Below are 72,089 nucleotides of genomic sequence, written 5' to 3' on the forward strand. Positions count from 1 at the left end.
TATATTCATCCTCTAAATGCTGTAATTCTAAATACTTACAAAAGATGATGCTTTTGGCTAAATTGTCTGATAAAACATTCAATAAGGCTAAGATTTAATTTATATTTATTAATCTGTCACCAGTTAACTTGCATGAATATTCTAGAAATGCGATCTAAAAGAGAATTTGGAAGAATTAAAAAACAAAAGCAAACACTTGTTTGTTTATTGTTTAATTATTCCACTTGATTATCTAGAAATATTGGTGTTTGCTAGATACTATGGAAGTTCTGGGGTCAAATATAATACTCCTTTGCCATCCCACAGAAAGCACCGGTCTTTCTTAGTCTGATATAGGGATTTTCCAAAAGGGAGCAAAGGATCTTTTGTCCCAATAGCCAACTGTAAGTTCTGATTGCTACTTATTTAAGACAAAAAAAAAAAAAAAGTAGTAGAAAAAAATGCAATTAAAAGTTTCACAAAGCACAGATGTCCTAATGTCCTTAGTCAGCATGAACACAAGCCAGTAAAACTCAGGAACAATCTCTGCGATATCTCCGATCTAAGCCTGGATTCTGGTCGCACTGCATGTCCTTAGTCACAGGGTAGGAGGAACCAGGACCTCAGACAGTGATTTGCTTCCAGAGAGCAAGGATAGCCGAACTGAAAAAGCTGGGACAGAATCAGAGTTTCCATAGATTAGGCCATTGCTTTCCCACCAACTCCCCATTTATCATTGGTGTTTGAGAATTGCTGATGAGAACATGATGTCCGACAGCTCTGACTGGCCCTCTCTGGGCCCAGCATTCTTCCCTGGAGGGGAAGAAGCCCTCAGGCAGAGGATCACAGGGTTTTCAGTCAACAGCCTCCCATTTGGAGGTGAATTGACAAGGGGCATCTGGAGCCATAGCATGTTCTTCTGCCGGAGGCCCTTCATGAAGAACACAGGTTATCCCTCAGGACTGATCTCTGTGCTTCAGTTCTTCTCTCCTTGTGTGCCCTCGGAGATTTTGTTACTTCATGCTTCTACCCTCTTGGCACATTTTTAGTCTATATTCCCCCCCACCACCTGGTTCCCTTTGTCTGGCTGTCAATAGCATAAACCCACTCAGAGAGAAATCTCATTATCACCATCAAAACTTCAAATCCTTTCCTATGGTCCTAGAAAATCTTTATTCCTCACAAATATTTGTTAAGCCTTAACTATGGTGCCAGGCATTGCCTAGGTAGTAGGGATAGATCAGTAAATAAACTAGATTTGCCTTCACAGATTTCAAACCCTGAGATGAATGTAGGGGTATAGGCAAACAAACAGGTGATTCTAGAGTATGAAAAGCCTTGGGTTATTGGGCAATCCAGAAACTAGGGGATGATAAAGAGACATAAGCCTGAATGAAGAGTCAGGAATGCTCCTTTGAAGTAGTAAGATCTAAATTGAGACCCAAAGAGTGAGTAGATGCTAATGATCCTTGTCAAGATTGTTTTCCTAAGACCCAGAACAGGGCCTAGAGCACAGTAAATTCCCAATTAATGCTTGCTAAATGCACTAATGAGGAAAAAACATTTTGGATTGAGATAAAAATGTATAGGAGACTCAATGTTTTAAGAGAAATCACTTTGCATTTGGGCAAATGGTAACAACATTGTATGGACAGGAAAAGAATGAATATTCATATGGTATAAATAATATTATGCTAAAAGAGAGCATTCATGCCAATAGAAATGTGACTGCAAACTTTTTTTTCTTTTTGGTTATAAAACATAAGGAGCATTTTTAATGAGTAAGATGACTGCTGTCTCGTGGACAAAACAGTCCATTCCAACAATTTTATTCTGACCTATACCTTTTCTTTATAGCAGTAAAAATGGAATGTCAAATCCTAATTTATACAGAATCAAATATAGGGAGCATTTTTTTTAAAGATTTTGTTTATTTATTTGACAGACAGAGATTACATGTAGGCAGAGAGGCAGGCAGAGAGAGAGGAGGAAGCAGGCTCCCTACTGAGCAGAGAGCCCGATGTGGGGCTCGATCCCAGGACCCTGAGACCACCACCTGAGCCGAAGGCAGAGGCTTAACCTACTGAGCCACCCAGGCGCCCCAGGGAGCATTTTTAATGAGTAAGATAACTGCTGTCTCATGGACAAAACAGTACATTCCAACAGTTTTACTCTGACCTATACCTTTTCTTTATAGTAATAAAAGTGGAATGTCAAATTCTAATTTATACAGAACCACTTCTATTAAGACTAATATTAAAATGTTATTTAAAACATTCACCAGAGGGGCGCCTGGATGGCTCAGCTGCAAACTTTTAAAAATATCAGGAGGAGGAGCCCCAGGTGGTGTGAACTTTATATTTGGAAGCTGAGACAGGAGTGGGATTTGTCCCAAAGAGAGATGGTGGGTAGCAGTCATGGTAAAAGAGTTGGAAAAGAAATGCCAGGCAAGGGAATAATTGGTTCAAGGTTGAAATCTCAGAGACTTGGCACGTTCAGGTGGTAAAGCAAACAATTTGGTAGTGTGAAGGTGAAGACAAGACCTGGAGCTGCGGGATCCAGATCATAAAGCCTTACAGATCATGTTAAGATATTTGAGTTTACTTGAGGATAATGATCGATCAAGGGGTTATTGATCAGGAAAAAAAAAGAGTGAGATGGTGAGAAAATCAGACCAGATGGCCACCTAGACAAGGTTCCTACAAGGTGGACCTACATTCCAAGGCCTGATTTTTTTTACTTTAAAGTTTCAGAAATTTGCTTTTACCAGCATCACGGATTGGTCTCTGTTAGACTCACACTAACAGAACTTCCAAGGAACTGTATCTATAAATTGTATGAATTTTCCAGGGCCCAGGATATTCATATCTCCTGCACAGATCCTCCCCTCCCTTCTCTGTGTAGGAGTCTAGACCTCAGAAGGTCACTTTTTAAGTTGGAATTTGAGAAAACAGACAAGGAAGGTAAACTGAAGGATATTTCTGAAATCAACCCAATTCTACCCTGTGGCTCTCAACCGAGATTGTACACTAGAATCACTCGGGGAACTTTTCAAAAGTACTAATGTCCCTCTTCAACCAATTAAATCAGAATCGCTGGGAGTGAGCCCCAACTTACTTTTGTAAACCTCTCACAATATTCCAACATGAAGCCACTGATATGGGCCCTTGGCATGACCTCCTGAGACAAGTTTCTTGGCTGAGTCGATGCTCACGTTCCCACAAACTCAACATTAACCTTGCTGGACACGACGGGATACACACCACCAACTTTCTTATTTCTGACTCCAGGTTTTCTAGCTGCCAATGCAAGCCACCTGTTCCAATGACATATACTTCCTTCCTTATTTAAAAATATTTCAAACTCACAGGAAAAAGAGAATGATAACTGTGAACCCAATACCGAACTTTGTCAAAGCTTACCATTTGGTAAACCTCCTTCAGATTTTTTTGTACAATTAAAGATATGAATTTAAATGCACTGGGAGACTGACTTGTGGCTCAGCAGAAGCTTCTTTACTTTTCCAAGTAGACTTAAGTGAAGAGAATGGGAGAATCGTGACAGTGGAAATTTTAACAATTGAAGAAACCAATGTTATTAAAGGTAGAGGGAGAGTGTGATGCAATGTGGGAGTAATTCAAAATTAATGCAGTAAAAGGGAGGAATAAACAAACAACAAAACCTTTTACTGAGGCCTAAAAACAGAACCTCTGCATACGGAGGAGGTATGCTCTACTCAAAGCAAAAGCAGGGACTAGTGTCCAAGCTAGGTTCCCAGCGCGGGGTTCTTTCTGCTTGGAGGGGGCCCTGTTCTAGACGTTATTTAAGGTGGTACAAAGTCTATGAACCAATCTTCATGACTACTGGTAGACTTGCAAAATCACCAGCCAATGCAGCAGCAATGGCCTATGAAACAAAAGAATCCCTAGAGGAAAAGTCCAAGTCTAATCAATTTGAGCAAGTATACATTTTATTACCTAGTCTACTTCTTACACAAAGCGTTTTGGAGAAGCGAAGTTATAGGTGTGTGATTTATAATATACTGGAGAATTCCCATCTGTAACTTAGGATGGCTGGAAATGGTTCCTAATAGGAATAGATAATATGTTTCATCGTACTGGCTCATCAATATTTTCATGCATTATTTAACCTCAGTGCATGAAATGCTTTCTTTCTTTCTGAAGGAAGAAAGGTTCTATTTTTTTTATTTGCCATATATTACAGTAGAACTAAAATTATTGTTAATTACCACTTGAAATTATATGTCAGCTAGCAAGAACTTATAGGCTTTCTGGAAGATTTAGTTTGGGGATGATAGTTTAAATTTCTTATATGCTGTCACTATTAATATGCATCTTTGCTCCACAATAATTGGAATGAAAAGGGAAACTGTGTAGGTCTGCGTGCTTCAAGATATTGACTGTCAGTTGTCTTGGGATTCAAGTTGTAAACACTTTATGAACTTTCATCCACTTGCTGTATTTGTAAGTATTTGCTATCATCAATCTACTGCTACCAAATGTGCCTAACAATAGCAAACTCTCAAATTGTTTTAGAGAATCTGGGACATTTAAAAAGGGACCTTTGGCAAAGTTTATAAAATGAAGTTTTTGTTATGTTGATTGTTTTCATAATTTGTTATTGATTCTGAGTTTAATTGTTTTCATTTTAATTCTCAAACCCTACGAATGCAAGGGAGCATACTAATTTGAAACTTCTGTAGGTGTGTTAAAATTGCTTTAGGAAATTGCCTTAGGAAGTTTATCAACTTTCTGTGCATATCACTATTTTTGTCATGAACAAATTAATGTCTTCACTGAGCCAATTATACTATTTGTTATATTCACTACCAAATTTAGAGCTTTTAGATTGTGATAAATTTCAAAACCACTTACTTTCTTACTCTTTGCCTTATTTCCAGTGTTGAGAACAATTCTCCCTAATTTTTCTTAATACACAAACTGAACTCCAATTTAGGAAAATTTGCTTCCTATTAGAATACCAAATGCTCCTGGGTTTTCATAAAAGCCCATTTTGTTTTTCTGTGAGCTTCTTTATATATTTTAATCAACTACTAGGAATCTGTATCACTTGGTATTGCCTTTCCTTGATTTTCAAATCTTCAGTAAAAAATTTTTAAAAAATAGTTGATTGCTGAGAAAATTAGGGCACATGATTTCTTTTGAATGACCTTCTGTCTTAAGTGTTTGAATCTTCATTTAGTGTCATCAGTAGATTAGTTTGCCCAAGTTCTTTTTAAAAGCCAACTCCAAAGTAAGATCAGCTATAGGACTTCTTCCCATGTCAGGAACAAGTAGAAATAAAGACAATGAGCCATAACTAATCCAGTGTCTACTTGAAACAAAAGATCTTTGTTTACATGAAAATTTGAATAACCCCCAGGTAACAGAAACAGAGGGGCTATGAAGAAAAAGTGGAGAATTCTGGAAGGAGTGTGAAAGGGTACACTCCTGTACTACTTAGTAAGCCCTCAGGGCTTTTCTGAATGTGGCCATCCCAGGAGCCACAGAGAGGCCACGGATGACTGCAATCTGTCTCTGTCACAGAGGCTTGTGCGGGAGGCATGTGGTGAGTATTCTGTACCTCTAAAAGCTGTGTCAAGTCTTTGCTTCAGTAGCCCACAAAGACAAGATCTGAAATATGTTAGATACAGGTAGCTATGATATGTAAATCCACAATTTTTACAGGAAGGTATGTCCAAATGGTAGCAAAATCTCTTCCACCTTGACTTGGAAGGAATGAGAACAGGAATGGTGAGGAAATGTCTGGAAGGATTTAGGTAGCCTAGAAAGCCCCTACAATGTCCTTGTCCTCTAGCCTCCTGACCAGCCCACATCCTTATCACCAGGAACACTATACCAACTGGTCTTAAGGTTCTAAAATGCAAGTTTGACCATTTTTGTGAACAAGTCATTCCTTGATTGGAATTATGTAATAGAAGTATTCTGAGACAACTCACTATTGAGGGCACTGGTTCTAAACTGACAACTCAGAGAAATAATCAACTGGTTTGGGCCGGGGGCAGGGGAGGAATTGTCCTAGCAAGGATCTAGACACTGATTCTACTCAGTCTGATACTACATGAATCCTGCTTTCCAAAAGAGAAAGAATATTCTTCTTTATGTGACTTCTGAATGAACTTTTTTCACTATTGAGAGTCCAGCATTACACACCCCCTAAGCCAGTGTGGAAACCCCCCAAAGGGAGTAGTTCCTCTTCTGCTTTTTAAATTAACTGACCAATTTTTTTTCCCAAGAAATCTCTAGGAATTGGCCTTGCCTTTCTCCCTTTCTTTCTTTCTTTCTTTCTTTCTTTCTTTCTCTCTTTCTTTACTTTCTTTCTTTGACATATGACTTTTTATTGTATCCAAGAGACCCACATTCCAAGTAATGTTAATTTAATTAGGTAGTAGAAACATTGCCTCAGTTTTAAAATTCCATATTAAGCCATAACAGGATTAGTGTCATGACTTAAAAAAAAAGTTGAGTTGGGAAAAATTAGGTCATGAAAAATGACTTTCTTCTCTTGTGGCTTGATAGGTGAACTATACAGCCACTGTACACATGTGTTCTTGGCAATTCCCCAAGAGGTTCACGTCCCAGGCACTGTCATCACTGAAAACCACAGCTTGCAGATATGTTAGCCCCATGTGTACATGGGCACTTGCTCTGTGCTGGAGCTATGATATGCTAACCGAAGCATGAATGTAATTTTTTTGTAAGAAAGGGGGACCAGACAGAAAATATTTAGGGTGATTTGTTATCAGTCTCTTCTATAATTCGCCAGAAGCTTGGAAGTTCCAAAACTGATCACAGGGACATAGATTTTATCTTTTGGTAAATCACGGACTGAGAAGTAATTTGCTAGGGGCTTCTGGGTTAGTCTGTTCAACAAACTTAGCTGGTGCTCTTGACCCATCTTCAGTAAGGACCCTTTGTACATTACCAATATGCACCATTACTTCTATTTTTATCCTTTCTCTCTTTTTGAATACTCTCACGAATTATTTGTTCACTAATTAGACTGTTTCAAGAACAGGACTTATCTCGAGGTGCCTGGGTGGCTCAGTTGGTTAAGCGGCTGCCTTCAGCTTAAGGTCCTGATCCCAGGGTCCTGGGATCAAACCTCCATGAATCTCCTTGTTCAGAAAGGAGCCTTCTTCTTCCTCTCCCTCTGCCTGCTACTCCCGCTGCTTGTGCTATCTCTCATTCTGTCAAATAAATAGATAATATCTTGGGGGAGAAAAGGACTTGTTTTTTATTTATTTTTTATTTGATTGATTTTTACTTATTTTAGTATCAACTTCTACTTTCTTTGGTTTCGTTTTCTAACATCTTAAAACAGATGTTTTTTAGACTTTCTTCTTTTCAATATCCATGTAAGAGTTAGACCTTCATTCTAGAAACTGCATTAGCTGAATTCCACAAATTTTAATGTGATATCTCCTTTATGGTTCACTTTGAAATGCATATAAATATATGTTAATTTTATTGTGATTTTTCTCTGCTGCAGGTATTACTTAAACATGTCTATCTTAATTTTCAAGTATATAGATCTTTAAAATTATTTGTGCTTTACTGAGTTTAGACTTAATGACACTTAGATAAAAAAGTACACTTCATGATTTCAATCTTTGAAGTTGTGTTTAATTTTTAAATTTTTAATTTTTTCTTTTTTTAAAATATTTTTATTTGTTTATTTAACAGCTAGAGAGAGAGCACAAGTAAGCAGAGTGGCAGGGAGAGGGGGAGAGAGAGAAGCAGGCTCTCTGCTGAGAGCCTGACACGGGGCTCGATCCCAGGACCCCGGAATCATGACCCGAGCCGAAGGCAGCCGCTCAACCAACTGAGCCACCCAGGCGTCCCTAATTTTTTCTTTTTAAATTTTTATTTAAATTCTAGTTAGTTAACATACAGTGCAATATTGGTTTCATCACTTACATACAACACCCAATGCTCATCATAACACTTGTCCTCTTTCCTACCCATCTCTATCCTTAGGTATCTTTTATGGCTTGTTTCTCTCCTTTCTCTCTCTCTTTTGGCCCACTTCCTATATGTTTGTCTGTTTTATTTCTTAAACTCCACATGTGAGTGAAATCATATGGTATTCATCTTTCTTTGATTGACTTATTTTGCTTAGGATACTACTCTCTAGTTCCACCCACATCATTGCAAATGCAAGATTTCACTCTTTTTTATAGGTGAGTAATATTCCATTATACATATATATGCCACTTCTTTTTTTTTTTAATAGAAATAAGCCTGTGGTTCTTTTCTTTTTAGATTTTTAAAAAATTTTATTTATTTGGCAGAGAGAGATCACAAATAGGCAAAGAGGCAGGCAGAGAGAGAGGAAGGAAAGCAGGCTCCCTGCGGAGCAGAGAGCGTGATGCGGGGCTCGATCCCAGGACCCTGAGACCATGACCCAAGCTGAAGGCAGAGGCTTAACCCTCTGAGCCACCCAGGCACCCCATACCACTTCTTCTTTTTCTGCTCATCAGATGATGGACATTTGGCCTCTTTCCACGGTTTGGCTATTACTGATAATGCTGCTATCAACAGTAGGTGCATGTATCCCTTCAAATCTGTATTTGTGTATCCTTTGTGTAAATATCTAATAGTGCAATTGCTGGATTGTAGAGCTGTTCTAGTTTTAACTTTCTGAGGAACCTCCATACTGTTTTCCAGAGTGGCTGCACCAGTTTGCATCCCCACCAACAGTGCAAGAGATTTCCTCTTCCTCTGCACCCTCACCAACACATGTTGTTTCTTGCGTTGTTAATTTTAGCCATTCTGACAAGTGTGAGGTGCTATCTCATCGTAGTTTTGATTTGTGTTTCCCTGATTATGAATGATGTTGAGCGTCTTTCCCTGTGTCTGTTAGCCATCTAGATGCCTTCTTTGGAAAAATGTTTATTCATGTCTTCTGCCCATTTCTTAACTGGATTATTGAGGTGTTGAAATTAAAATTTTTATTTATAATGAAGAATGGTTGACAAAAACAGTATATCAATTTCAGGTGTACAACATGGACCACAATACCCCTCTGGGTTACCCAGCTTAATTTAAAAATTTTAGATCAAATTGCCTACCTTATGCAATTCCCTACAAGGCTTTTTTTCCTGATTGTAGTAAAACTTGACATTTGCCCTCAAATGCAACATATCTTGTGATCATACCTATATGAGAAAGCCTCCATAAAATCTCAAGAGTTCAGGATTTGGAGAACTTCCAGGATGGTGAACACATCCACACTGGAAGGGGGGTGATGCACCCCAACTACACAGGGACAAAATCTCTTGTGCTCAGGACCCTCCCAGACCCCATTATATTTCCTCACCTAGTTGTTCATGTGTAAACTTTATCTTGTCCTTTAATAAACTGGTAAACAAAAACGTTTCCCTGAGTTCTCTGAGTCACTCTAGCAAATTACTGTAATCTGAGGAGGGTGTCATTGGAACCTGTGATCTACAGTTGGTCAGTCAGAAGCACAGGTGTCTGAAGTGGGGGTGGGGAGCGGTAGTCTTATGGGACTCAGCCCTTAATCTGTGAGTTCCAGTGCTATCTTCAGATAGACAGTGTCAGAATTGAATTAACTTGTAGGACAGCTTGCTGGTGTTGAGACTTGCTTCTTGTTGCACGGGAAACCCCACAAGCATTTGGTGAACAGAAGTAAAGTGTTCTATGTAAAACTAAAGGAAGGGAACACACAAGGAAGAAACAGTGAGGAAGTACTGTTTTTTGTTGGTGGTGGTGGGTTTTTTTTTTTTTTTTCCCCTATAGGTAGGGGAAAAGCTGAGTTTCTTCTTTACAAGTATTCGGGGCATCTGGGTGGCTCAGTCAGTTAAGCATCTGCCTTTGACTCAGGTCATGATCTTGGGGTCCTGGGATCAAGGACCAGGGCTCCCTGCTCAGAGGGGAGTCTGCTTCTCCCTCTGCTCCTCCCCCTGCTTGTGCCCATGCACTCTCTCTCTCCCTCTCTCAAAAATAAATAAAAATCATAGAAGAAAAAGTATTCAGGAGTAGAGCCTCGGGCAGAGGAAACAAGACATTCTGAGGTATAAGGACCTTTGTCAGAGCATGATGGCTATATCTTAGAACAACGGAGGCCGTTGCCATAGGAGCAGGGGACGGTAGGGGAAGGCAGCAGCAAATCAATTCAGAGAGGTTAAGACAGCCAGGTCCTATAGGACCATGTAGGTCGAAGTTAAGACATTAGTTTTCATTAGTTTTCATAGGAAATTACTGGACAGTTTAGGGCAGAAAGAAGTGATTTTTTTTTCTAACAAAAACTTACATAGGATCACTGCAGGATACTAGTCACCCAACACTCTTAACTGCTAAGAACTTGGGTTTTGGTACTGGTGAAAGGTGTTTATCTGCAAATGAATAGAGTTAGGAAAGCCAAGAACAAGCACAAGAATAAACACCAAATGTTTTGTGGATTTACCTGTAAAATAAAGAAAATGATACAAGTGCAAGAAAATATGGATGAATCACTTTATAATCTATGTGGTATGTAAAGGCTTTCTTACTATGGTTCATAATCTGAATATAATTTTAAAAATATTGATCAATTTGAGAACATAAAATTTTTTAATATTTACAAGGTAAAAAAACCCGCAAACACATCATTTGCAGACTTATGAGATGAGAAAAAAGAGAAAGCTGGATAACATCTAGGGTTGGCAAGGGTATGGAGAGAGAAGGACACTAATTCACTGTGGCTGGGAAGACAGAATGATGCAGAGGATCCGAACTGGTATTATTCCATTGAATAACATACATGCCCAGTATAACTCAGGAATTCTGCTCCTAGGTACATTTCTCAAAGAAATTATTTTATAATGCCATAGAGTAGATATACCAGGATGTTCATGATAGCATTGTAATAGCAAGGAGTTGAAGGCACTCTAGGTTAGACCTCCTGAGGCAAGGAACACAAAAGCAAAAATGAGCTACTGGAACTTCATCAAAATAAAAAGCTTCTGCACAGCAGGAAGGAAACAATTAACAAAACAAAAAGGCAACCTATAGAATGGGAGAAGATATTTCCAAATGACATATCTGATAAAGGGTGAGTATCCAAAGTCTATGAAGATTTAATAAATCTCAACACCCCAAAAATGAATAATCCAGTTAAAAAATGGACAGAAGCTATGAATAAACATTTTTCCGAAGAAGACATGACCGACAGACACATGAAAAGACTCCTCTTCACTCATCATCAGGGAAATACAAATCAGGACGACAATGAGATATCACCGTGCACCTGTCAGAATGGCTAAAATTAACAACACAGGAAACAGCAGGTGCTGGCAAGGGTGCAGAGAAAGGGGAAATCTCTTGCACTGTTGGTAGGGATGCAAACTGGTGCAGTCACTCTGGAAAATGGTATGGAGGTTCCTCAAACACCTAAAACTAGAACTGTTCTACAATCCAGCAGTTACACTATTAGACACTTACCCAAAGGATACAAAAATACAGATTCAAAGGGGTATATGCACCCACTATTTATAGCAGCATTATCAGGAATAGCCAAACAGTGGAAAGAGTCCAAATGTCCATTGACTGATAAATGGATAAAGAAGATATGATATATATGTATGTATAAGTAGGGTATATGTGTTGTGATGTATAATATGATATATATGTATGTATGTATATATATTCATACATAACATATATATTATAACATTTGAATATGAATATATGAATATTACAGAATATTCATATGTATATTCATATGTATTCACATATATATATGAATATTTCTCGGCCATCAAAAAGAATGAAACCTTGCCATTTGCAACCATGTGGATGGTGCTAGAGTGTTCTATGCTAAGTGAAATAAGTAAGACAGAGACAAACACAAATACTATATGATTTCACTCAGATGTGGAATTTAAGAAACAAAACAGAAACATATGGAAAGGAGGCAAAAAGAGAGAGAGAGAGGAGGGAAACTAGCCATAAGAGACGTCTAATGATAGAGAACAAACTGAGGGTTGATGGAGGGATATGTGGGTGGGGATGGGCTAGGTGGGCGGTGGGTAAGAAGGAGAACACTTGCTTTGATGAGCATTGGGTGTTGTCTGTAAGTGACGAATGACCAAATTCTACTCCTGAAACCAATATTGCACTATATGTTAACTAACTAGAATTTGAATTAAAAATTGGAGAAATAAATAAATAAAAATATATCAAAAAATAACTGACTAGCTAGAAGAAAATATTTGCAAAAATGGTAGAAAATTTTTAAAAGATGAACTGAGAATTCACAAAAGAATTTAAAAATGGCGATTAAGCCTATTTATATGTTCAAGCTCACTCAGAATAAGAGAGATGCACATCAAAAGTACACCGAGATACAATATCTCACCTATTAGATTGGCTAAAATTAAAAACTATAATGATAACACATTTGATTAACAAGAATCTGTGAAAAGAGATGCTCTCATATATTCCAGGTAGGAGTGGAAGTTGATATAACTCTTAGTGAGGGAACTTGGTAATATATAACAAAACTAAATATGTATTTTCCTTTTAAATGAAGAATCTCACTTTTAAGAATTTGCACCGAAGATATACTTTCAACATTTAAAAATAATTATGCACAGAGTTATTCCTTACATCACTGCATAGAATTGCAAAATATTAAGTACAACTTATATGTCCATATATAGGAAAATGGTTAAATATATTATTGTAGATCCACATAATGAGACACTATAAGCTGTAAATAAAGGAGGAATATCTCTGAGCTTATACGGGGTGAATTCCAGTGTATCTATTAAGTTAAAAAAAAAAAAAAAGCAAGGTGTAAATAAGGACCCAGAGCATGCTTTCTTTTTATGTAATAAGGAAAGATAAATAAGAAGATATACATGTGTCTTATTTGGGCAAAGTTGAAGAAGACACATAAGCCAGAAACTATGGAAATGGATTTGAAAGGAAAGGGGTGAGAGTAGAAGTGATAGAAGTGACATTTCTCTATCATACCATTTTATATAATTCTGACATTTGGAGCTATGGTAAGGCAAAATTTTAAAGTTTTGCAATTTTTTTTTGCAAAAATTAAAAAATAAAAAAGGATGGGCTAAAAAGTATTATGCTAAGCAAAATAAGTCAGTTGGAGAAAGACAAATATCATATGACTTTACTCATGTGTGGAATTTGAGAAACAAAACAAATGAGCAAAAGGGAATAAGAGAAAGAGAGAGGCGAACCAAGAAAGAGACTCTTAACTATAGAGAACAAACTGAAAATTCCCAGAAATATTATAAATATATATAAATGTTCTTTCTTTCTTTCTTTCTTTCTTTAGAGAGAGAGCACGAGTTGGGGGTGAGGCAAAAGGAGAGGGAGAGGGTGCCTGGGTGGCTCTGTTGGTTAAGCAACCAACTTCAGCTCAGGTTATGATCCTGGGGTCCTGGGATCGAGTCCCACATTCGGGCTTCCCCTGCTCTGCAGAGAGCTTGCTTCTTCCTCTCCCTATGCCTGCTAATGCACTGCTTGTGCTCTCTCTCTCTCTGTCTGTCAAATAAATAAATAAAATATTTTAAAAAGAGTATATAATTATATAGACACATATGCATATATGCAAATATATATGAATATTACATCTTTATGAATATTACTCCAATATATTGGAATATTCCAGTATATATATTATATTACTCGCCGTATAAAAGAATACAATCTTGCCACTCGTAACAACATAGGTAGACCTTGAGGACATTATGTTAAGTGAAATAAGTCATACAGAGAAAGACAAATCCTATGTGATCTCACTTATATGTGAAATCTAAGAAAATTGACCTGTAGAAACAGAGAACAGACTAGTGATTGCCGGAGGTGGCAAAGGCAGGAAGTGCAGAAAATGGGTGAAGATGATCAAAAGGCACAAACTTCCTGTTAGAAAATAAATTCTGGGGATGTAATGTACAGCATAGTGACTATAGTTAACAATACTGTATTGCGTATTAAAAAGTGTCTAAAAGAATAGATCTTAGAAGTTCTTATCATAAGAAAAAAATCCTAACTATATAGGGGATGGTAGTTAACCAGGGTAATCATTAGCAAATCATTATGTTATATACCTTAACTGTCAATTATATCTCAGTAAAACTGGGGAAAAAATAAAATGGGAAGAATAAAAATAAATATATCAGTTACTACTCTAAAAAATGTTAATTTCATCAAAAACACCCTTATAGAAAGATTCGGAATAGTGTTTGACTATATATCTGAGCATCCTACAGCCCAGTCAAGTTGACACATTAAAATTAACCATCACAGTATCCAATAGGATATTGTAAAAATAACATAGTGTGACTTCAGGGAATCGATTATTAAAGACATTGTGGCTTCTGCCTTTCTCTCTTTTTCTGGGAAATGCCAGCTGCCATGTCACCAGGAGACTCAAATAGTCTTATGATGAGGTCTACATTTTGGGGCTATGAGGGCTACAGCCAATAGCCATGACTGAGCCCTCTTGGGTGGAGATCCTCCAGTCCCAATCTAGCCTTCAGATAACTGCACTTCCGGCTGATGTTTGAAATGCAACCTCAAGAAAGGCCAAGCCAGAACCCCCTAGCTAAGCTGCTCTTGAGTTCCTGACACACAGAAACTGTGTGAGATAATAAATACTTATTCTTGCTTTAAATCAATAAGTTTAGGGTAATTTGTTACTATGCAAGAGATAACTAATTTAAAAGTCATTCTATAAAAACCCTTGCTGCGTACTCTTCAAAAATGTCAAGGTCATGAAAAACATAAAAAAGACCAGGATCTTTTCCAGGTAAATGAGGAAGAAAAGACATAATAATCAAATGTAGTGTGTGATCCTTGAATGATCCTGGACCAGAAAAATGAAAGGGTGAGAGAGAGATTGCAATAATAAAAATTATTGAGATGATTCGAAATATGTGAATATAACCTGTCACTTAGATAATATTTCAATGTTTCCTGTTTTTGTTCATTGTACTGTAGTTATGCAAGAGAATGTCCTTGTTTTTAAGAAATGTACCAAGAATTTAGAGGAGTATCATGCCTCTATTTTACTTATCTCAGTCCCAAAGTAACAATTATGTAATTATAATTATATAATCATATATATGTATATGTGTATATATCTAGATCTCTCTCTATATAGGTAATTACACCTATAGCTATCTATCTCTATGTAAAGAGAGAGAGAATGATAAAAGAAATATAGTGAAATGTTAACATTGGGTAATCTGGATGATGGATATATGGGAATTCTTTACACCATTCTCGAAATATTCTGTAGAAATTGCCTCAAAATAAAAAGGGCATAAGAGGAGACGTGGCTGCTATTTATAAATTTCCTTTCTAAGTAAACTGTTTCTTTAAACGGAGGACTTGAAGCTTTAATAGCTTTTGAAATGAATTTATTGGATTCAAACCAGAATTTTGGAATGGCATGGCATGGCATGGCATAGCACAGAATAGAATAAAATAGGAGAGGGCATTATAGATTAGCAAGAGTGAGTACTATTTTGTGAAACTTGTTTCATTTCTCCAGAGAGACAAAAGTGGATGCAGGATATTGTTCGGTTAAAAAAAAAAAAAGAAGAAGAAAGAAAGAAAGAAAAGAAAAAAAAAAAGTTGGAAAGCCACAGCGCTGAGGGCTAGAGCCAGAGCCAAAGACCGGGTCACAGTCGCTCCGCCCCCCTGCCCCTGGCCCCTTCGCCCCCTCCCGCCCGCACCCCAGAGCCCGGGCGGGGCGGATCTAACACGCGCTGGCGTCGGGCCCCAGGCAACCTGCAGGTGTGCGCGCAAAGCTAGCACGTGGCGACAAACTCTATTTAAGGGCCCCCGTGCCCTAGCTTTCAGCTGTCTCCTGCTTCAGCCCTCCGCTCCCGGAGCTGTCGGAGGCTCGAGTGTCTCGCAACGCATCCTGCCGCTGGGGCTCCCGCCGGGGCATGGGCGCTGCGGGCCTGCTCTGCGTTTTCCTGGCTGTCATCGCACCAGGGGTTCTCGGTGAGCTGGGAGGGGCGGGTAGGGACACGCCTGGGGCAGGGACGGCCTCTCTGCGGCGGTGCAAAGCAGAGTGAATAAGCGAGAAGGTCCGATCAGTGCTGGATGCTTGACAGCCTTCCGCTCGCTTTGGGGGACCCCCAGGATCTCCTGGTGCGCCTTCTGGGGTTGGGGCCACTCTCTCTGCTCTGCATGGGCTCTCGGCTCCCGGGACCCAGCAGATGCTCATCGCTCTCTGCCTGAGGTCTGTAAGCGCTAACGCTGGCCAAGTAACCAGAACCTACCCGTGATGTGTGAAAGACCTCCCGCTGACTTCCCCAGTAAGAATAATGTCTGATTCCGACGCGGGGTTTTCATGGTTTCTGAACTTTGATGTGTTGCTGGTAAAGACATTCTAAATGAGAAACACCTGCAGCTATTGAGAAACGTTGGTAATGTGAATCAAAACTACAGTCATCTTCATATTACTTATTCCTTTAATGGTAAGGGCTCCAGAAGGTCTCATTCAACCTGCAGGTGTGCGCACAAAGCTAGCTTTATTAACACCCCACCCTACCCCCCAAGTGACTTAATTTTACAGAAGTATAGTAGTTTGTTAAGATTAGAGTCTCTTGGCTACATGTGAATGTGACTTTCTCATTATCTCCAGAATACAGCGAATTCCTAGTTAAGGTCTCTGCAGACCTCAATAACTGGGTGACTTTTGGCAAGTCTTATAGCTCCCTGACCCTCAGTTTCTTCTTCTGTAAAATGAAGCTAGTGGTAAACTGCACTACCACCTTCCTGAGCTGCCTTGAATATGACATGAAATTAGGCAAATGAAAGTTGGGTGTTACTTGTGACCACTAAGTATCAGTCCTAAGACTGGTAGAGACCCATTTCTCTGCAGCCGGCATTTAAGTATGATCATCCCAGCTTCTTAATTGTAGAGATACATTGGTTCGATTTCAATAGAAGCAAATTGTCTGCTCCCTGCATCCAAATTTCTCTTGGTCCTATTAGTTGAACATTTCCCCAGACTAGTAACTTTCTTTCTCTCTCCTATGTGTTAACTTCCTTTGAAAAAGCGTTATGTTCACAACTTTCCCTAACCCATCTGCATGGCACAGTTCCAGACCTGGCTTCTCATCAGTATTCCGTTCCTACTGGATATTATCAATTAAAACTCAGGTTCTTCACCAGCCCTGCCCAGTTCTTCATCCCCTCTCAGTACCAGTGTGAGCTGCCCTCTGGTCACTGAACTCCAAGACACTTAACCATCAGGTCTGCCTGTCAACTGTTCCAGCACATTAGCTGTCACATAGCTTCTGTCATTTGTCTTAGCATTCTTACACCAATATTCTAATTGTAAGTATTATGATTACCTGTGTCACTCTTTTTTAAAAATTTTTTTCAATTTATTTATTTTCAGAAAAACAGTATTCATTATTTTTTCACCACACCCAGTGCTCCATGCAATCCATGCCCTCTATAATACCCACCACCTGGTACCCCAACCTCCCACCCCCCCCGCCACTTCAAACCCCTCAGATTGTTTTACCTGTGTCACTCTTGATACCAGCCTTCAACTTGCCAATGGTGAAGACCAAAAGTTTAAAATATACTTTTTCATTATACTACTCCTTTACTTCCTACTGCCTGTGGGATTTAAAAAAAAGAAAAAACTAAGTCTTCAGCCTTTCAAGCTTTTTGTAGTTGGATCCCATCTAAATATGCCCCCGCTCAACTCTCCACTGTTTCTAATCATGAATACACTGTTCATCTTCTTGCCTGACTATCCCCCATGGTCCTTTGCTCATGCTTTGCCCACACACCCCTCCTGACTATTGCTTCTATTATATACCCTCCCTAGACTATCCCTGGACTCTGGGCCAGTTCCTGACTTGAAGGATGCTTAACTAGCTCTTGAAGTACCTTTTACAAAATGTATTTATTTTTCTAGTTTTATTGAGGAATAATTGACATATTGCTGTGTAAGTTTAAGGTATATACCCGCGATGATTTCATTTACATATATGGTGAAATGGTCACCCCAGGAGTGGTGTGCGTCATCTCATTTAGATGCAATAAAAGGAAAAGAAAAAATTCTCCTTGTAGTGAGAATCCTTCGAATCTATTCTCTTAATTTCCCTCCATATCATACAGCAGTATTTGCTCTAGTCTTCACGGTGAACATCATCTCCTTGTGCTCATTTATCTTATAACTAGAAATTTGTACCTTTTGATCACCTTCCTACAATTTGCCTTCCCACCATCACACCTCCAGCAGTCACAAACTGATCTCTTTCTTTATGAATTCGGTGTGGTTCTGGGTGTTCGGTTTGTTTGGTTGTTGTTTTTAGATACCACATATGGGTGAGATCGTACAATATTTGTCTTTCTGTGTGACATATTTCACTTATCATAGTGAATTCAAGGTGTATCCATGTTGTCATTTTTAATGGCTGAATAATATTCTATTATATATATACATACATACCACAACTTCTTTATCCTTTCCTCCACTGATGAACACTAAAGTGGTTTCCATGTCCTGTAAATAATGCTGCAAAGAACATGTGGGTACAGATCTCTTTTTGAGTTAATGTTTTCATTTCCTTTCAATATATTCCCAGATGTGGAATTGCTGGATTATGTGGTGGTTCTATTTTTAATTTTTTGAGAAATTGAGATGCCTTTTAAAAAGCACCAAGTTCTTGGGTTCTGTCTCATGCTTCAGAGATTCCCTCCTTTGGGGTGTGGCCCGGGAAACTGAGTTTAACAAGTACTCTGGAAGATTCTGAAGCAACTGTCTATAGGGTACACAGCTATGAGCAAAGTCATATAGGAAGCAAATTTTCTTCTTAGAGAGTTTTCCCACTTTTCTCCTTTTGTTTATTTGCATAAACCAATTCTAATTTCCTGCATTCTTAAATTTCACTCTTGCCTAGACGGATGTCATCCTACCCTAAGAAAACAAAATCATTAAATAGGAATTCCCTTATTTACCAGTTATCTACCTTCATCTGAGATCAGATCCTCTCTCCCCTGCTTAAAACCTGCCAACGGCTTCCCATCACATTAGATGTGATTAGCTCTTTAACCTTGACTACAGGTCTCTGTCTCTCTCTGAAATTTTCTGTTCTCTCCCCTTACTCCCTCTGCTCCAGCCACACTGGTCTTCTTGCTGTTCATATTTGTTTAGACTACGGTTTCCGTTTATTGAAGTGCACTTCCTACATACCGTCTCTGGCCTGTCTCCTTAACTTTCAGGTCTCACCTCCCCTGCCCACCCTTCTCTGATTCATCGGAAGTAGTCTGAACCTTGGTCACACTCTATCACACAACCGTGTTCTACTTTCCACAGAGAACCTGTCCTCATATGAGACCTTCTTGTTCATTTTGTTACTTTGTTGTTTGTTCTCTCATTGGAATACAAGTTCATGAGAGCAAGGTCTTTATCTGACTTCTTGCCTGATGAATCCCTCAACACTAGCACATAATGAGGGGTTCTGTAACAATGGGAAAAAATATATTTCCTCCTGACAACAGTCAACTCCTCCTTCTGAATTATGGTTGCATTCCATCCTGTCTTGCCTGTGCAAGGACTTGACTTCTGCAAACATCCCATTTTCTGTCACCCATTTGTACCTCTCTCTTGGATCATCCCTACCAGCAGTTAAATATGCTCCAGTGTATCCTTCATGGGACCAGGTCAGGGACTTCTCATGACCCCTTCTCTTCCTTGTCATCCCTCTTCTCAAAACTTCTCATCCACTGCTTGCTCACATTTCTTTATCTCCTTTACCCACCTCAGACAGGCTTCTCTCCCCCACATTCTCCTAAAGCTACTATCAGCAAGGTTACTACTGACCTTCATGCTGGCATATCCAATGGTCATTTTTTCTCTACTTATCTTCTCAGTCTTTTGACAAAAGCTTATTACTTCCTTTCTCTTAACACCATTTTCATTCTCATCATCCAAAACAGGGCTTCCTGTTATTTGACTTCTACTCCCCTCTGGTTTTTTTTTTTTCTCTGTATTTCTCTGATTACTCTTGGTCTCTTTTGCCCTATCTGAAATGTTGTAAGGTGTTGGCGCTCAGCCCTGGGCCTGTTCTGCTTTTCTCCATACCTTCTTCCTAAGAGATCTCATCCAATCTCATGGTTTTAAATATTGTTTATATGTTGATGACTCATTTATTATCTGTAGTCTTGAACTCCCTACTGAGTGGAAAGTTTGTACATCCAACTGCCCTCATGCATGTCCATGTGGGGGCCCAATAAGTGTGTTAAATATACCAACTCTAACATGGAACCAGTTCTGCACACACCTTAACACACACACACACACACACACACACACACACACACGCACACAATGGTGCTTTCCCATCTTTAGGACATGGTATTACCATCAGCCATGTAGCTCAAGTCACCATAAGTAACTTAGAAGATGTTACTAAATCCTGCCATTTTCTTATCCCTCTCCCCAATACAACAAAAAGTTTCTACTTCTAAAGATTTTTTAGTTATGTATTTGACAGACAGAGATCACAAGTAGGCAGAGAGGAAGGCAGGCAGAGAGAGAAGGGGAAGCAGGCTCCCTGCTGAGCAGAGAACCCAATGCGGAGATCTATCCCAGATGCAGAGCTTGATCCCTGGATGCTAGGATCATAACCTGAGCTGAAGGCAGAGGCTTTAACCCCTTGAGCCATCTAGGCATCCCAAGTTTCTGCTTCTAAAATGTATTCCAAACTCATCCACTTCTCACTGTCTGCATTTGGTCCAAGCCTCATTTTTGTCTGAACTGTTATAATAGTCTCCAGACGTGCACTTTCTACTTCTAAAAAAAAAAAAATCCAGAGCATTCTTCACTCACTTGCCAGACTATTCTTTTTAAAAGGTAAATCAGGCCATGTGACTTTTCCACTTAGACTTCTTAATGTGGCCTAAGAAATCTAATATGATCCCTCCTGCTAGCTTTCTAACTTGGTCTCCCACCACTCCATTGGTATGATCACTACATTCCAGTCATACTTGCTTTCTGTCTATCCCTAAAGCATAGCAAACCCATCCCTGCTGTTAGGCTTCTGCCTAAAATGTTTTATTCAGTGCTGTACCTGATTGGCTGTCCTTCAGTCACAACTCAAATGTCTCCTCTTCATAGGCTTTCCTCAACCATAATAGCTGAAGTCCTATGTCTCCCTGCCCCCTACCCTTGGTGCATTACATTTTGACACATCACTCTGGTTATCTCCTTTACATAATATTTATTGGTATTTATCTGTCCCTGTCTCCCACTATAGGAATATAAATTCCATGAGGGTAAAAACATTGTTTCTAATGGTCACAGCATACTCCTATGTTTGGGACAGTACCTTGGTTAAAATGTGTAACTGTCTTTGAAAAAATGATCAAATAGCCAGGAAACCCAGTGGTAAGGCATTTGATTATAATTCTCATTCTCAATCATAATTTTTCTCCTATCTGCTTTTTGACCTTTCTGTTTTATTTTTATTACCTTATATATTCTTTATTCATTTCAAATGGATTTCTGAGCCATTCCAGGTAAAGCCTCTTGAACCCCAAATAGAGTTAAATACATCCTGGTTCTCCAGAAACTGCTTTACTTAATCAATTTTTAACATGGTTTGAAAAATGCACATGTTAATGTCTTACCACTGTCTTCTATTTTAGACACAGTCAGGATCTACACTAATTTTTTCTTTTGATTGTAGAAGGATGTGAAGAGGGTGCAGTGACCCTTAAGAAAAACTTTATTTCTTAATGGCTCATGGACTAACCTCCTTTTCTCTGATATGGAAGAGAACACGACTGTTGGAAATTCTTGTGACCTGGATTTTTGACAATTCATTACAAATAAAAACTATTGTCCCCCCAAAGAGAGAGTGTCAAGTCTTATTGGGGATAAGATTTTCCCATTATTTATCATCCAGAAAGTATAATTCTCATCTTGTGTCACCTCAGAAGATAACATTATGAAGTACCCTTCTGCTCTTGCTGCTTTCATCTTGGTCCCCATCATTGTTACTCACCATTACAGATTTAAATTGGTCTTCCTGCTTGTGGAGAAGTACTTGGTATTGTCCTTATTCACATTATGTAATTATAGATTAAATAATTTAACTAAGATGAATTGGCACAAGTAATGCCAGGGTCATGAAACTGGTCTTCTTTGAGATCAAACCTTTACTTTCCCTTTAGTCTTGCTGTTCTGTACAGGTATGTACTTGGAGACGTTTGCGGTGGTTAATGAAGAAAACCAAAGGACTTGAGGCGAGAAATAGAAGAAGACCAGTGATACCTGGGTCCCAACAGTGATGGCTATTCTTAGGTCCTGTCCATGACTTCTCCAACAGAAGTGTCAGGCCACAGGAAGACTGAGTCTGGCTGCAACCTTGGGAGCTCTGTGTTGCAGTTGTTCATTTAGTTCATGTTTATTCTTTGACTTTCACCTGTACCTGTCTCAAACTTGTTTGAAAAAGAGATTTGTAAATTTGCTATTCAAAGGTCTCTTTGCCCAGAAAAATGACTTTTCCAGGTACATCCTCAAATATATGGGTGTTACAGTTTCTTACTCATCTCCTAGTATAATATGATTCATTAATAGTAATAATAATATTATTAATCATAGGGAACTGTCTCAAATCGACTAGTTCCTTTTATCTAGTACCCATCAGAAATCTTTACTATGCTCTCTTAGGGGAGCATATGATTCTACTAGATTAATGGAATAAAATAATGAAGAATAATGAAAATATTTTCATCTTGCTAGGACCAAAAGATTTAATGATTAACAGAGTAATGTGAATTCATTAAAATAACTTTAGAGGGTCATACATGTGCTGTGCTTAGGGGTCTCTAAGGTACTAGTTCCCTGTGCTATCCCAGGAAGGTTTTTATTTATAAGGTTTTAGATTTTTGTAATGAACCTGTAAGAAGATGGAAAAACTCCAGAATCTTTATGGAATTTTATAAAAAAGTATTTTCTCTAGTTCTTCCTCTAAGTCTGTCCTAAAAAGTCTTGGAACTTCTGAACTTCTACCTCTGTATATGCACCCATACTGCAAGATCCGTTGTTTGCCCCAGAAAATACTGCTGCATTTTAGGTTTACTTTCTAAAGATCAAAGTTGTCAGGGTAATGACAAAACAGCAGCAGAGTAGAAGTTTCAGTCTCTCCTAGTTTTGATATTCCTGTGGTCTTTGTCTCTAGGTCAGTGTAAGCCCCTGCCAAGGTATCATTTTGCTAAGCCTAAAGTTAAGAGTGATCAGTCTGAGTTTGCTGTTGGGACGTCTTGGGAATATGAATGTCTTCCTGGGTATATCAAGAGGTCATTCTTTATCACCTGCCTAAAGACCTCCAAGTGGTCAGATGCTCAGGATTTCTGTAAACGTGAGTAATCTGTAAAAAAGGCATCTTTGGGTTTATCAGCATATCTCTATGAGCTAATTTATCATGTTCAAGATAAAAGACCATCAAATTAGCAAATCATCTTAAATTAAGGGGGCTCCTGGGTTCTCCATGTTTCTTTTATTCATAAGAACTTTGGTTAATACTTTAAGATCCATAAATTCGTTCTATGGTCTCTATACTGTGTGAGAGTAAGATTAAAAGTTAGTATACAAAGAACACTGTTGTCATTTCATTCTTATCCATGCAATTCAAGAAATATTTTTAGTAACTGCTATGTGTTAAGCATTAGGCTAGGTGATAGGGATGGGGATACACAAAAATTAGTTAGTCTCTGCCTTTGAGGAACTCCTATACCCGCTGTGAAGACTGGCTTTTAAATAAATGCTGTATCTGATGTAATTTCTTTTATTTGTAGAGAGAAAGTTCTATGAGACCATAGAGAAGTAAATAACAAAGGCCATCTTGGAGAATTAGGGAAATCTAGGCATTATGGGTGGAGGAGACAGCACATTCAAAAGCATAGAAGTACAAAAGAACAGGGAATCTTTGGAAAAAATAGTAATTCAGTGTGGTTGGAGTATAAGTTGCATGGTGGGGAATAGCAGTTAATTAAGTGGACTGATGGTTATTTGTAATGAGCCATGCATTTTTTCTTCTGATAAATAATGGTTAAGTCACTGCAAATTTTTAAATGCAGGAAGAGGCGTGGCCACGTTTGTGCTTCTGAAATATATTATGTGCAGTGGTATAGAAGATGTATTAGACCAACTGAGACCAAAGTTAGAAAGGTAAATTTGGTTAGTCAATGATCCAATTAGAGATTTCAGCAATGACTAAATAGTTGATTTGGAGAGAGATTTCTGGAATCTAGTCACTAAAATTTGGTTACCACTTGAATGAAGAGCGGTGGGGAGAGGATTAGTTATAGAAAGGAAGTAATGACAATGAGGTTTTTTTAAGCCACAGACTTGGTAAATGATGCCATCAACTGACAGACTATAAAAAGGGGAAATAGAGATTGTAAACTATGATTGACCCTAATAATGTTTGCATCCATGCTCAGAAATATAGAGTGTATGCTTTAAACAAATAGTGTTCTGAAGTTGATTGATCCTTTGGAAGATAGAAGTTTTGTAAATGTCAAAATTGGTTTTGATTAAGTGTAAGTAGGCTAGTTGGCAAGTCCAATCAGGTTGGTTTTAATATAAAACACAGAACATCCCCCAAATTCCAGTCCCAAATTCTGTTTTGTTTTGTTCTCCATTATAGGTAAATCATGTACAAGTCCTGGAGAACTCCCCCATGGCTCTGTCCTCATACCCACGGGTGTCATGCTTGGGTCAACAATTACATTTTCTTGTGATCAAGGGTGAGTTGGCAGGAGACATCTCCAGAATACATGAGTATTAGAACAGTGGTTTCAACAAGAAACTGTCAGTTCTTCAAAAGAAATCCAAGTAATTGCCACCTACCCTTAAAAATAGATAAGCAAAAACAGAATCACCATCCTGATCTGATCTAGAGATAACTCTTTAAGATTATCCACTTCTATAGATGAGAAAGAAATTTGGGCTATTCTTCTGATTTTAAGTCTCCAGCCTTCCTGACCAGGAGCCAAATTTCATTTGGCTTTAGATTATTAAACTTTTTGTATGAGTCCTTACTTGTCATACATGATATTCTATCTTTTACTTGCCATATATGATATTCTATCCTTTGCCATTTCAGTAGAAAAAGAACTAAGCTTTCCTAAAATATCCATCTCGCTGGGAGGTTATCACTCATCTCGTTGTCTTTAGATATCGACTTTTTGGTGTTTCATCTGCTACATGTATTATCTCAGACAATACTGTAACCTGGGATAACGACATGCCTTTTTGTGAATGTGAGTAAGATGATTCCTTCATTGCACCCTATGTACCTCCTCTTGTCCCCTTCTAGAAGGAAACTGGGCATCTACACATCAAAATGAGCACCCAGGAGAGTTATACTTGGTTTGGATCGTTCTGGGCACAGAGCTGTGGTTTCTCTTCTACTCCATCTCCCAATCCCACCACACTTTCCTTTGACTACTGTTCTTTGATGATAAGTTATTTCATAGTGAATAAGTGCTTAAATCTAAAATATGTTATGAGATTACACACTGGCATCTTTATTCTATCCAAAATGTTTGGCCATCCTAGGTGTTTCCCACAACCGTTTTTCTGTACTTTAGGGTGAGGGGTGGGAGGAATGGTGATCAGATCATAGTTTCTTGACTTTTCATCAGGCCAGTCCGTGAATCTTTCTACCTTGATACTTCCTATTCAGAATCATCTTTAAGATGAGGATACAGAATTTCGATAATCTGGGTTAATTGTTGGCTGAGTTGAAGTGTGGTTTGCAAGAGTGAAGACAAAATTCCCAGAAGGTACAACCTTTAAATGCCTTCTCTTTTTTCCCACCTACCCCTCAAAAGCTATTCCTTTTGGGCCACCCCCAGCCCTCTCCAATGGGGACTTTTACAGCAGCAGTAGAGAGGACTTTTTCTATGGAATGGTGGTGACTTATAAGTGCCACACTGGACCAAATGGAAAAAAGCTGTTTGACCTTGTGGGTCAGAAGTCAATATATTGTACCCGCAAAGACAATCGAGTTGGCATCTGGAGTGGCCCTGCCCCTCAGTGTATTCTTCCAGTCAAATGCCCAATTCCAGAAGTTGAAAATGGAATTATGGAATCTGGATTTGGACGTTCATTTTCTTTAAATGATGCTGTGATGTTTAGGTGTAAGCCTGGCTTTACCATGAAAGGCAGCCACATAGTATGGTGCCAATCAAACAGCAAATGGAATCCTCCACTGCCAAAGTGCTTTAAGGGTGAGTTGTGTTGAAATTTGAGGATCTAGAAACAAAAGGAAACTTTTAGAGAAATAGATGCATGGCACTTAATAGAAGATAAGGAGAAAGACAGTATAGGTAGTTGGGTCTGCTGATTAAAGAATTTTAAACTAAACTGTGAAAGTAATAACTAAATTTTGAAGAAGTAGGAGATTTACTATATTCTGGGACAGTACCAGATCTGCATTAATGTAGGGCAAATTAGAAGACGTTTGAAAGAAAGAAAGAAAGAGTGAACCAATGAAGAGAGTTTGTTTTCCCCCAAAATGTATATTTGATTCAGTTTTATTTAAACAAGAATAAAATAACTCTCAATCCTATTGGAAATTGGCTGATGTCAGAATTTGATTAAAAATATTGTAGACCTTATACATTCTCATATTGAAAAATGTGGCCTTTATGGAATAAGGCTAGAATTAAGACTGGGTCATTTCCCCATTCTCCCTCTCTATCCTACTCTTATTAAGAAATGTCTGTCTTACTAAAAACCTGGCATCATTGGGAGGCCCTCCCACAAGACTCAAGAAATGTTATCAATCTAGTTTGGGGGCAGCAGGAAGAAAGAGGTACATTTTGATGGTGAAAATGTATCACAATATTTAGGTTCCCTTGGCTACAATATGAATGAGAGAATATCCAAGACCTTTTTTAGTTAAATGGAATGGAAATTGATGAGTGGGTGTCATGTTTCCCAGCATAGATCAAGATAGGGAAAGCAGAGAGTTTCATGGTTCATCATATCTAAAAAAGTAACACATTAGTCCCATTTTATCTCCACCCCAGCCAAAGGAGTCTCTGCCCTACACTTAGAAGTGTTGACATAACCACTTTCATCCCACCTCTGCCTACCTCAACTTGGCTTATGTTGTAGAAGAGAAAGTTCTTATTTCAGAAATAAAAGACCTCTGGTCCTGTTCTCTTCTCAGGGTGTCTACCACCTCCACATATCAACCATGGTAGTTATAACATCTTGGATAAGGAATTCTTTCCAATTGGACAGGAAGTATCCTACAGCTGTGACCCTGGCTATACCCTCATTGGAACTAACCCTATCCAGTGTACATCCTTGGGAGCCTGGAGCTATGCAGCCCCTGAATGTGAAGGTGCCTAAAACTTTATTCCATCTTAAGGAAACTCAACTGTTTCCTGACTCCTCATGTGCCAGCCTTGTCTCTTTTTTCTTAGCAAAATCATGCGATGCCATTCCAAACCAACTTCTCAATGGCCATGTGGTGACTCCTCCTAATCTCCAGCTTGGGGCAGTGGTTTCATTTGTTTGTGATAAGGGGTGAGTGTGAGGGGAGAGGGCCTGAACTGAGACTTATGACTCATAGCTAAGCTTTGCAAACAATGATCTTTAAAGATAGCTAATTTTTTTTCTCTTTATGACTTTTCCTCTTATTTTCTTTACCTTGTATGACTAATAATTCTAATATTAAGCAAATGTTATTGATTTTTGTCCAACAGCATGTATTGTGTATGGCCAGAGAGAGCTGGGAATTGTCCTTTCATCATATGAAAAAGCAAAATTGGGGGTCAAAAATTAAGGCTCCTATTATGAAGAAAAATGAGGGTTCAGTAAGAGGGGGTACTTTGTGGTGTATCTTAGGTAACAAGGTCTTTGATGTTTTTGTCTGTAGGAACTGAGGTTTTTTCTTTCTAAATGGTCAAGAGTATTTTAACATTTAGATACCAAAGAGAAAAGGGAGAATTCAAAAAGATAATATTATCATTAGGATTTTTGTTTGTTTGTTTCTTTTAACATGGTCTGAAGTCATGACATAGCTGAGCTGATTCACAATCTTTGACTTTTTCCTTAAGCCAGAGATGATTCAAAAAAACAATAGAGGCCATTAATACTGCATACTTGAGAGAAGTGATTAATTCCATGCAGCTGGAAACTTATTTGTTCTGGTGATGATTTGCTACCCCTTATTATTTAAGGTACCGATTAAGTGGCCAATCTTCTAGTCAGTGTGTCTCAGAAGGAATGAGAGTATTCTGGAATAATACATTTCCTGTCTGTGAACGTGAGTAGAAAACAAAAATAATAAAGTACAGATCTTGTCCTCTGATTTTTGGTGTATTCCCATGCATAACATCTTATACATATGTGTACTTTGAATAGATGTATGCCAGTCTTCTCTATGATCTAGGATGCAGACCAAAACTCAATTCATTGAATTGACTATATATTGTATCAAGTATTCTATATATATAAAGATAAATGCTCTCAACATTCTCCCTACTGAAACTGAGTAGCACTGAGGTGCTGAAATGGTTTGGCTGTGTCTTCTTATGCCAGTTCCTCCACTGATGAGCAACTCGTGGAGCTCACTGGAAATCAACCAGATGTTCTGGATGTTGGAGGTTTTCCCTTTATTCTGAGACTCATTCAGGAAAGATGTGCATACATCAACACAGCTGTAGCAATATCCTTCATGTGTATTAGGATAAGTAAATAAAGGCTATGATGTCATTATCCAAAACCTCTGATCACTTCTTGTGGGCTTTTTCAAAGGGGTCCAACATCAAAGGGTATCAAAAGATTGGTAGAGAGGCTGCAGAATCTTCAGTAGTAAGACAAAATGCATTCTCACCACTTGTAGCCCCAGTTGTATGTTTGAAACAGGCATCGGATGGTTAGCATGTTCCAGTTATCATTCTTGTAATTTTCAGGTACTTTTATCTCACTGGATTTTTCTTGTAACCTTATGAACTAGCTTGGATTATACTATAGACAAAGAAATTGAGGCTTAGAGAGGGTAAGACTTGCCTAGTCACACAGCTATTAAATGACAGTGGGGATTTAAAACTAAGTCTATTAAAACCAAATTTCATTAGTGTATGGTGTTTCCCCACATGTGATTAACATACTATTAAGATTCTTCTTATGTGCTCTTTGCCTTTTGTTTCACTATAAAAATTGATGAGACTCTAAACTATTGGATAAATTCTGTTTCATTGTTACTGTTTGTCAGCATGGTGTTTATAGACCAGTTGATTTGTTTGCTGCAGATGGGAGAGAGAGGTAAGATCCTGAGAGGCTGGGGATAAGGACAGACTATGAGTAAGAAATAAATCATACAAATTTCTAAGTCTGTTTCTGAAAAAGTGACATGACCTATTTTTGGACCTTTCATCTAAATTTAAATCTTTTCATTGTCAGAATTAGTATGACCACATAATGCCTTGTTTACTTTTCAGGGATTTCTTGTGGCCCTCCTCCTCCTATCAAAAATGGTCGGAATAGTTATTCTTCTGGTCCCATATATCTTAACACTGTGGTAAGGTACTCTTGGGTAGGTGCCTTCTGCCTCATTGGAGAAAGAAGCCTTTTTTGTATAAGTAAAGACCAAGTGAAAGGAATCTGGGATAAAGCTGCTCCTGTATGTGAATTGTATAATAGAAATTCTTTCTGCTCTGAGCCCATAGTACCAGGAGGATACAGAGATAAAAAATCTAGACCACCATACAGACATGGTGATTCTGTGACATTTACCTGTAATACCAACTTCACCATGAAAGGAAACAAATCTGTTTGGTGCCAAGCAAATAAAACCTGGGGGCCAACACCACTACCCACCTGTGAGAGTGGTAAGTAAAAACAAAACATAAAGCTAAGTGGGGAGGCTGGAACCTTGCATTTCTTTGCAGATCAAGTTTTTGTTTTGAAGGAAGAACAATGTAGATATGTGAATGGTGGGAGTGGAAAGGAGGGAAAAGGTGAAAATTATGGCTTCTTGTTTTTACTTAGTCCTAGAAGGATGTAAATGTTCATTGAACAAACATCAGTAGAATAAAAAATAATGGGAAAACGTGATGGAACATACCTGATAATTGAATGGAATAAGTCTCACAGGGTTGGGGGTTGGAGTTGTTTGGGATGTGGCAATCAGATGGTTTTAAATTATATATCTGGGTTACTGCTAAATTGAGAAGAAATGTGGGATCTAATAGCAAAATACACCCAATGGATTTAAAGCTCATCTTTGAATAGTTGTTGGGCTATCCTGGCAGAAACAATGCCCTGTTATCTGCAGCCTCTATGAATATTTTGTAAGGTGGTCCGCTATTGTCCAAGTCACCTAGGAAGTCCTAGCATTTCAGGTCAATTAACATTGAAAATAGGAGCCACTCATTTTCATTTTCCCAAAAGAAAACCATTTTCTTATCATTTGGTTTGGTTTATGTTGTTGTTGAAACCTAAAACTGAATTTCAATTATTCAATTACAGGGACTGGCATGCATATATATACACACATACACATATATATATATATACACACATGTATATATATGTGTATGTGTGTATATATATGTGTATATATATGCCAGGCAATATATATACTTGACAAAATTAGCTGTTTTTGTAATAAAAAACAGTATCGATCAGTTCTAAATCAATTAACTTGAAATGGCTGTCAAATCATTAGAAAAAAAAGGATCTATCTATAAACGTTTATAATATTAGAGGTAGGGAAGGTCTTAAGAGAGTCACAAAATGAGGTGACCATGGAAAACAAACCTTTAGAAAGATTTAGATAGATCTATATGTACTGACAAGGAAAAATATAAACCGATTATTAAGCAAAGAAAAGGCATAGAGTAATATGTATTAAGTACATGTACATACACGTGCTATATGTGTATATATGTATCACATATAGGATCCCCAAAAGGTATATTACTAATGTCTGGCAGAATGACCCCCTAAATAGTAATATGCTACTTTTGGTGCAGAGAATAGGCTATGAGTAGGAGGAGAGTATGGGTGAAGATGAGCTTTTTTTGGTAATTGAAATTTTTTTAAAAGGCAAATGTAATTAATGTAGCTAAAAATGAAAATGTACAATTTGTGGTATAAAACATATACACTTAAGCCACACCTGTCTGATCTTTAAAAAGCTGAGTTGAAAATTAATGATGACTGGTTATCATAGATCATATGTCATATATTTGGATCTGTGTAAGTCAAAAACTAGATTGCAAAGGATGTATCATCTGATGGCCTTTTTCCTAATGTGTGTGCATGAAGATTTCCCCCAGGAGTGCCCACCACTTCCTGCCATCTCCAATGGATCTCACACAGGGGAGGGGTTTGGCCTCTTTGCCCCAGGATTATCTGTGACTTATAGTTGTGAACCTGGTTACTTGCTTGTTGGAGAAAAGACCATTAGATGTTTGTCTTCAGGAAAGTGGAATGCTGTTATTCCCACATGTAAAGGTACCTACACTTATAACCAATTTTAAGAATTTGGACTCTTGGGGCACTTGGGCGGCTAGTGGGTTAAGCCTCTGCCTTCAGCTCAGGTCATGATCTCAGGGTTTTAGGATCGAGCCCCACATCAGCCTCTCTGCTTGGCTCTCTGCTCTGTGCCTGCCTCTCTGCCTACTTGTGATCTCACTCTTTATCTGTGTGTCAAATAAATAAAATCTTAAAAAAAAAAAAAAGAATTTGGACTTTTCTGGGGCGCCTGAAGACGTAAGCCCCAGACTCAGCCAGGTAAGCCCCAGACTCTTGATTTCAGCTCCAGTCATGATCTCAGTGTTGTGAGATTGAGCCCCAAGTTTGTTTCCATGCTGATTGTGGAGCCTGCTCAAGATTCTCTCTCTCTCCCTCTTGGCTCTTCCCCCCTGACTCATGTGCATGCTCTCTCTCAAATAAATAAATAAATTTTAAAAACAGAATTTGGGCTATTCTGTTATTTGCCACACTTTTCTCATCTTTGACTTATTTCCTTAGAGGCAGAGTGTGAACCCCCAGGACCATTTCTCAATGGACGGATAAAGAGCCCTCCAAGTCTTCGGGTTGGTGCAACTGTGAACTTTGACTGTAATGAAGGGTGAGTTTCAGGAGGGCCTTGGAGATTTAGTTCATCTCGTTTATGTGTGCATGGTGTGAGCTGTGACAACTGCCGAGGGCTCCTCTGTGAGAATCCAGGGATAGCCTACGGTGAGGCTGGTAGAGAGAATGCTTATGAAGGGGGTTGATACACATCAGTTATGTGAATTTGCTTTGGATTTTAAGTGGAGGTCGTTGCTCTGCAACAGCTACTGCTTAATAGTCCCATCTGTCTCCAGGTATCGGTTACAAGGCCAACCTTCCAGTCAATGTGTAATTGTTGGACAGCAGGCTTCTTGGACCAGGATGCCAGAATGCAAATGTAGGTTAGAAAACTGTGGTTTGCAATGACTACCCTGGTCCTTGAACAGAACACTTCACTCTTTGCTTAACTAAAAGCTTTTTGTTCAGTCATTGCTATACAGAATTTGATAGAGCAGAGATCTCACATAGACATCTGGAGGAGTATGGTCTTTCACTAAAGCAACCTTCGGCCACCTTCTTATTCCCTGGTTACTCAAGGGAAAAAGGGTTCTTAGGCTCTTCTTTCTCTGAAAGCTCTGTAGACTTGCCAGCCAGGTGGGGCACAAAAAGGGGATTGTATATTCAGTAGAAGAAATCAGAGGATCACCCTGGTAGATATACTCAAGAAAAAAGTTCTAAATCATAATTTTAACATTATATTGCTATAGCTGTCTTGATCTGTATATTACAGATTCAAGTATCACTGTCCCTGAGCCTAGGAGGGCACCATGGTACAGCAACATTCGAGGCATTCTTCATTTGCAGTATAACTGCAGTCTTGTCATTTCTCTCTAATTTCTCTAGAAATTCTGTGCCCGCCACCTCCTTCTATTCTCAATGGAAGACCTACAGGAAGCTCTTCAGGGAATATTCCATATGGAAGCACAGTCACTTATACCTGTGACCCAGACCCAGAGAAAGGAGTGAGCTACAACCTTATTGGGAAGAAGACTATCCATTGTATCACCAACAGTCAGAAGACTGGGATCTGGAGTGACCCTGCCCCAAGCTGTGAACTTTCTAGTTCTGCTGTTCGGTGTCCACCTCCCCAGATCCTAAGAGGCCAAATATCATCTGGGCAGAAAGAACAATATTCCTATAATAACACTGTGGTATTTTCTTGCTCATATGGCTTCACCCTGAAAGGCAGCAAGGCAATCCGATGTACTGCCCGAGGCACATGGGAGCCATTGGCACCAGTCTGTGAAAAGGGTGTGTATTCCAATACTCAGAGAAGGTGCTACTGATTTTTTTTTAAGTGTTAGAGGATAGGGTTATGGATTTAAGCAGGACTTACCCAGTTTCTAGTCCCCCCAATTCTACTACGTATAGTGAATATAAGTTATATAGCTTTTCTTAACATCACCCCATCACTATTACTTCATTTTGTGGTGTGGGAGTATCCTTGGAGGAAAAGCTTTAGGGATCACAGAGTTGCCTCTTTCTTTAGGGGAAAAAAATACTGTTTGTTTCAATAGTCATTTTTTAAAAAGATTTTATTTATTTATTTATTTGACAGAGAGAGATCACAAGTAGGCAGAGAGGCAGGCAGAGAGAGAGGAGGAAGCAGGCTCCCCGCTGAGCAGAGAGCCCGATGCGGGACTCGATCCCAGGACCCTGAGATCATGACCTGAGCCGAAGGCAGCAGCTTAACCCACTGAGCCACCCAGGCGCCCCTCAATAGTAATTTTTTTTAAGGGAAGAAAGCAAAGTCCCCACCCCAGGGATGTATCCCATTAAACACACAGGAGATGATTCCTTTTAAAAAAAAAGAAGAAGAAGAAGAAGAAGAAGAGGAAGAAAAGAGGAGGAGGAGACAGGAGGAGACAGGAGAAGAATTAGAACTGAACAAAGTCTTCAGCACCCTAAGTGCAGAAATGAAAAAGAGATGAACTGCTGATCTAAAATTATCCAAAACTGAGCTACACATTAATGATAATTGCGTGTTTCTTTCTGTTGTTTATATAAGAAAAATTTTCTTTTCCTTCAGAGTGCCAAGCCCCTCCTAAAATCCTCAATGGGCAGAAGGAAGATGGACACATGGTCCGCTTTGACCCAGGAACATCTATAAAGTACAGCTGTGATCCTGGCTATGTGCTCGTGGGGAAAGAATCCATCCACTGCACCCCTGAGGGGGTGTGGACACCCACTGCCCCCCAATGCAAAGGTGCCAGGCTTTGAATATAGACATTTTATGGTTTTGAGTTTGCCTTGAGCTGATTTCTCATCCAGGTCTCTTTTCTTAGTGGCAGAGTGTGAACCTGTAGAAGAGCCAGTCTTTAACAAACCGCAGGATCAATTTATTAGACCAGATGTTAACCCTTCTTGCGATGAAGGGTGAGTGAGTGCTGTCTCAGCCTGAACCAGGTCTGGGTTATTAGTGTGCACTACAAGCTCTGTTGTCTGCATTTATCTCAAAGATATCCTTGTCACTTATTCGCAGAAGGGTTGATTGCGCTATGGTTGTGTGTATGGAAACACGATCGATGGGTGGTGCTGATGCTGGCTACATATTTGTCCCTATTTTTTCTTGTCCTAAAAGTGGTGAGTCTGCTTTAAGTAGTCTCCAAATGGCAAAATGACATGACTCTTTGTCTCTAGGTACCGGTTAGGTGGGAGTGTTTATCAGAAGTGCCAAGATGCGATTCCTTGGTTTATGGAGAATCGTCTATGTGAAGGTGAGTAGCAAAAGTAACAGAGAACCTGACACAGTGTGAGATGTACACATTTCCTGGGAGATTTCTGTTTGAGGCCGTGTTATGGGAATACGAAGATTAGATTCTGTTCGATTAACTTTGTCAACAGTTCTAGTCGCACGGTTTTGTTGTTTTTCTGCTGTCACCACTTTCTACTTCATAGCATGCCAATCAATTTAAATGTATTTCCAATTCTCTCTTGTGATTTGGGAGTTTAAGAATAAGGAGGATAATGAGTATATGAGCCACCATCCTTAATTGGGGGAATGCTGTAGTTTAGTGGAGAGAAAGAGAATTAGTGTTGGATCTGAACTCAGATTTGCTTAATTTGAGCTGGGGCAATTTATGTAACTTCTTGGAAATTCCAGCCTCTTATCTGGAAAGTTAATCTGAGACTCAAGACTTCAATGTTATTAAAATTAAATGGTATTATCTCCCCTTCATAGATGAGAAAATTACCTGTCAAACATAGATGCTCAATTGACAGCGATTCTTGGCTAACCTATCATATCACTTCAGCACAAAGACGGTACTCAGAAAAGCTTAATTCTACCACCCCCCATGCCTTTTATTCACTTATTGGTTCTTTTAAAAACAATGATTTTAATTACCAATTTACTACTGGACTTCACTGCCTCACAATATGATACTGATGAACATGTTAACTTTTATTTTTTTTGAAATTATTATCTACTTGGTTTTTCGCTTTATTTTTTATTTATTTCTTATTGTGTTACATTAGTCACCATACAGTACGTCATTAGTTTTTGATGTAGTGTTCCATGATTCATTGTTTGCATATAACATGCAGTGCTCCATGCAGTCCATGCCCCCCTTCATACCCATCACTTGGCACGTGTTCACTTGTAACAAGATTTCCATTATAAAAATCTTTGCTATGATATCTGTTTAAATCAAGTTTTATATACATAATGAGCTTTGATGTAACTCCTATCATCAGAACTCATCCATATCCTCCAGGAAACCTGATAACTACAGGTTCGTAACCAGCTTCATTTTTCTTCTTTGGTGTCTCTATTTCTCTTCTTTGGTGTCTCCATTTCTCTTCTTTGATGTCTCTGTCTCTTCTCGTTGGTGTGTAATACTGGAGCAGAATTCTACAGTAAATTTTCATCTCTCCAGAAATCACCTGCCCACCGCCTCCTGCCATCTCTGATGGGACACACACAGGGAGTTCCTCAGAATATGTTCCATACGGAACCACGGTCACCTACACATGCAACCCTGGGCCAGAGAGCGGAGTGGAATTCAACCTAATTGGGGAGAGTACCGTCCATTGTACAAGCAATGACCAAGAGAGGGGTATCTGGAGTGGCTCTGCTCCTGTCTGCAAACTTCCCCTCCCTGTTGTTCAGTGTGTACCTGCCCAGGTGGAAAATGGATACAACACATCTGGGAAGGAAGCCCCATACTTCTCTAATGACAGTGTGACATTCAAGTGTCATCATGGATTTACTCTGAAGGGCAGCAGTCAGATTCGTTGCAAAGCTGATGGCACCTGGGATCCTAAAATACCAGTTTGTGAAAAAGGTAAAGACCCAAAGGGGAAAATGAGGTATTTACTCCTTTATTCTTATTTATTAGCTCCATCCCAAAACTAGAGTCATAGAAAAAGGCAAAGGTACACAGATTACTATACCATTTCTTCCATTCTGTGATCAATGTCCTATGTGGTTTTTATATGTTCTTCATGTAAATGCCCCCTTGATCAGGGATCTATTCAGGGTACATAATGAGAGGACCTTTTTTTAAATTATTATTTCAAGTTTTTATTTAAATTCCAGTTAGTTAACATATAGTGTAATATTAGTGACTCAAAATTTCCATACGACACCCAGTGCTCATCACAAGTGCCCTTCTTAATCCCCATCATGTATTTCACCCATTCTCCCACCCACCTCTCCTCTGGCAACCATCAGTTTGTTCTCTATAGTTAAGAGTCTGTTTCTTGGTTTTCGAGAGGACCTTTTTAAAGGTGCCTGGTTCCTGCAAAAGAGCAGAAAACATTTGGTAATTAAAGCTTCATAGTCTTTGGTTTAAAAGCTGCAGATTGTCTGCTGTCAGATGTTGTATACTTAATGTTCTTGAGTATAAATTCCTTTTGTTGCTGTTGTTGGTATTTACGTGGGGAGTTTTCTCTTCAGGCTGCCAGCCACCTCTTGGGCTCCATCATGGTCGGCATACAGGTGGAAATAGGGTCCCCTTTGTCTCTGGGATGGCTGTAGACTACACCTGTGACCCTGGCTACTTGCTTGTGGGAAACAAATCCATTCACTGTATGCCTTCAGGAAATTGGAGTCTTTCTCCCCCTCAGTGTGAAGGTACTTTCAGTTGCAGAGTTGTTTTTCTGTGTGATATCAGGCATGCATAAATAATTCAAACTTCGCTTTTCTAGAAGCACCATGTCAACCTGTGAGAGAAGATTTTCAAGAGCCTCCCATTCATTCACATGTGATACCAGTTAATACATCCTGTCAAGATGGGTGAGTATGAGATGGTCCATTCTGAAAAGGGATCTCCACCTCATTTCGTGCATTAATTCTGTCCTCAACTTGTCTTGGTGACTCCCTCTAGACATCCCTCATTATCACACTCACAGAGAATGTGGGGTTCCAAAGGTCTAACTAACATCTTTCTCTTCTGTCCTTTCTTGATGTGGAAATGGCTTTGCTGTGGAAAACTCTGTGCCTAAAGTAGTCTTCTTGCTTGAAGGATCAAGAGTTTTAGCTCTTGTCTGCCAAAGCTCTTATTTAGAAGACCCCTGTATCTGTGGTTTGAGGAAGCTAGGTTATAGAGATGTGATGCTGGGAAGAAGAAATGCATTATAATCTCTCTCTAGGTACCAGTTGACTGGACATACTTATCAGAAGTGTCAAGATGCTGAGAATAGGGTTTGGTTCCAAAAGATTCCACTTTGTAAAGGTAAGTTAGAAAAAAATTATTGGTGGGACAGTAGGGAGTTAGAGAGGGAAGATCACTGAAGAACTAGCCTTATAACTACCTCAATAATGCATGTGTTCTATTTCATTGTACAAAAGATAAGAAAAATTTTTCTGTGTTTGGTCAGCACTGGCATTGGGGGAAAAAAGTCGCCAAGTAGGAACGGAGTATTTGCCATACATCTGCTCAAGATTTAAGAAAAAAAAAATATATATATGGCCTATATTTCTAGTTTATGGGAACATAGCTACATTTATTCCTTTCTTAATACTTTGTTTTCTGAATTTGTTTGAAATGAATATGGATTACTCACATAGAGAATTTAATAACACTGTTTTAAACGAAGCATCATCTGGGTTCAAAAAAAATCTAAATTTTTGTATGGTTACGTGTCATACGTGCAGTTGCCTAGTTTCTTTTTTGCCTGACTGAAGACTGTCCACCTTGGTGTGCTAGCTGAAGCAGAATTTCCTAAATCTCTTCTGCAGTAATTCACTGTCAGCCTCCACCCACGATTGACAATGGAAGGCCCAGGGGCGTGATGGCAGAACCCTTTCTATATGGAAATGAAGTCTCTTATGAATGTGACCAAGGATTCTCTCTTTTGGGAGAGAAAAATGTACGATGCCTAAGTGATTCTGATGTACATGGGTCTTGGACTGAACCTCTCCCAAAGTGCTTAAAATCTCCTCCTGTAATTCACTGCCCTAGCCCAGAAGTCAAGCATGGGTACCAGCTCAACCAAACTCGTTCTTCATATTCCCACAATGATACAATATATGTCGCCTGCAATCCTGGCTTCATCATGAACGGCAGTCACGTGATTAAATGTCATACCAATAACAAATGGGTGCCAGGTGTACCGACTTGTATCAAGAAGGGTAAGATAGGGCATCTGGGTGGCTCAGTTGGTTAAGCAACTGCCTTCGGCTCAGGTCATGATCCCAGGGTCCTGGGTTCAAGTCCCACATTGGGTTTCTCCTGTTCTGCGGGGAGCCTGCTTCTCCTTCTCCCTCTGCCTGCCACTCCCCCTGCTTGTGCTCTCTCCCTCTCTCTGTCAAATAAATAAATAAATCTTAAAAAAAAAACAAAAAAGGTAAGATACTCTAAGGAATATAATATGGGGTGTTGCCCAGAATGAAGAAAAAGGGCTTTGAATCTGCATTGACCATTCAAACTACAGAAAACATGTAAAAGGCAATCACATTGTTTTACAAGATACCTTCCTTGTCCACTCATCTGATTTTTTTTTCTTTCCCTTTCTAGGAGTGTTGAGCAAAAGTACTTGAGAAGATAATGGTTAACTTCCAAATTTATGGAGTCTCTAATATTTATTCTTTTTACTAATTTAGAAGTAAAAAAAAAACACACATACTTTTGGGAGGGCAAGTGTTTGGCAATAATATTGCTTGATAATTGGATATTTAAGGCTGTGAAACCAGTCAAAAAGAGAACTTTGGGTTTTCGGAGGGGAATGTTGGCCTTCAAACCCATCGATTTGTCTTTCTTCTCATTTTACTTATCATTTGGCAGTTTTATTCTTGTCGGTAACTATCTGTAACAGAGGTTGCCAACTGGTGCCCCAAGAACTGAATTCAGCTTACCAGAATGGCTTCCTTTGGCTGGCACAGTAGTCTCATCCTAAGTCAAACCCACCTCACCCTAAGTGAAACCCATCTGAAGTGAATCTGCACAGCTCAAGATAAACAGTGAATATGTAATACAGCGAGGGACCCCCTTTGTTTTCCTGCAAGAAACCTATATCTTGAACCAGGCAATGGCATCCATTTTTAGGACGGATGGTCTCTGCTTTGTCATATTTGGTGGCTTCACTTTCTGGTTCTTGAAGGCATTGGAGTGTGAGACCCTTAAACTACAGACTCTTTGCTATCTTAAGAGAAAAGAAAAAAATACTATTAGCTGATAGATTACAATCGTGGGCCACGACCATTGACGTTTCATTATGTTACTTTTGACATTGTTCTTCAGCTCCCATATGAAATATGGAGGCAATGCAAATTTGTGTGGAATGAATATTTCTGGATACCAATTAGTTAGCTTGTTTCCTACCTTCTTTCAGTATTGCTATCACCCACAGACAGTGTTGGTTATATGTTCCTCTGTGCTAAATTAAAGATCCTTTTTTATTGATGTCTAAGCTTTCTTAGGATGTCAGCCTCCACTTAAGATACCCAATGGAAATCATACTGGTGGAGATATAGCTCGATTCTCTCCTGGAATGTCAGTCCTGTACAGCTGTGACCAAGGCTACCTGCTTGTGGGAGAGGCACTCCTTCTTTGCACACATGAGGGAACCTGGAGCCAATCTGCCCCCTTATTGTAAAGGTGTGGTGTCTATTATTCTCCTGTTTTTAAATCGAGTTTCTCCCAAATAGATAGTGAGTTAGGTACTTTCAACTTAAAAGAGCCAAATAAATGTACTAATTGGATCCTTTAATTAAATGCATTTAATTGGATTGATTCAATTAGATGAATACATTAATTAGTCTACCACAAAATAAGAAAAAATGACTTAGGGTGTAGCTTATCTGAGGAGTGATCACTTATGTAGCCTTTTAAATATAGAAAAATGAAGTACTTATACAAATTAAACAACTAAAATGCAGGTTGAATTTACCTGTGGCTGTAGTTACATTAAGTGTGCATTTGACAAAATACTGATAAAAAGCACAATGATCTTGTCAGTGTATTTTCTGTAAGTGGTGGTGGAATTATGGGTATTTTTTTAATAAAGGCTTCAGAACTTCATTTTCTTTAACATAGTGCCTATGAAATAGGGGTAGCGAGTTAATATCCAATATTCATCAAGCACTTTTTACCAAAAGCCAAAAACGGTACATATTTTACATGCATTGTCTCATTAATCTTCTTGAGAACCAGATGAAGTTGGTGCCGTTATTATTCCTATATGACAGATGAGGTCTCTGTAGCACGGAGAGATCCGTAACCTACCCAAAGTCACACAGTGGGGGACGTCCTAGAGTCATGATTCAAATCTAAAAACCTCCCACTATTGCCTCCTGTGCTTCGAGACGAAAGAAATAAATGAGGAAGTACGTTCATCTATGGATAGTTATAGTAGAGCAGATGAGACCGTCATTCAGAATTCTTAATATAACCCACTCTCTAAGAGGCTGTTAAAATTATCCGACACTGTTAGTTTAGAAACTAAAGCACAGAGAAGGAAAGTCTGGCTTAAATTACCTAGAGCTAATTGAGATGGACGGTTGTCACAGAAGGAATCTGCCTAGAATGTCCTTTTGTGTTATCACAGCGAGGCTTTCCTTACTGAGAATGAACCAAATTGGTTTCCTAAGCCTTTCCATTCAGGGAAGTATCTACTTCCTTGAGAAAAGGCTAAAATATGGCCTGGCTTCAATTTGATTCCTTTCATTTCAGAGGTAAACTGTAGCTCCCCAGAGTATATGAATGGAATCCAGAAGGGTCTGGAGCCTGGGAAAATGTATCAGTATGGTGCAGTTGTGAAGTGTGCAAATGTATCAGTATGGTGCAGTTGTGGAGTGTGAAGAGGGATATACCCTGGAAGGCAGTCCCCAGAGCCAGTGTCAGGACGATCAGGGATGGAACCCACCCCTGGCTGTCTGCAGATCACCATGTAACTGCGAAAGTCTTCCCTGCTCATACTTGTCTCCCCGGAGAGAAGAGAGCTAGGAGTATCTGTCAGTGTTAGGTTTTAAACTGATGTGGATCTGTGACCAGTGCTACAGTAGTGGACTCATTTGAAGTTAGTGGTTTATTCTAGAAAAAGGAAAACTTTCTGAGGATTGGGGAAGTAAAAAAGAAAATAGAGAGGAGTACTAACTTACAAGGTGTCGCGCTATTAATCTTACATTTTGAAGGGGGTCATTGCTGAGATTTCCATTGCTGAAACTTGATTATTTATAAGTACTTACCAATTTGACAGGGGCCTCCAAAAAATATGGTGAACAACCTGTTGTAACAGGTTTACTACTACTTGCATTCTAACCTGAGAAATCTCTGATTGTAAAGTTGAGTGTATTGGCCTTTTTCATTCCTGAACTAGCCCAACTTAACAGTGTTACTTTTTTAAATGTCCAGTGAATTGTTACATAATAAAATGAAGGAAGAGTGCATGCAATCCAGGGCCTCAATACATCTTTTTAAGGAGATTCTGAGAGAAAGAAGCTGAGTGTTGTCTTTAGGGATATTACCGTGGGACTTTGGGCTGCACTGAAGTATGCAACTAGACTAATATTTTTGTGATTTTGTGTTCTCCTTAGCCTCACTTGCTCCTCTTCTTAGTGGTAAGTTTTCTTAAATATTTGAATTAATTTTCTAATGATGTTTTATAAAAAATATATATATCAAATTTGAGGCCTTATATCCTGTCTCTTATTTTTCCTTTTCACTTTAACTCCTAGGAAATTATCATTTTGTTATCTTAAGGCTCTTTTAATATGAAGGCTCTTTTCATATTTATATCTAAGGCTCTCTTCATATTATAGACAGACACTTTTGGATAGAGTTGAATAAATTATTTAAAAAGCCAGCTACTTCCAGTTTTTCTTTTTTCTTTTTTACCTCTAGTTTTTCAATTGAAAGTTGAGTTTATGTTAACTTTTGGTCTTTTGCATGATTTGGTTCTATCAAATAAGCTATCTTATTCTGCAACAAAATATATTTTCCAACTGAGAGTTAAATGTTGTTATGCCAAGTCGTGGGATCCTTGTGTCCTGAGCTCCTAATATCACCCCAGTAATGAGAATATTATTAATAAAACTGAAAGGGAAAGAAAAGCTCAAGAGAACTTTGACTGCAGCCCCTGTGATCAAATGCTTGGTGCTTTAGATTAAATGTGGACTGGACTGAATCAGAAAAAACTTAAGCCCAAGTATGATTATTTAGGAATGTAACATTTATATGGCTAACAAAGGATAAGGATAAAGTCCCATAACAATTTCTCCACCATTGGGAATAGCCCCACAATCACTTCAAAGGAATATAGGGCCCAATTTTCTGGCATTTGATTCTTGCTGTTTTGATTTCTAGGTCTTTCTGCAGGTTCGGTACTTCTTGTATTCTTGATTGGTGTCACCTTATGCACAATATTAAAACACAGAGAACGGTAAGTTCAATGCATGCTTGACCAAAGGGCACAAAAGGTTTGGTTACTTGCCTGAAACTAAACTCAGAAGTACAAGTCATATAACATGACCGTTATAGTGTAGAGTAAGAAATCTTGTGCCATATAGAAGGAAGCCCCCTCTGTGAGAACTTTAAAAATATTAAGCACTTATTTTATTTGAATGATGTTTATTTGGATGACATATATTTTAAAAATCTAGAAAATTGAAAACTTAAAAATCCCAGTGGTAACAACTGCAAGTGTTTTGGCATATTCTTATCTGATCTTAAATATTCTTTATCTTTTTTCTCTTTTTGACTGGAATTTTGGAATGACAGTCCCTGCTTTAATTTTTTAAAATTTGCCTTCATCTCTTATATCTTTATGTTTTCTTTTTAGTTATATAATAGTATATTGTTCTATGTATTTCTGTATCATGAAAATTATGGGTTGCTTCCGCATTTATTTTGATAATAAAGGTACAAGAAACACCGTTGAATAAAATTTTTTTATATCTACTTATTTCTGTACCATTTCTAGAATTACTAAGGTTAAGAATATGAGCATTTAAGATGCCTAATCAATATTGCCAAATGACTTTCTAAGAAGTTTGTCCTAATTTGACCATATGTCAAATAATCAATATATTTTGATATGTTGTGTTTCTGGACTTCTCTTCCTGCTGTACTGATTTCTCCTTTCATCACAAATTACTTTATATTCAATTAATATAGCTTTCTACAGTCATACTATATAGTAGGTCAAGAATTCCTTTGCTATAATTGTTTAGGATTTTCCTTTCTATTCTCTTCTGTTTGTTCTAACCAGGTGATCTTTTAAAATCATTTGGCATTTCCAAAAAACATATGTAGTGATTGCATTTAAGTCTATAAATTAGTCTGTGCAAAACTGACATCTTTTCTGTAATGTGTTCCATTCAGAAACATCTGAGGCCTTTCTATTTTTGAAATAATCTTTTCTCTCACTTGGTTGTTGTTTTCATGACTACTTAAGTATATTACTAGGTTTCTATGCTTTGTTATATTGTGTTTTATTATGCAGAAATAAGATATATATTTCTATTTTTAACATTGATTTTTAAAATTATTTATTTATTTTATTTTATTTACTTATTCTACACACACACACACACACACCCCACAAGGAGGGGAGGGGCAGAGGAAGAGGGAGACACAGGTTCCTCACTGAGCAGGAACCCTGACATGGGGCTCGATCCCAGGACCTCGGGATCATGACCCAAGCCAAAGGCAGACACTTAAAGACTGAGCCACCCAGGTGCCCCAAACATTAATTTTTTAAACATTTTAATCTACAAAGTAGTATTGCCATAGTAGGTCATGTGGTATTTGGTGGGTACACAAAGCAAGTGCTCAAGTAATGGGGAATTTTAATCAGAAAAAAAATTCTATAGTGAAGGAAATATCTCAAGCAAGCTTCAAGATACTGTGGACAAGGAGAAAAAAGTATTCCAAGTGGAAGGAGCAGTTTTAGTGAAGACCCAAAGGCTTGTCTTTCCATCAGGTATTATAGGAACTATGTAAACAATTTGATGTAATTGTATGTGATGGTGACTGTAGGAGAGGGTGGTAGAGATTTGGGTGTAGGGATGGCATAAAAGACCCTTCTGACCCATAAATCCTGTGTCAGAACATTCTGATAAGTGCAAAGGATGCCATTTTAGCAAATGAGACCATCAGGAATCAACCTGGGAATGTTCTGTATGCACAGGTTCTTGAATCTCTCTATACAAGCTAGTGTTAGGGAGATGATTAGATGAAGTTTTACCAAGTCTCAGGTAACTTCCAGTGGGAGGTGACCAAGTCATCTCACCCCAAACAGGTCACCCATAAATGCCAGCAAAATTATTTTAACATGCCAGGTCACCTGGCTTGTGCCATCAGTGCCATCTGGCACATTGTTCACGGTTGTAAAACACCTGGTGTAGACATTATACAGGAAGGGGTTACATTGAAACTATGTAATGATGGCACCTGTGAACCTGAGGGGTTTGTTCTAAGCCCGCCAGACCTGGGCGCCTCAATTCACAGGGGCCATCACAGTTACATCAGATTGCTTATGTAGTTCTTATAATACAATGGTCTTAGAAGGGTCTACACTCATGATATGCTTTAGACTGTAGTGTTGACAAAAAGATGTACCATATAACCCTCGTTTTGTGATGTAACATATAACCCTCATTTTGTGAAAGACTTCAGGAAAAAAGGGTGTTTTGTGAGCAAATAAGATTGGGAAGTACTACATGCAGTATTTTTCTCATGAAGATTCACAGTGACCAGGAGTGTATTTAAAGTCCTACAATAAAGAAAGATGTTTGGTTTTATTTTTAAACCAGAGTTCCCCAAGCTAATTGGACCACAGAACTCTTTTTCTCCTATAATGCATTCACATCCCATGGAACTAACGTTTCATTTAACAGTCACTGGGGAATCTAGAAAGATGGGTAGGAGCTAGATCATCAAAACCTTGTATGCCATGACACGGAGTTGGTGTTTGTCCTGTAGGATCTTAAGCAAAGTAATAATATGTCTAGATAGGTATTTTCAAGAGGAGGGGCTGGACTGCGCTTTCAACAAAGCAGCAGTGATGGGGATCAAGAGGTATCGTCCCTATTAAGAAGAGTGGAATGACTTGTGTGGAGTGGAGCCGGTGGTACACCAAAAAGAGGAGAGGGACAGTTTTGTAGAGAAAGATGAGTTCAGTTCTGCCCTCTTACTTTGGGGCACCCACGATGTAGGACTCAGGAGGGGAGCCTGGGCTCAGGTAGGCAATATTTAACTCACATTTGAAGCCTTGGGACCAAGAAACACAAAAAAGGTGAAAATAGGGATGAGAACAGTTGTCAGAAGGACAGTAATGCTTAAAAGAGAGGCGAGGGAAGGAATAGTCAGAGGTAGGAGGAGAATGCGGAAGGAGGATTTTCATAGAATTCAAGGAAGAAGAGGGTCTTAAGAAAAAAGGGATGCCATTTACATGGGTTTCCTCACAGGAAGTCAGAGGATAATTTTAGCTAAGTTACTAAAAATTTAAATAAATAGAAAATGCGGTCTCTATCTCTTTCCTTTATGCTACTAAGTTTGTTGTCAAAGGCATACACATGTAGGAAACTGGCAAACTTTAGGAATGCCTATGAGCTCAAATAATTTGATGTTCTTGGCAGATTATTAAGTTTACAAATAGGATTATATCAAGTACTATATTTAATTGCCTCCATTGATACAAACTAAACATGTATGTTAAGGTACATTCCTAAGCTTTACTTACTCATTTTATTTCCAGTTCGTAACTGATTTCAATTGGTTTTCTGATAGTTGATATAGATACTTGAGCCGCCTTAAATACTCTCTATAAATGAGATGAGAGTCACTGAGAAATTTGTCTAAGTAACAAGATATGTTTAAAAGCCACCCAAACATTGGGGAGACACCACTCTTAACGCACACTGCTTATAACCTACCTATAAGCTGACCTTTTAAATATATATGAGCAACATACTCTAAGTACCCTTAGCAGAAATCTTTCTTCTTCAGTAATTTTGTAATACCTTATTTCAGAGTTCTACATGATAGTGTAATTGCATTTTATTTTCTCTTGCTCATTTTGGCTAAGTGGTTTTAGAAGCACAGTAAAGCTTGTGGGCTTTCAAGGAGTAAAAGTAAAATTGTCCTCTTAAAAACTATTTCAAGCTTTTAGTGCTATCAGTCTAAGTAAGGATTCTGAATTTAACATCAAATATAAAAACTTCCCTTTAAATCAGATTGGAAGACTATGTCCCCCAAAAGGTAATTTTGTAGTCATATCCTAAAATAAAAGCTTCTTTTTGATTTATTTTTCAAGCTGAGGCTCATGGTTCTAAATCCCTGAAGGTCTTGGATCTGAGGTAAAGCTACCTAGTATCAGCTTCTGACTTGGACACTTGGCATCCTAGTAAATTATTTTTATGGGCCTTTCCAAATAATAGGGGTTATAGTAATTATCTTACATGATAACAAAATGAATTATTCATGAGAAGTATTTAGTTATCATGTGATAGGAATTATGGAAAACAAACAACTGTGACCTATTTGTAGTGATTATGGCCAATAAGTAAAGAGTTTACTTTTTTTCCTTTTTCCATCCAGCAATTATTATACAAATCGAATCCCTAAAGAAGGAGATCTTCATTTAGAAACACGGGAAGTATACTCTATTGATCCATACAACCCAGCAAGCTAATCAGAAGACAAATTGGTATCTAATGAAGTTGAAGTATTTTTATTCATTTTTATGTCAAAATGTCTCCAATTTATATTTACTAATTTTCATAGTGTTAAATATATATGGTTCTGTTCCACACATCTTTGGTAATCATGCACAGAGTTTATTAACTTATCTACTTCATAGTGCCAATTAATGTCCCTGTTTTTTTAATTCATTCATCCATTCAGCAAATACTAAATACCTATCATAATAATTAAGAATAAAATTAAAAAGATGATACGTGTTTTGAAGAGAAATAAAGCAGGAGAAGGAGCTAGAGAAGTTGGGAGAGAAGCCCTCACTAATAAAATGGCATTTGAGCAAAGACTAGGATGAAGGAAGGAGTTAGCCTTACTGGTAGTGGAAGAACATCCCAGAAAGAAAGAACAGCAGGTGCAGAGACCATAAGGTGGTGTGCGCCTGTTGTGTTGGAGGCACAGCAAGGAGACCAGTATGGCCTAGTATGGACTGACCAAGGGAGAGAGGGGCAGGGATAAAGGCAGAGAGGTAAAGGGAGGAGGAGAACAAGGTTCATCATATAGAGTATGCTAGGTCATTATAATGAGCTTGGTGTGTATTCTGAGATGGAAACCAAAGGATGGTTTTAGGCAGAGAGGAGAATGATCACCTTAACTGCTGTGTAAAGAACTGAGTGTAGGAAACCCAAGGTGGAACCTCAGGAGCCAATGAAGACTTGATCACAATAATCTAGGTAAGAAGTTGTGAGTAGCCACAAGTAGGCTGATGAGAAGAGGTCAGTTTCTGCATGTGTCTTTAAGGTAGTGACAGGAGGTTTGCTGACAGTCGTAAGGCAGGAAGCAGTAATGATGGCAGGGTTTTTTGGTCTGCTGACCGGAAGGATGGAATCATGATTAATTATGATGACTGACAATGTGAAAAGGCAAGATTAGGGAAAAAAAAGCAGAAGTTTCACTTTGGAGATGTTAGAAATGAGATATCTAATAGCTATCCAAGGAGAAGTATCAAGAAGGTAGTTGGATGTACAAGTCTATTTCAGAGAATGGGTCTTAGGACATAGATATGGGCTTTGTCAGCATATGGATGCATGTAATAATGAGATCAAATAAGATGAACAAGGGGATGAGAAGGGTTAGAGAAAAGGTCCATGTGCCAGGCCTTGGGTCCTTCCACATCAGAAGACATGGAGTATGAGAAGGAACCAACCAAGGGGTGAAGAAGCAGCCTCTGATCTAGGGGAAGCATCCAAGAGCATGGTGTGGTAGAAGTCATGTGAAGGATGACGTTTAAGGAGGTGGGAGTGATCAACTCTGTCAAATGCTGCTGATGGACCAAGAGCAGTAGTGAACGCTGACCACTGTGTTTAGCAGCTCAGGATTTGTTGGTGAACTTGACAAGAATGATTCCGGTGAATAGTAAGGAGGCAAACTCCTGATTGAGGTCAGCTTAAGAGAGAATGAAAGGAGATAAATTAGTGATCTCAACTATAGACTCCTCTTTCAAAGAGGTTTTCTACAAAGAGGCATGGAAAAGGGAACAGATGGCAAGACTAACAAGTAAGATCAAAAGAACTATCCATTAAAAATGGAGAATTGGCAGTCAGGCCTCCATTTCCATACGCTGATGAGAATGATCTACTAGGAAGTGAGGAATGATGACAGGAAGGAAAAGGAAGAATTGCTGGAGCAACATCTGGGTAGGCAAGAAGGGAGGGGATCAAATGCTCCAGCTGGAGAGGCAGAGCTTAGATCAGAGTGTGGCCTCCCTAACAGGAGAGAAGGCAGAAGATGCGGGCATAGACAAAGGCAGGGGGAAGCCGTGATGGCAAATGCATGTGAGGAAAGTTCTCTTCTGACCACCCTGTTTGCTCAGTGTCTAGAAAGAAAAACAGTCACCTGAAAGGAAGATTGGGAAAGGAGATGGTAGGGATTTAAGGAGAAAGGAGAGGGCACTAAAGAGTCACCATGGGGGTTGAAGACTGAATGATGAGGAGTATAGAAAACAGGACTGACAACATGAAGGGTCCCCTGATGTCCCCAGGAGGAGTGGGGGTGAGCGTTTGGAGGTCTGCCATGCCCAGGCATTGTGCTGAGCCTCCCTCCTGCCTTGCGTCGGCCCTCATTACCGCAGTGAAAGGTATTAGCCCAAGGTGAGCATATAACATCCAAGATGAGAACCAAAGCTAACCTATTGGCCACAGTCTCAGAATCAGTAATAGTCAAAGGTTTGAATTCAAGCTCAAATCTGTCTTCAAACTGCTTTCTCTTACATAGTCTATAAAGTATAAAGATACCACCTCTGTCCTCCTGGAACTTATTTTGATACAGAAAAAAAAAAAAAGACACTACATGTCATAGTGTAAGAATAATTACCACAAACAAGATACAGAAAAACTGCTGTGGTTGCTGAGGAAGAAAAGATCGCCTGGTGCTGGGGAGTTATAGAAAAACAAAAGAGAACAGGGGAGACCAGGCCAGAGTGATGTATAAACCCAAACCACGGGGGCGTCCAAAATAATGCTAGTACTTAAATACTTGTTGAATGAATGCATGAGTTAGAATGCAACTCTTGCTTCGATTTCTCCCTCATTTATTATTCTTTGTATTTATCAATATAAACTTTATTATTTGCTTCAGATCATGTTACCTGAAGAAAGGGGCCTCTTTAAAAAAATATATCTTCTAAGAGGCTCAATGCTCTATTGGTTATGGCGCTTAGAGTTGGTACATAGAAAAAGTGAACGCTGTCATTATTTAAACTTTGAGTTACACCCCTGCCCTTCGTGCTGCCTCCTGAACAGAAACTCTCTCTTTCAGTGTGCCTTATTGTTTAGAACATTGGTTGGGAAGAAACCATTTTCATCTCAGCAAGTCTAGGCGTATGGCCTCAGCATCAGTGAAATGACTTCATAACTATAATTTCCCAAATGCAGTTATTCTCAAGCAGAATGAAGAAAGTTCACTTGATAGTAAAGATGGGAGCCCAGTTTCACCACCACATGCTCTTCAAGGACTTTCTGAAGCCTCACCCACAATATGCCTGACATCAGGCTATAGCTATAAACCCGTAACTCCAAAATAACACCATTTTAAGGAAGGCGCTAGAAAGCTGTCCTCTGTCTCCACTCTTCTTATGCAATCAGTATACTTACTGTTATCACACTCTTCGGGTTGTAGTGTGGTTTTAATCATTTGAGCCAAGTAGAGAATATTTCATGTTGTTATGAAATACTTTCGTTGAGAAGTCTAATTTTATTTTAATCATAGCATCTTGCTCTCATATGGCTGAATATTTCTCTTTCATTTCCACTTGGTTTGACAGGTTTTTTCCCCCCACAATATATATGTTGCCTTTTCCCTAATCAGTAATTATAATTTGCACAATTTTTTCCATTATGAGAGTCAAGTTTTAATTGTACAGTTTTGGTGTACAGATGCAGGCTTTGGAGACTTCTTTGGCAGTTCTATCAGAGCTTTGGTTCCTTTAAAAATCTGTATAGCAGTGACTCAAATAAATTTGATCTCTTAACAAAACACTTGCCTTATGTGATTTTTTTATGCTACAGTGCATGAATTCTTAGGGTTTTAACTTCTATGTTTTTATTTCAGTTCCATTTAGTGAGGGTTTTTAGAGTTCCTCATTTAACATTTATGCATTCTGGATCTCACCACTTCGTTGTTTCAGCCAGTTCTCAACCCACAAACTCAGTTCCCTCATCATCAAGTTTTTCTTTTCTATCTGTCCACCCAACACCTTTCCCCAGCCCTTCTCCACCACTGTCAAAATCCGAATGCCAATTTTCCTTGGTCTACCATTTATACTATTGAGAAAATAAAATCTTGCTCACTGGCTACCATAAATTTCTCTCACCATCTTCTCCTAGACTATTCTGTTTGGCATCTTTGAGTTTTTAAAATATATACAGAACATAAAATTTACCATCTTAACCATTTTTTAAGTGTACAGTTCAGAAGCGTTAGGTATATTCACATTGTTGTCCAACAGATTTCCAGAACTTTTTCATCTTAAAAAGTTGAAATGCTATATCCATTAAACACTAACTCTACATTCCCCACTCCCTCCAGCCCTCAACCAGCAGCCGCCATTCTACTTCCTGTCTCTATGAACTTGACTACTTTAAATAGCTCATATATGTGGAATCATACAGTGTCCTTCTGTGACTGGTTTATACCACTTAGCCTAATGTCCTCAAGGTTTCTCCATACTGAAGCCTGTGGAAGAATTTTTTTTTTTTCAGGTTGGATAATACTCCACTGCATGTATAGACCACATTCAGTTCACTCATCTATCAATGGATATGTGGACTGTTTGCACTTTCCAGCTTTTGTGCAGAATGCTGCTATGAACAGTGTTGTGCAAATAGCTCTTCATGACATTGCTTTCAATCCTTTTGGATACATACCCAGAACTGGGATGCTGTTCAGTATCTTTTATTCATTCATAATCAGTACTGTTTTCATTCCTCTAAATTAATCTGTTTGTTCACCTCAAGCCATCTACTCCATCTTACATTCATCTCTGTTCTCCTTCCTTCTCTTAGCAGATGATGAAAACATCATCGGGTAACTTAACTCAACCTCCACTCTCCCCCCCACTGTCACTCACCCAAATACCCACCTCCAGCCTGTATAATTTCCTTAACTTCTGTGAGTCTAGGGACTGTGACAGGGGTAAGAGCAGAGAAGGTTGTTGTGAGGTGGAAACTAGAACTTCAAGGAATGAGGGGAGAAAGCATCCGTGCAAAAAGTGATAATGAGGGGCGCCTGGGTGGCTCAGTGGTTTGGGCTGCTGCCTTCGGCTCGGGTCATGATCTCAGGGTCCTGGGATCGAGCCCCGCGTCATGCTCCCTGCTCCGCAGGAAGCCTGCTTCCCTCTCTCTCTCTCTATCTCTCTCTCTCTCTGCCTGCCTCTCTGCCTACTTGTGATCTCTGTCTGTCAAATAAATAAATAAAATCTTTTAATTAAAAAAAAGTGATAATGAGTGTGTGTTCTGATAGCCTGTGATGTGAGGCTGGGAGTTGGATCTTCTATTCCCTTTTGCTCAGCCTACTATGCTCTGGCATCTCCTTCCATTGCTCTGTGGAGACTCATTTAAAACGATGGTATCAGATTCTTGAGAGCTTGGTATTGGATAAATTAAAGAGGAGATGTGACAAGGATCAAAATAAATATTTCTTGCAATAGAGTGTTGGGAGAGAGCCCCATGGAAACTGCTGGAAAATGAGAAACATACCTAGCTTTTAGGGCATTCCCCTTATTCAACTGGTGAGGATAGGAGCTGAGACTTGAGTACAAGGGATAAATGAAGTAAAACCATATTCTAGAATGTGTGAGCTGGGCTATTCACACTCAGTGGTATACATTTGCTGGACTATGTGTATGTGGGTCTCCATTAGGGAAGCCGCACTGAGAAGAGGGAGAGTAGTTCTCTACCTTGAGCATCTTTTCCCCACCATGAATCATAGCTATGCCATGAATCATAGCTATGCATGTTAGCTAAAGGGCTAACATGTTTACCAAAATATCTGCTATTATACTTTCCCACTCCTTCCCTTCCTCCGCTCAATACAGCACGTGACATTTGCAATTACTCCACTCTCCACACAACTCATTCCAACTCTTACTTTACAAACAACTGACTCTTGTTTTATCTAACTTTTAAAACTGGGGTCCTTATCTTAGAGGCTGCAGACCTCCAAAGGCTCATGGCTAGAACTAAACTTCAGTATAACCAGTTTCCTTTGTAATCCTAGGTACTCTATTTTACACATTGAAAAATTAATTCTGAGAAGGGGTCCATAGGCTTGACCAAAGAAGCAGAGGGGTCCACTATACACAAAAATATTAAAAACCATGAACCACATGCAAATGCTTCTGTCCTGATTTTTTAATAATTTATTCTACATGTTCTCACTTAATAGTACCATCAGTTCCTGAGATTTTGACTCTCTTCCACCCATTTCCAAAGGGCCTTATTTTTTGGCTTTTCTGGAAGTCCAGTTCCATAATCCACAAACTATATTCCCAATCTTTTCCTAGAATGTTCCTATGCCTCCCTAGCTCCCACTAAAACTCCATCTGTCTCAAGCCCAAGTCTTTCTCAGTTAAAAAAGAAAAAAAGAGCCTTTGACACTCTCCCTTGGTCAGGTTACCTTCTCTCTTTCATATGTTTCCTACTGTAGCAAGTTACCTTGTAGCCAAAAACGATGCAGATTTATTCTTTTTATTATTATTATTATTATTATTATTATTATTATTATTGTCAGTTAGCCCTTCAACAGATGAATGGATAAAGAATATCCATTCATGTGGTATATTTACACAATGGAATATTATTCAGATTTATTCTGTTACAAGCCTGGAGGTCACAAGTCCAAAATGAATCTTACAAGGCTAAAACAGGTTTTGGCAGGTCTGGTTCATTCTGAAAGCTCCAGGGGAGAATCTGTCCCTTGCCTCTTCTAGCTTGTAGAGGTGGATATAATTCCTTGGCTCATGGCAGCGAGTTCCTAATTTCTCCTTCAGTTACGACCTTCTCCTGCTCTATCTATTGTCTCCTCCATAAGGCCCCCTGTGATTACACTGCCTACTGGGATAATCCAGGATCATCTCCCATCTCAAAATTCTAGGGGCGCCTGGGTGGCTCAGTGGGTTAAAGCCTCTGCCTTCGTTTGGTTCAGGTCATGATCCCAGGGTCCTGGGATCGAGCCCCGCATGGGATGGAGCCCCACATCAGGCTCTATGCTCAGAAGGGAGCCTGCTTCCTCCTCTCTCTCTGCCTGCTTCTCTGCCTACCTGTGATCTCTGTCAAATAAATAAATAAAATCTCTTTTAAAAATCCTAATTCAATCACAACTGCAAAACTACTCTTGCAACGGAAGATGATGTAGTCACTGGGCTGGGAATTAGGAGCTGGACGAGTTCGGGGGCCATTATTCAGCCTACCACACACTCTCATTTCTCTGGTCTTTGAATGCTTAACTCCCTGCTCCAAATTTGTCCCCCACATTTTATATCAATAAATCGCACCATCATTCATTTTGAATGCTGAGGCTCACTGCTGCTTCCTTTCTTTTCCTCACCACTCACGTTAAGAAAGGGAGTAACCAAAATCCAACGCATGAATAAGTTTTGTGGATTCTGTCTCTGATGTCTTAATTGCCCACTTAATCTCTGGTCAAGGCCACGGTCATATTTCACCTGGATGATAGCAAAACCTCCTTGCTGGTCAGCCCCATTCCCTGTTGCCTTATTCCAATCCAGTCTCTCCGCAGTATAGACAACTGTATTTTAAAAATGCAAATCTGATTAAGTCATTGTTTAAAAATTGTTTTTCAATGGCTTGGTATATCTCAATTCAACATAAAGGAAATGGTTCTTCATCTTTCCCGTACACTGCACATATTTGTCCAAAATTGTGGCTCTAACACAGAGAGCTGGCCTTTCGTTCGCTGACCTACCCACGCGGATTCTTGCAAAAGGGAAAAGCCACGCAGGGGCGTGTGAAAGCCGGGCTGGGAGAATCACCGCCTTTAGCCGGGGCCGCCCATCCTCGGCGCGGACTGCATCAAGGAGCTGAAGCATCGCCAAGTTTTGCTCCTGTAGATGCGTCCCTAAGGTGGTCGGTGAGAGCCAGATTCGCTGGAAACAATGCAAATGAGGAGTAAACAAGACCTCGCCCATTAAGGGGAAGCTGCGGTCAAAGGCTTCCGTCCCGGCCTCCCCGCTGCGCTCCCTAGACTCTGGGAGCAGAGTGCGTTGTCTCACCTCTTCGCCTCGCTCCCTGCGCTTGCCTTCGAGGTCGCACCTACTTACTCGAGGTCCTGCGGAGGATGGCAGCGTCTTCTCGGAGCAGCCTGCAGCCTCTCGGGCCGCCGGAGCCCCCTCTCTCCGGCTCGCGAGGAGCCCTCCTGGCGGTTCTGGTGCTGCTCGCGCTGCGGGACGCCTGGGGTGAGACGCGGGGCTGGGCTTTCGGGTCCTCGGGGTGGCGCGCAAAGGCGGGTGGGCTCTGGGGTCCCCGTTTGTGCGGGGACCCTGGTGGCCTCCGGGTGAGCGAGGAGTTGCCTCCTGCTGGGGGCGCTGGTGTGGTGCCAGCCGGGAGCGCGCAGGTGCTCGGCAGGTGCCGCGGGTAATTACCTGCTTTGGTGTGTTAACGAAGCCCCGCGGAAGCAGAGTGGAGGCTGACCTCAGCGAAGGAAAGGGTGGTGGGAAATGCGACTAACCTGGGTTCTAATTTTAGCAAGTTCTTAAGTGTGAGGAAAGTTACTACACCTGTCCGAAAGGATTTCCTCTTCTGTGCGGTGGCAAACACTGATCTCCACCTCATGGTAGTGTTACTTGAATGGCATAAAGCGTGTCGGGGTCTAGCACAGAGCCTGCTACTTATTCATGTTCTATCCCCCAGCCGTTACTTCTGCCCTTCGTTCACCAGGGTGTTTGGACAAGCAGTCCTGGGGGTGAAGTTCTCACCTTACACTGCCCTGCATCAGACTGCATTCACCCGCCCGCGCCCCCAACCCACCACAGACACTCACAGAGAGCCTTCGTTTGCACAAATCCCATGGCAGCACTTGGGGTTAGAAAGGCGAGCTCCTGGGAAGCTCCAGGGCCCTCGCTGTCACAAGCTGCAGACAGAAGGGAAATGTGAGAGGTTTACACAGTGTGGTATTTTAGTCATGCGGTTAGTAAAAAATATAACCTGTTATAACTATTTGGAAAGTTTGTGGAGGCATCTTCCTGTCCTTCCTTCCCTTTGAATAGGTAAACACCTTCATTTAGAATCCTTCTCTTATTTTTGGTCTTCTGAGAAGTCGTCTTAGTTTGCTTGGACTCCCTGACAACATCTTAGTTGAAATGAGAGTCTTGATTGCTTTTGTCCAGCCTCTTCTTGGCGACAGATTTTGTTCTCCACTGTCACTAGACATTACACATTCATTACTGATTGTGCCTTCTCTTCTAAGAGAGGAAGGAACAAGGTAAAACCAAGTTTCCACAAAAGTTGTTATTAGGGACGCCTGGGTGGCTCAGTCCGTTAAGCCTCTGCCCTTGGCTCAGGTCATGATTTCAACATCAAACTCCTTGTTTAGCAGGGAGCCTGCTTCTCCTTCTTCCTGCCCCTCCCCCCGCTTGCTCAGTCTCTCTCTCTCTCTCTTCCTCTCCCTGGCAAGTAAATAAGTAAAATCTTTTTTAAAAAGCGGTTGTTGGGGTGCCTCGGTGGCTCAGTCAGTTAAGCGGCTGCCTTCGACTTGCCTTCGGCTCGGGTCCTGATCCCAGGGTCCTGGGATCGAGCTCTGTCAAGTGAATAGATAGAATAATCTTTTTTAAAGAGTTGTTATTAGTATTTTATTTCCTTAGACATCGTAAAGTAACCTGTCAAGTGAAGAAACGTGATAAAACCTGAAAGTTTTATTTTCAGAAGAGAGGCATGCCAAGTAAACTAAGCAATCTGTTGTCAGTGCTTAGAAATGTTTGTGGACCTTATGAGTATCTGGTCCTCTTCGTACTGGAATGTTAATTGCAAAATATATACAAATATATATTTACTAAGGTTATCATAATAACTTCAAAATGTGAAACAGCTAAACTATCTGGTAATTTACTTGCTAAAGGAATGTAGGCACAGAAAGTGCTGACGGAATGCTGATCAAAGCACTTTGGACGTGATGAGAGAGCTGTGTCTTCAAGGCGCATGCATATGGAAGTTGGGTGGTAGGGTTTTGTGAAATCTCCTTAATTGGGAGGCCAGGGTTCTGGGGGTTTTTTCAGCCTCTGTTACTGAGTGGTTATGTGCCTGGGGTCAGCAAGTCAATAAGTTCCCTGAGTTTCAGTGTCCGTGTATATCAAATGGACATAATTCACATCTGGCAGTCTGAGAGGATAACTGTAAAAAGCAAATGAGGTGTAGTGTATGTGACAGGGTTACGAAACCTGAAAATCCCCATGCAGATATATGAAGCCCTGAGTAGGAACGTCCCTCAAGAGAGTTTAACCGCCACCACATGTCTGTAAAGGGAGAATCTCAGCTTCGGTGATCAGAGAAGGCTGAGTGGGAAGGAGCATGGATTTAGAAACAGGTAAGGATTGAATCCAGAAATGACCACGCAGGCTGACTCACAGAGGTAGTTATTTTACGGACAAATTGGCCTATTAAGCCTACTAGGACGGTGTAGACTATAGGGCAGCTTCTGGCGCCCTCTTCTGGTCCTTGGGTGAGATGCGGCTCTGTTGCCCCGCTGTGTATAAAGATGGCTAGGTAGAAAGGAGGGAAGGCCAGTCGCTTTCTGTGATTTGCCACCTTTTGGGTTCAGATACGCTCAGATGAGCAGATTTATGGTTTATATTACCTCGTTTTATCTAATATAAATCTTGTGATTGGACAAGTAACTTCAAAGTTTTTCTGCATAGAAGCAGAATGAAGAGAATTCTAATAAGAACAGCTTAAGCAAATAAGAAAACAGCATAGCTGACAATACCTTCCACACATACCTACACAGCCCCACACACAGGCATACACACATGCAGGCTCTCTGTCAGAGACATGAAGAGGAAGAAACATTGTCAGTCTAATTACAAGTGACCAAAAGTTGACAAAAACCAAAAACTCAGAAAGTAACAAGACTGGTTGAAATGATAGCTTTACATCCACTTGTTGTAAACAGAGAAACTCATTGTGACTATTATGTCCTTGTAGATGTTAATTAATGATTATGTTAAATCATCATGATTAGCAAAGCACTTAAAATGTTTATTTCATCTGTATCATATTTTTAAATTTCTATTTATATGTAATATAAATTACATGGTTATAAATAAAAACTAGTATAGATATTTAAATATATTTAATATTTTACTATACATAATATATTACCTGTAATATAAAATAGTTATATTTCTGTTATATAACAGTTTATATTTATATATTATGCAATATTTATTTAGAGGACATTATAAATTATAATTCATTGTTATATAATTAACATATAATTGCATTAAATATCACACATAATAGCTTCTTAAGCTATATGATATGAATATAATTTATAGTATTAAGTTGGCATAGTTTATGTGGTTTGTAATTTATAATATACATTAATCTGTAAAATATATATGTATTGTAATATAATAAATTAATGTTTTATATATAGCATGCCAAGTTATATATTAGAATCATACTATTACATATTAAATTAGATTATGTAATATACCAAATACATAATATACTAATATTATGAATGTATAAATATTTTTAAACATCAAGCATAAATATATAAATTTTTAAAATTATGTTCGGTTAGCCACTGTACAGTACATAATTAGTTTTTGATGTAGTGTTCAATCACTTATTAGCTAAGTATAACACACAGTGCTGATCACAACACTAGCCCTCCTCAATATCCATCACCCTGTAACCCCCTCCCCTCACCTTCCTTCCCTTTGAAATCCTCAGATTGTTTCCCCAGGGTCCATAGTCTCAGGGTTCAACTCTCTCTCTGATTCTCCCGCTTTGGATTTCTCTCCCTTTTTTTATGGTCCTCCGTGCTAATGCTTATGTTCCATATATGACTGAAACCATATGACAATTGTCTTTCTCAGTTTGACTTACTTCACTTAACATAATCCCCTCCAGTTCCATCCATGTCAGTGCAAATGGTGCATATTCATCATTTCTAATGACCGAATAATATTCCATGGTATATATGGACCACATCTTCTTTATCCATTCATCTGTTGAAGGGCATCTCAGCTCCTTCCACAGTTTGGCTATTGTGGACATTGCTGCTATGAGCACTGGGGTGCATGTGGCCCTTCTTTTCACTACATATGTATCTTTGGTATATATATCAGTAGTGCAATTGCCAGGTCGTAGGGTAGCTTTATTCTTAACACCTTGAGGAAATTCCATACTGTTTTCCAGAGAGCATTCCCACCAACAGTGTAAGAGGGTTCCCCTTTCTCTACAACTTCAACATTTGTTTTTTCTTGCCCTGTCAATTTTGGCCATTCTAACTGGTGTGGGGTGGTATCTCAGTGTGGTTTTGATTTGAATTTCCCTGATGGCTAGTGATGTTGAACATTTCTTCATGTGTCTGTTAGCCATTTGTATGTCTTCTTTGGAGAAATGTCTGTTCATGTCTTCTGCCCATTTTTTGACTGGGTTATTAATTTTTTGAGTGTTGAGTTTGAAAAGTTCTTTATAGATTTTGGATATCAGCCCCTTATCTGTAATGTCATTTTCAAACATCTTCTTCCATTCTGTGGGCTGCCTCTTAGTTTTGTTGGCTGTTTCCTTTGCTGTGCAGAAGATTTTGATCTTGATGAAGTCCCAAAAGTTCATTTTTGCTTTTGTTTACATGCCTTTAGAGATGTGTCTTGAAAGAGGTTGCTGTTGCCAATATCAAAGAGGTTACTACCCATGTTCTCCTTTAGGATTTTGATGGATTCCTGTCTTACATTGAGGTCTTTCATCCATTTTGAATTTTCCTATGTATGATGTAAGGTAATAGTCCATTATCACTCTTCTATATATAGCTGTCTTATTTTCCCAGCACCACTTACTGAAGATACTGTTATTTTTCCATTAAAGATTTTTTCATGATTTGTCAAAGATTAGTTGACGATAGAGTTGAGGGTCCATTTCTGGAGTCTCTATTCTGTTCCATTGGTCTATGTGTCTGTTTCTGTGCCAATACCATGCTGTTTTGGTGATCACAGCTTTGTAATAAAGCTTGAAATCAGGCAACATGAGGCCCCCAGCTTTGTTTTTCTTTTTCATCATTTACTTGGTGATTCAGGTCTTTTCCTGTTTCATAAAAATTTTAGGATTTTTTGTTCCAGCTCTTTGAAAAATGTCAATGGTATTTTAATAGCGATGGCATTGGAAGTATAAATTGCTCTGGGCAGGATAGACATTTTAACAATGTTTATTCTTCCAATCCATGATCATGGAAAGTTTTTCCATCTTTTTGTGTCTTCCTCAATTTCTTTCATAAGTGTCCTGTAGTTCCTATAGATCCTTTACCTCTTTTGTTAGGTTTATTCCTAGGTATCTTATTATATATTAAATCAGATTATATATTATACCAAATATAATATATAGTATAATAATAATATCAATATATAAAGATTTTGACATTAAAATATAAAATTTTTAGAAGTGCATGCTCTTCTTTTTCTTTAACTGATAGAAGTGTTTAAATAAAACACTTGCAGATCTTTTCATAAAAGAGTAGAATATGCAGAATGGAGAGCAGAGTGTAGTCCAGGTTGACAGTTTATGTTTGAAACAGAACATGGAAGTAATAAGTAGATTGTGCTTCTAGCACAGAATAAAACCATCTGCCTTGAATGCACATTTGAATCAGGAGTATTTCCAGGTGGACTCTGACACCCAAGACGAAAACCACAATGAGATGACAATATACACCTACTAGAAAAGCTAAAATGTTAAAAATTGACCATAGCAAGTGTTGGCAATAAGGTGAAGACTGGAATCACTACTCCTTGGTAAAATGATACAACCACTTTGGAAAGCATTTGGGAAATTTCTTAAAAAGCTAAACTCAAATGTGTCTATGACTGAGCATTTTACTCCCAGGTATTGACTCAAGAGAAATGAAAGCAACTAACCACACAGAGACTTGGGCAGGATTTTCATAGTGGCTTTATTTGTACTAGCCAATAACTAAAAATAATCTAAATGGCACTCAACAGCCAAACAGGCAAATCAAATTAACGTATATTGGTACAACTGATTATCACCCAGCAAAAAAAAAAAAAAGAAATACTTTTATATATGCAAAAACGTGGGTGAATCTCAAAAATAATCATTCTGTGTAAAAGCTAGACCAACAAAATGGGGGGGGGGAGTACAAACCAAGTGAATTGGTTTATATGAAATTCTAGAAGATCAAATCAATCTGTAGTAAGAAGCAGGCCAGAGATTGCCTAGAGAAGGAGGTAGAGAGACAGATGGATTATAAAGCAAAATGAGAAAACTGTTGGAGTGATGGAAATGTTTGTTATCTTGATTGTGGTAATAGTTTCATGGTGCACACATGTGTCAATTTCACTCCACACTGTTCTCCAATGTGGCTGCACCAACTTGCATTCCCACCAACAGTGTAAGAGGGATCCCCTTTCTCCACATCCTCTCCAACACACGTTTTTTCCTGTCTTGCTAATTTTGGCCATTCTAACTGGTGTAAGGTGGTATCTCAATGTGGTTTTAATTTGAATCTCCCTGATGGCTAGTGATGATGAATATTTTTTCATGTGTGTGATAGCTATTTGTATGTCTTCATTGGAGAAGTCTCTGTTCATATCTTCTGCCCATTTTTTGATATGATTATCTGTTTTGTGTGTTTTTTAGTTTGAGAAGTTCTTTATAGATCCTGGATATCAACCTTTTGTCTGTACTGTCATTTGCAAATGTCTTCTCCCATTCCGTGGGTTGCCTCTTTGTTTTGTTGACTATTTCCTTTGCTGTGCAGAAGCTTTTGATCTTGATGAAGTCCCAAAAGTTCATTTTTGTTTTTGTTTCCTTTGCCTTTGGAGACATATCTTGAAAGAAGTTGCTATGGCTGATATCTAAGAAGTTACTGCCTATATTCTCCTCTAGGATTCTGATGGATTCCTGTCTCACATTGAGGTCTTTTATCCATTTCGAGTTTATCTTTGTGTACGGTGTAAGAGAATGGTCGAGTTTCATTCTTCCACATATAGCTGTCCAATTTTCCCAGCACCATTTATTGAAGAGACTTTTTTCCACTGTATATTTTTTCCTGCTTTGTCAAAGATTATTTGACCATAGAGTTGAGGGCCCATATCTGGGCTCTCTACTCTGTTCCACTGGTCTATGTGTCTGTTTTTATGCTGTCTTGTAGTAAAGCTTGAAATCAGGTAACGGGATGCTGCCTGTTTTATTTTTGTTTTTCAACATTTCCTTTGTGATTCAGGGTCTCTTCTGATTCCATACGAAACTATAAACTCCCAAATTTGAACCAGGAAGAAATTGACCACCGGAATAAACTATTATCTCGTAATGAGATTGAAGCAGTGATCAAAAACCTCCCAAAAAACCAGAACCCAGGACCTGATGGATTCCCTGGGGAATTCTACCAAACTTTCAAAGAAGAAATAACATCAATTCTCCTGAAGCTGTTTCAAAAAATTGAAGCAGAAGGAAAACTTCCAGACTCTTTTTATGAAGCCAGCATTACCCTGATCCCCAAACCAGGCAAAGACCACACCAAAAGGAGAATTTCAGACCAATATCACTGATGAATATGGATGCTAAGATTCTCAACAAGATCCTAGCAAACAGGATCCAACAGCACATTAAAAAGATTATCTACCATGACCAGGTGGAATTCATCCCTGGGTTACAAGGATGGTTCAACACTCGCAAATCAATGTAATAGAACAAATCAATAAGAGAAGAGAGAAGAACCCCATGATCTTCTCAATTGATGCAGAAAAAGCATTAGACAAAATCCAGCATCTGTTCCTGATTAAAACCCTTCAAAGTATAGGGATAGAGGGAACATTCCTGAACTTCATAAAATCTATCTATGAAAGACTCACAGCAAATATCATCCTCAGTGGGAAAAAGCTCGCAGCCTTCCCGTTGAGATCAGGAACATGACAAGGATGCCCACTCTCACCACTCTTGTTCAACATAGTATTAGAAGTCCTAGCAACAGCAATCAGACAACAAAGAGAAATAAAAGGTATCGAAATTGGCAATGAAGAAGTCAAACTCTCTCTCTTCACAGATGACATGATACTTTATATGGAAAACCCAAAAGACTCCACCCTCAAACTATTAGAACTCATACAGCAATTCAGTAATGTGGCAGGATACAAAGTCAATGTACAGAAATCAGTGGCTTTATTGTATACAATGAAAATATAGAAAGGGAAATTAGAGAATCTATTCCATTTACTATAGCACCAAGAACCATAAGATACCTGGGAATAAACCTAACCAAAGAGGTGAAGGATCTGTACTCGAGGAACTACAGAACACTCATGAAAGAAATTGAAGAAGACACAAAAAGATGGAGAACCATTCCATGCTCTTGGATCGAAAGAATAAACATTGTTAAAATGTCTATACTGCCTAGAGCAATCTATACTTTTAATGCCATTCCGATCAAAATTCCACTGGTATTTTTCAAAGAGCTGGAGAAAATAATCCTAAAATTCGTATGGAATCTGAAGTTTTTTTTTTTAAATAAACTATGGTAGGTGAGTTTATGGAGTTGATATTAATATACGGGGATTAATATATGAGGGATTAGGAATGAAGGAGGAAAAGAAACCAGATCAAGCTTTCTGTAGTGAAGACTCATATGTTTCTTTCTATTTCAGCTATTATTCCAATTTACATTTTTTACTTCTACCTCACAGTAAGAAGAAGACAAATTTGGGTTCAAATTCTGTTCTCAGAATCCAGTTTCTAAAACTATACATTGATATCTCTTGTATCAGCTTCTTTTTGCTGCTCTAAAAAATTATCACAAACTTAGTGTCTTACAACAATAGAAATTTATCCTCTTATGATCCCGGAGGTCAAATTCTCAAATGGGTCTGTAGGGCTGTGTTTCTTCTGGAGGCTCCAAGGGAGATTAGGTCCCTGCTCTTCTCGTCCAGAGGCTGCCTGCATACTTTGGGTCATGGCTCTCTTTCTCTACCTTGAAAGCCAGCACTTGAATGTCTTAAAATCTCCTTCTTCTATCTTGGATCCTCTGCCTCCCTCTTTCAAGGACCTTTGTGATTACATTGAGGGCCACCCAGATAACCCAGGATAATCTTCCCATCACAAGATTCTTAATTTAACTACATCTGCAAGCCTGGTGCCATATGAGGTAACATTCACAGGCTCCGGGGATTAGGGCATGGATGTCTTTGGAAGCTGCTTGCTTAGTAAACCACATATTTTCAAAGATTTTCAAAATCTTAGCTGAGCCTGCTGATGGAATCCATTACTATAAGGGTCCAGCTTAGTAACAAATGATTGTAGCCCAGCAAGCAGCAGGCAGGGTGTACACTGAATATGGCTAATGGGAGCATAAAATATATGTAGAATCTAAAAACATAAACATGATGGAACAAAAGACAGGGAGAAAGTAAGTGGAGTGAGCATTTTCTACAGTTCTTGCATTGCTGGGGAAATAATTGTTCATTGCATGTTAACATGGTAAGGATGCATGTCATCTTTAAAGGAGCTATGAAAGAATGTGTAACAAATAATCTAATAAGAAGAAATAACAATAGGGACGCCTGGGTGGCTCAGGTGGTTGAGTGTCCAACTCCTGATTTCAGATGAATTCAGGTGCTGTTCAGCACGGAGTCTGCTTGAGATTCTCTCTCTCCTTTTCGCTGTGCCCCTCCACCTGCTCACTCACGCTCGTGCTCTCTCTCTCTCTCTCTGTCTCTCTCTCTCTCTGTAAATAAATAAATAAAATCTTTTTGCATTCTCAAAATGAAGGCAAAAGAGAAGAGCATAAGGAACATAGGAAAGGAAGGACAGATAAAAACAAATAAGATGATAGATCTAATCATGAATATGTTAACAATTATAGTAAATATAAATAGACAATTCGACTTTAGAGACAAAGGTTAGTGGAGTGCTGCATTTCCCAAATTGTTGGCTGATGTGCCCTGGGAACCTCCAGGATCTCAGAGGAGACCCATGGGCTATTTTACATTTTTGGTGGAACAACAATTCTGGGTACTTCTCAGATACTGTGCAACCACTGGCTCCCAGTAGGCCTTGGCTACATTCGCTTGCAGTAGAGTTCTTTTATTTTATCTTCAGGGGCGCCTGGGTGGCTCAGTGGGTTAAAAGACAGAACAAACAAAATAAAAGGCTTAAACAAGATAATAGTTTACTTCCCTCTCAGGTTAAGAAGCGGGGGAAGTCCTTCAAGAAAACAGTAACGTACAAACCCAGGGCTAATAGGGGACTCCGTGATCCACATAAACCTGGGATCCTTCCACTTGAGACTCTGTGTCATCACATGGTCCAGCTCTCGCCAGCCAAGAGAAACAATGGAGGAAAGGAACAGCCATTCCTTTAAAGACACTTTCCAGAAGTTTCTCCCAACCCTCTAGGTGCATCCCTGTAGCTAAAACTTAGTCACATGGCTATACCCAACCCTAGGGAACCTTTAATGAAGATGCCCAAAAGCCCAGTTAAAAATACAGGGCTCCATCGCTAATGAGAAAGAAGAAAGTAGATAACAGAGATACCAGGAGTCTCTGCTACAAATGGTTACTGCCCTGATCACGTCTTTGATAATCAAGAAGCAACCTTCTTAGCTGTTCCAGTAACTACTCACTATTATATGACATTGCATTATACCCCTTATCTTTTACTTCATCAAGTTTAACCCTACTCTACACGAAATGTGTGAATACCTTAGCTGAATATCCTTTGTGACATTTCTTACCGTAACAGTATAGATACCTACTAAATAAAAAATAAGTGATGAAATGTTCCAATCTTGGTGACCTACACTGAATGATTTTATGGCACAATAGGTAAGTATTCCCATCTATTACATTTGAGTCATCTTAGCAAAACCATCATCCTATCCTTCATTCAACAGATATTTTTCAAGTACCACGTGGCTAAAAGTCTCTAGGTGAGGTTCTAGAGAATATAAATATTTCAATAAGATATTTTCCCTTAATCAAGGAGCTTGTCATTTCCTGGGTGGATGTGCACATGGATAGAATAGCTCTTGAGGTTCCCTAAAGACAAGTACAAAATGTCCCTTGATGAAGAAGGGCATTACTGCATTCTGTAATGAGGGACTAGCAAGAAACATGGATGAAAGCGGTGAGAATTAAACCTGTCCTTAGAAATGACCAATTTTCAGATGGAAATGAGGTTTCTTCCTTGACATCTCCTGTTTTAATCTGCCTGTAATTTGTAGCATCTATCCACAATTCTTTTCTCATAGTGACTTAAGTAGAAAATAAGTGTAGAGTATAATTTTTCCATTCTTTGCTTCTAGGTATCGACTCATTGGCTCCCCTTCCTCGGCTTGTCTCCTGTTGGGCAGTACTGTCACTTGGGATAAGGAAGCACCTGTGTGTGAGGGTGAGTGGACATGGCCTTCTTCCCATAATTCCCTCTGTTCCATCCAAATCTTCCCATGTTACAAAAAGGAAATCTGGTCCATCTTACAGAGAGTAGTCTCTCAGATATTCAAAAACTGGAGTCTGGACCTCCAGCTGTTTGTTTATTTTAGGAGGTTATTTATCTGGAACTGTGGATCTGAACTTGGGTAAAATTGCCTTCCTTTCCTACTTTGATAGTAAAATGTTCTCCAGGGTAAAGATTTTCCTCGTGACTAAATTTAAAAGACCGTGAAGAAAATGAAATTTGTCTCTGCCACCTCTTCATAGCACATTATAAGTCCAAGAAGTGATTTACTCCCTTCCGTATTATTTTCACTCTGAAAAATGAAACAAGATCTCATAAATCTTAGTGATTGCCCCAAGTCTGGTCATTTTGCACTTCATCCTTTCTTTAAATTCTTCAGGTTCATGTCCTGGTTGTAGTTGTTTTTGATTAGTCGGCCCTGCACCTTTTCAGTGGGATGTGATAAGGTGAACTTCCAAAACTCTGAGCAGCACGGATGATTGACAGATTGCAAATTGGTAAAATATTCGAGCTGGAAGAAACCAGGATCACACACAGAACTGAGGACAGTGAAAGTGGGCACAAACTTCTGGAAGGGCTTATGAGCAATAGGTACAAAAGCCTTAATGTAAATGCCCTTTCACCTAGTAATTCTATATCTGAGAATTTATCCCAAGAAAATAATCATGGAATTTCCCTGTGATTTTGGTCCACAGGCACTCAATGCAACAATATTTAGGATAGTGGAAAATGTTAAGAATCTAAATGTTCAGCATGATTGGAAAACAGTTAATAGAAGAAATAAGTATGATAAGTTTTGAAGAAAGACAGAAAAGTATACCATGAGCATTAGAGATTGAGCTGCCTCACCCAAGTGGAAACAGATAGTATATTTATGTATCTACATGCTCAAATATTAACAGGCACTAAAGATGATACTGTAGAAAATATATCCATAGCTGCAGGACCATATGCACACAAACGCATCTGAAACAATATACATAAAGTTGCTAAAAATAGTTCTTTTTGGACAATCATCATTTTCTTCTCTTTGCTTGTCCATATTTTATAAATTTCCTCTAAGAAATGTGTTCATTTATATATATATATATATATATATATATAGTATTGATAAAAAGAAGATAGCATTGGCTTTTAAAGATTCAAAGAAATGGACAAGGGGTTATATATAAAGTGCCTTCTTTACCCACCAAAAATTTAAAATTTTCTGAAAAAATCCAAGTTAGGAAAATACTATCAATTTACTATATCAGTCTTCTAGGGGGACATCTTTCATGAAAAATGTTTCCACATCTATATTTATAGGTCAATACACATTGAACCGAGTTAGTATTGGTTATCCATATATGTGCATGTGAACATGTATGTAGGTAATTATATGAGTATTTAAAAACTTTCATGTAATGATAGAACATAGTAATTATTTACCATTTACCTCTGAATCTGTGAATATTTCATTTCTCATGCCTTATCTTTTACATTTCTTTGCTCCCTTTTCTTTTTTTGAAATATATTTGACCTAGAGCATTGTTACTATCATACATTGTAATATGATGCCATTGTAGTGATCATTAACAGTTCTACCACTTTAACATAATCATCCTTTCTCTTTAGTAGTTAGAATAATTAAGTTCCCGTCTCTTAGCACATTTGATGTTCCTCATCCAACATTGTCTGTGTGCACTGTGCTGTGTATTATCCTTCTAAGGATTTCTTTACTACTCATTGGAAGTTTGTACTATTAAATAACATCTGCCCTGTCCCCCCACACCCTAACCCCTGGTAATCACCATTTTATTCTGTTTTTACAAGTTTCTCTTTTTTTATATAACAAGTGTTAGTGATACTGTATAGTACTTTCTTTCTCTCTCTGACTGATGTCACTTAGCATAATGTGCGCAAAGTCTCTCCATGTTGTAGCAAACGGCAGGATGTCCTCCTTTCTCATGGCTGAGTAATACTCCATGGTATGTGGGCACCACATCTCCTTTATCCATTCATCTACCGTTGGACACAGTTGTTTCAAAATCTCGGCTATTGTAAATAATGCTGCAATGAGATGGGGTACATACATGTTTTGGGGGCTTCGTTTATTCATTTGAGAGACGGGGGGAGTGTGAGCAAGAGCATGAGCAGGGGAAGGCACAGAGAGAGAGGGAGAAGTGGACTCCGCACTGAGTAGGGGGCCTGATGCTGGGCTTGATACCAGGATGCCAGGATCATGACCTGAGCCAAAGGCAGAGGCTTAACCCACTGAGTCACCCAGGCACCCCATATATTTTTGAGTTAGTGTTTTAATTTTCTTTGGGATCAATACCCAGAAGTGGAATCATATCGGTAACAGGATCATATCGAGTACTATTTTTAATTTTTTTTAGGGCCCTCAATACTGTTTTCCATTGTAGCCGCAGCACCTGTGTGCAGGAGTTCTCTTCTTCCACATCCTCAGCAGCACTTGATAACACTTGTCTTCTTGCTGAAGGCCATTCCATTGGACATGAAGTAATACCTCATTGTGGTGTAGATTTACGTTTCCCTGATGACTGGTGATGCTGAGCATCTCTTCATGTACCTGTTGGCCATTTTTATGTCTTCTTAGGAAAAAAGTGTATTTTTTTTGTTGAAGTATAATTAACATACAGTGTTACATCAGTTTAAGGTGTACAAAAGAATGACTCAACAATTCTGTACCTTAGTGCTCAGCAAGATATGTGTAATTTTATCCTTTTTAAATCAGATTGTTTGGGTTTTGTTATTGAGTTGTATGAGTCCTTTGTACATTTTGGAGATTAACTCCTTATCTGATATATCACTTGCAAAATGTTCTCCCATCCTACAGGTTGCCTCTTCATTTTGTTGTCTCTTTTGCTGTGCAAAAGTTTTCAGGTTTCTTGTAGTCCCATTTGTTGATTTTGCTTTTGTTGCTTGTGCTTTTAGTGTCATATCCAAAAAGTCATTGCTAAGACCAATGTCAAGGATGCTTCTCTTCACTTTCTTCTGAGAGTCTTATGGTATCAGGTCTTATATTTAAGCCTTTGATCCATTTTGAGTGAATTTTTGTGAGTGGTGCTCTTAGCTTTCTTGTCAAGTATTAATTGGCTGTATAGTCAGGAAGTTCATTCTGGACCCTCTATTCTGTTTTGTTGGCCTAGGTATCTGATTTTGTGCCAGTACTATACTGTTTTTATTACTGTAGCCTTGTAGTGTAGTTCGAAATCAGAATGTACGATACCTCCAGCTTTGTTCTTTTTCATCGAAATTGCTTTGGCTAATCTAGGTCTTTGGGAATTGATTTGCGTTTACATGGTGGTTCCAGACAAATTTTCTGATTGTTTTTTCTATTTCTGGGAAGAATGCCATTGGTGTTTTGATGTGGATTTATACATGGGCTCGGGTGGTATAGACATTTTTACAGTATTTATTTTTCTAATCCATGAAAACAGGTTGTCTTTCCATTTGTGTCTTGATTTCTTTCAGCCAGGTCTTGTAGTTCTCATTGTACATATTTCTCACTTCCTTGGTTAAGTTTATTCCTAAGTATTTTATTCTTTTTGATGTTATTGTTAATGGGAAAGTTTTCTTGATTTCTTTTCCAGATGTTTCATTCTTAGTGTATAGAAATTCAACTGATTACTGTATCTTGATTTCATATCTTGTAACTTTACTGAAGTCACTGATTAGTTCCAAGTGTTTTTGTTTGAGTCTTTTGGATTTTTCACTCTACAGAACCATAACCTTTGCAAATAGTGACCATTTTACTTGTTCCTTCTCAATTTGTATGCCTTTTATTTTGCTGTCTTACCTAATTGCTCTAGCCAAGATGTCCAGTACCACATTGAATAAGAGTGGTAAGAGTGGACACCCTCGTCCTTTTCCTGATCTTAGAGGAAAAAACTTTCCATTTTTCTCTCTTGAATATAATGTTAGGCATGGATTTGTCACATATGACCTTTATTACATTATGGTATGTTCCTTCTATACCCAATCTGCCAAAGGCTTTTATCATGAATAATGTTGTATTTTGTCAAATGCTCTTTTCTGCATCTATTGAGATGATCCTATGATTTAAAATGTTTCATTTTATCAATGGGATGTGTTGTATTTATTGATTTGTGTATGTTGAAACATCCAAGGATAAATCCCCCTTGGTCATAGTGTATAAACCTCTGAATGTGTTCTTGAATTGGGCTTCCTAATATTTTGTTGAGAACTTTGCCTCTATATCATCAGGGATATTTTTCTAAAGTTGACTTTTCTTCTGGTGTCCCAATCAGGCATTGGTGTCTGGACAATCTAATGCTTGTCTCATTGAATACATTTAGACACATTCTCATCTCTACAGTTGTTTGGAAAGGTTTGAGAGAGGTTGGTATTAATTTTTCTTGAATGCTGGTAGAATTCATCAGTAAAGCTATCAGCCCTAGAATTTTCAATGTTGGGAGGTTTTTGATTACTGTGTCTATCTCTTTGCTAGTTACTGGTCCCTTCAGATTTTTTTTTAAAGATTTTAATTATGCATTTGAGAGAGAGAGAGCACAAGCAGGGAGAGCAGCAGGCAGAGGGAGAGGGAGAAGCAGGCTCCCCACTGAGCAAGAAGCCCACCAAGGGGGCTCAATCCCAGGACCCTGGGATCATGACCTGAGCTAAAGACAGATGCTTAACCAACTGAGCCCCCCAGGCATCCCTAGATTTTCTATGTCTTTATGAAATGGTCTTGGTAGGTTTTATGTTCCTAGAAACTTATCCATTTCTTCTAGATTATCTAATTTGTTGACCTATAATTGCTAATAGTAGTGTCTTATGGTCCTATATATTTTTGTTGTAATGTCTCCTTTTTCATTTCTAATTTTATTTTAGTCTTCTCTCTCCATTTTAGTTAGTCTGCCTAAAAGTCTGTCGGTTTTGTTTATCTTTACATAAAACCAGCTTTTAGTTTTGTTGATATTGTCTATTATTTTTCTGTTCTCTATTTCATTTATGTCCACTCTGATCTTTATTGTTTACTTCCTTCTGATAACTTTGGCCTTAATCCATTCTTCTTTCTCTGGTTCCTTGAAGTGTAAAGTTAGGTTGTTTGAGATCTTTCCAATTTCTTAATATATGCATTTATCACTATAAACTTTCCTCTCAGACCTGCCTTTGTGGCATCCCATAAGATTTGATATGTTATTATTTCCATTTTTATTTATCTTGTGATCATTTTTCTATATCCTTTTTAATTTCTTCTTTGATCCATTCGTTGTTTAGAAGTAGTTGTTTGGTTTCCACATAGTTTTTAGTTTCCACATAGATTTTCCAGTTTCCACTTGTTGTAGATTTCTAGAAAAAAAAGTATGTCTATTGAGGTCAGAAAAGAAATAGTTATCTTAAATTCAGTCATCTTAAATTTGCTGAGATTTGTTTCATGCCCTATCATGTGATCTTGGAAAATGTTTTGTGTGCACTCAGGAAGAATGTGTATTCTGCTGCTGATGGATAGAATGTTCTATATCTATCTGTCAAGTCCATTTATTTGAGAGTATGGTTCAAGTCCAATGTTCCCTTGTTAATTTTCTCTCTGATCTATCCATTGCTCATATAGAGGAACTGAAGTGCTCTACTAGTATTGTACAGTTGTCTATTTCTCCCTTTAGATCTCTGCATATTTCCCTAATAGATTTAGTGATCCAATGTTGGG

The 72,089-nt window shown here is 38.8% G+C and overlaps 1 protein-coding gene and 1 long non-coding RNA gene across 2 annotated transcripts; one reads left to right on the forward strand and one right to left on the reverse strand.

The window, feature by feature from the left end:
* Positions 1 to 15,743: 15,743 nt before the first annotated feature.
* LOC116575705 (complement receptor type 2-like) lies at positions 15,744 to 50,749 on the forward strand. The gene is given in 28 exon segments (XM_032317111.1): positions 15,744 to 16,010; positions 23,225 to 23,404; positions 24,695 to 24,794; positions 25,225 to 25,310; positions 25,884 to 26,282; positions 27,230 to 27,406; positions 27,489 to 27,591; positions 28,248 to 28,333; positions 29,511 to 29,900; positions 31,342 to 31,530; positions 32,050 to 32,149; positions 32,388 to 32,470; positions 32,977 to 33,384; positions 34,163 to 34,339; positions 34,419 to 34,509; positions 34,774 to 34,850; positions 36,012 to 36,419; positions 37,034 to 37,210; positions 37,285 to 37,372; positions 37,729 to 37,811; positions 38,318 to 38,710; positions 39,989 to 40,161; positions 40,163 to 40,175; positions 41,250 to 41,341; positions 41,373 to 41,466; positions 42,113 to 42,136; positions 42,882 to 42,957; positions 47,118 to 50,749. Coding segments are annotated over 28 exon segments (4,419 nt in total). The 5' UTR covers positions 15,744 to 15,952; the 3' UTR covers positions 47,212 to 50,749.
* LOC116575708 lies at positions 16,313 to 19,950 on the reverse strand. The gene is made up of 3 exons (XR_004279922.1): positions 19,861 to 19,950; positions 17,548 to 17,645; positions 16,313 to 16,422 (listed from the first exon to the last, which is right to left on the reverse strand). It is a non-coding gene; the product is annotated as an uncharacterized LOC116575708 (long non-coding RNA).
* Positions 50,750 to 72,089: the final 21,340 nt, after the last annotated feature.

This window comes from Mustela erminea, chromosome 17, assembly GCF_009829155.1.
Source record: "Mustela erminea isolate mMusErm1 chromosome 17, mMusErm1.Pri, whole genome shotgun sequence".
In the NCBI taxonomy this organism is placed as follows: Eukaryota; Metazoa; Chordata; class Mammalia; order Carnivora; family Mustelidae; genus Mustela; species Mustela erminea.